At 37.1% G+C, this 62,289-nt stretch overlaps 1 protein-coding gene across 1 annotated transcript; it reads right to left on the bottom strand.

Annotated features, from left to right (window-relative positions):
• Positions 1-2,501: 2,501 nt before the first annotated feature.
• TMEM244 (transmembrane protein 244) lies at positions 2,502-28,161 on the bottom strand. Its single transcript, XM_012736583.2, has 5 exons — positions 28,001-28,161; positions 9,965-10,050; positions 8,357-8,430; positions 4,247-4,372; positions 2,502-2,823 (listed from the first exon to the last, which is right to left on the bottom strand). Exons 1-5 carry the CDS (start codon positions 28,031-28,033, stop codon positions 2,732-2,734), a joined length of 411 nt encoding a protein of 136 aa, XP_012592037.1. The 5' UTR covers positions 28,034-28,161; the 3' UTR covers positions 2,502-2,731.
• Between the last annotated feature and the right edge of the window lie 34,128 nt (positions 28,162-62,289).

Below are 62,289 nucleotides of genomic sequence, written 5' to 3'. Positions count from 1 at the left end.
AGTCTGTATTGACATAAATATATATGCATATTAATATATTTATAATATCTGTATAATATTTAATATATGTGTATTATTTACAAGTAATTATCTATATTCTTTTTTAACCTTCCCAGGGTGAAAATTAAACAGCCTCCCTTGGTAGTCCACTGGAGTGTGTTCTCTGTCAGGAGCCCAAATATACTCATTACCATGCCAGGAAAATCTCTGCTACTTAATTTCGTCTCATTTAATTCTCACACACAAAAATATTTATTGATGCTCTACTGTGTGACAGCCACTGTCCTGAGGACTGAATATTTTATTATGAACATTTTAGCTCTTAACATTTTTTTAAATACTTGAAAATGAAAATTAAGCAATTCTATAATGTTCTTTTCAAAAGGCTAAGTAACATTTTACTATTTTCCAATTGAGTGTAGAAGTCGATACTTTGACCATCTGAATCTTCTTTCCTAAATCATATCTTATGTTTGCATCTATTTGATTTGGAAGCAAAACTCACAGAAATAGAAAGTGACAGGGAAGTCCTATCAGAGCTTGTGATACCAATTGATCAGTCTGTCTTCTTTCCTCTTTTCTTTTACTCTTCCCTTTGCCTAAATGGTGTTTGTCTCTATAAATTTCTGTGAGCTCTGCTCTTAACCTCGTATATTCTCTGTCTTAGAGATGATACCCACTGCAGAGCCAGCATCTTTCCAGTAGTAGCTTCCAGATTTCTATGTAGGAGTCTCTGGGATGGCCATTTATGTCGCAAGAAAAGACTGGTTAGAAGATTCACCTTAGCGGCTGTGAGAATTCTACTAAATTATCCAGTTCTACAAGATGTAGTTTCTATATTTGCAAAATTGGAATAGAATAGGCATCTCACAAAATTGTAATAACGGTTAGTGAGATAAATGCAATATCCCTGCCTCATATAATGCAGATCAATAAGTGGTAAATAATATTAATATTGTGTAGGCCATTAAAATTGAGTGGCAATACCAGAACATATTTGGGTATGCTTGCTGTTGTCAGAACAGATTGAAGATATTAGACAAGATTACTGCCAAATCAATAAAAGCAATTTTTAAAAAATATTATATGATCTTTATATTTGAAAGCCAGATATAACAGATTTAGAAGTAAATAGTTTCCATACTTGACAAATGTTGAAATCTGTTTAAAAGCATCCAACTTTGCTTTATGTGACAGTTGATTAGCACAAGTGAATGTTAATATTGTGATGTTGTATTTCTTTCCTAAATTTCTAATTATTACATAATATAATATAATATTATTACATAATATGATATTATTACATAATATGATTAAGAATGGAAATAAATAAAAGTGATATTGCAACAATCTCATTTCCTACAGTTTGCTGTTTTATATCTTGATTTTCCTATCTCATAAAATAGAATTCTATGGAAAATATGTTATTTAAATGGGATCATTTAAAACTAAGAGCTAAATGTAGATGACTACTTCTAGGAAATGATGATATTAGAAAACAACAGGGGAGATTAAAGTTAGACACCTTGAAGAATTTCTCAATTGTAAGAACTTGAAAATACTGTAAAGGCATAGAATGTATTGACTTTGTCTCAAGTCAGGGGTTGCATAAGAGATTTAAAAAGGTTCAGAATGTCCTGTATGCCATTGGGGCTCAAAGTATGGGCCATGGGCCAGCAGTGCCGGTGTTACTTAGACCCTACCAGACTAACTTTTGCAAGATCCTCAGGTGATTAGCATGCATTAAGCACATTCCAGTTTGAGGAAATCTGCTGTAAACTACACTTTGAGGCCCTTTATACTAATTGGGGGAAAAGAACAGAGGCTAATTTAACTTAGTATAGTCATATGTTTTTTTGTTCAATACCCAGGAGCTCTTTTCATGCTTTACTAGTTTCCGTATACAATCATTTCTGTTGTCTTTTCCACTTCCTTCATCATACTCTTGTCTTTATAGAGACATATCTTACGTCTTGACTATTTCACTTGAATCCTTCTATGGAGGGCAGTTCCCTCCTGTGATCTATAAATCAGGTTTTAGGCTCTTAAAAATTCTCCTAAAAATTCAAACTTTTTGAGGATCGATGAATGCTAAAAGAGGATTTATTCAGATTAAGTTGTAGACAAAAAGAAATTAGAGGAAGCTGTGTCTTGGTACATAAGAATAAATGAAATGTAGTCCCATGAGCAGATGTGAGAACATGAAGCTCTGTGAATAGATGAGGAGATGTCAGAGAAGGTATTTTTCCCAGCCATGAGGGAAAAATGATGGGGAAAGAGAAAAACTATTGTAGATTAGACTTGGGGGCAAGATAAGGAAATTTAGGGCTTAATGAAAACTTTTCCAGGATGTAAAGACTTTGAAGGTGTTCACTCACGTTAGCACCCCCATTATTGCTCAACATATAAGTCAAGTCTATGTCATTTCTTTATAAATTCAAATTTTGTTAAAAGGAGAAGTAGAGTATGCTATATTTCTTACATGTCTATTCACTGACCTTTTTTTGCTTCCAAGTACATGTTAAGATGGCACCTTCTCTCACGTAGATTCTATCTGGGCTGTCGTAAGAGTATATTTGGGCCAAAAGAAACAACGAGTGGAGTCTATCTTCAGTGAAATGTGTGTCTTTTCATTATTTTAGACATCATCATTATTATTATCTTAGATAATATTATTATAAAATCTGTCTGAGATAATAAAATCTATTTCCAAAAGTTGTTCTATTTAACATTATTTTTGTTCATTAGAGAATTTAAACTGGAACAATTCCAATATACCTAAAGCAGCCCACCAATGTGATGTCAGGGGGAATTCCGACATAACTGCAATAAAAAAAAAAAAGGTGTTCATTTTTTTAAAACATACTTTTTTTTTTTTTTAACTCACGAAGAAATACTTGTTTGGTCAAATCACACCCACATAACAAAGAGAAAGTTTATCCACATTCATAAAATCAGGTAGCCCCAAAGTTATACTTCAGTCATGATCTAAAAGGTTATATTAGTAAATCAAATATTTGGAACTCGCTCCTGGAAATGATGGGAATTGTTGAGTTCTTATGTCAGGTCACAACATTGACTGGAAGTGACATGCAGCAATGACGGGCCTCAGAATGAATCCTCAATGCCCGAGTCCCCCTGCAATTCTAACCACTTCACTCTGAACTCAGTGCTATCCAACAATCATTTGTTAAGCATTTTTTATGTGGCATACGTTAGATAATTAACTCATAACTTTTCTGGGTCCACAACCTATAGCACATCTCAACCCCGGAGATAAAACCACCTTATGCCCCCCAACCCCTTTTACAAATATCCTGTGGCTGATTTGCAGAGAAACTTAAGCCCTAAAGTAAAATAGAAAATTTGAGATGGCGGCAGGGCGTGGGGGTGGGGGCCGGCTGCGGAGAAAGGGCACCATCCAGTGATTCTCTGAGTTACTGAGAGACAGTTTGTATCTGAGGAAACCAATGCTAGGGAGTTAACATACTGGTATTCTCAAATAGCACTGAAGCTGGAAAGCTGCAATTTATTTGGAAGTTATGTGTCCTTAAATTGGAGACAGATTTACTCCAGTGTAGGAGTAAATTCTGAAAGGAGGGATGAATGAATGGATGAAATGATCATTTACTGAGTAATTATTATATGCTAGGCACTGTCAGACAATTTCTCATTGACTCGCTGAAACTTCACCCATCTTCTCCACTTTATAAAGGAGGAAACAGAGGAGAGAGATGTGACTTGTACGAGACCTCGTCTAACACCTAGTAAAAGGTAGAACTGGAATTTGGATCCATTTTCTTTTGACTCCAAAGACCACAGGTAGAAATAAAAACCCTTTAGTCTAAAAACTGATATTCTTGTTAAAATAACTATTGTTGGACAGGTTTCCTTGGGTCCCATTTTCCCCAGTTTCTGTCTCATAGAAGCATTTGGGAGGAAAAATAAATCTTACAGAAGCAAACACTGTACAAGTTGCTGACAAGTTGAATGTGAAAGAATAGGAAACACCTATTCTTACATTAATTCTTACATTCTTACTAAAATCCTTACATTTTAGTACAGTTCTGAATTGGAAGATGGAGCTATAGAAGAACTTGACCAGGAGGGGAGGAGTGAAGAACTTTTATCATCACTTATTATTTAGCCATCATAGGAGAATATGCATACAACAGGTTCTACTCAGGAAGTGAGTTAGGTACATCAGATTTAATACACTTTCTTTCTGTTATTTTATTTTGCTTACCAGTTGAAGTGATGGCAACATGAAGAATAGTTACTAAAATAGCATAATCCCAAACCCATTCTTCCACAACCAGAACAAAAAGCAATCCACAAACAAAGTAGGTGACCTCTGTTGAGACTAATAGAACTGCAAATAAAAGAAAGAATATTATCGTTTAGGACTAGAGCAACCAACAATTCTGAAATACAGCTAGTAACAAGACCATGGAAACTTACCCTGGGAAGAAATTTAACTTATGTAAGAATTTTTTAAATGCTCCATCTCTTAACAATCCTCATATTTGGGTAAAAACTTTTAACATATTCCATTTTTAAATAATTCTTAGATTTATAGAAAAATAACAGTATATAATTTGTATTTCATGTTCTTTGTACTCAACACTTGAGAAGATGAAATACAATAAGGAAATGTTACAATATAACCAATGCATGCAAATCTGTAATTGGATTGCAAATCTCATTTTAAGATGAATTAAGATCTAATGAAAAAAATTCACTTTTAAGTTTTCAGAAATGGAAAAACTCAAATGTAAGAGTTTATTGAACTATAACATTTCTTTGGTACCAAGCACTGCCTAACTTGGAAATGAATTCCTTTGTGTCTTTGTAATAACACTTTATGTTCAGATAGTTATCTGGGAAACATAGCTGATAACCATGGATGAAATGGCCTCATAAATGACAGGTGTGGATGGAGATACTCTTCTAAATCCACTGAGTCACAGAGTAGTTTCCCTGAACATGTATAAAGAACTAGATATTTGTAAGTTAGGACCACAAATCTCTAAGAGCCCTGAACATGTGATAAGTGAACTATCTGCCCTGTCTTTGGTATGGATCTTAAGACTACAGTGGTATCAAAGGAGAGATTCATCAAACGTTAAAGTAGCCAATATATGTCACATTGTAGGGCAGAGGAAGGGCAGAGGAATTTTTCCAATTGTCAGGAATTTACTTGGGTGGGGCAGTGAGCTAACCGCAAACCTTTGCTTCTGGTCATTGCTTGCTTGCTACACCGCTGTAGAGGGAATTATGGGATGAGGTCATTGAAGCACGGGCGACTGGCCCATCAGGCAATAGAGGGCAACCAACCCGCCAATTATTTCAAAAGGCAATAATGGGCAACCAATCATTTAAAGGTCAACGCATTATCCACTCGTAGTCAGCTTGTGCGCAGCTTGTGCACCATGGGGATAAAAGGCATGCCGTTGTTCCGGTCGGGGTCCTTGCCTGCGAGAGTGGCCACTGCGTTGGTGCTCTGGGGCTTGGACCCTGGCTAGCCAGAAAATAAACCTCCTCTTGTGTGATTGCATCCTCGATGTCTCTGCTTTTCTGTCCGGTGGGGCTGTGGAAGGTCGGTCCCTAACAATATACCACCAAGTTCCCTTTGTAAATTATACTTTCCATACAAATTACCTTTCTTTCCTTTTAAAACACAGGAAATAATTGGTATATTCATACAATTCAGGAATCAATAAATCTATGCAGACAAACTATGTATTTTTCAAAGCAAAAATACAATAATCACCTTATGTCCTATTGTGTAGAAGTAATTTATTATCCAACAAACCACTGATTGTCTAGTGGGTAAGCAAGACACTCAAGTCGGCAAGTCCCAGGTGCAATCTTTTTAAAGGCCTCACACTTATTCCTCTTCAATTCTATTTGATTTAACTCAATTGGCTTCAAAAGTTGAGTGGAGGATTCGCACTAACTCTTTTTCCATTGCACAGGAATTCCTTTGTGCAATACAGATCAGCTCAGCATGTCCTGCCACCTAAAATCAAGGAAGGAGCTGTCCTGTTGTATCAAATTGATCATATTGACACCACCTCTTCCCATCACACTTCACTCCTTCCTCCACCACTGACTTACAGAACCTCCACATTACATAGGGAAATAGAACTGTCTCCTTTGTCAAAACTTAGAGATTTTATAGGTTAACTTGCAGTTGCTTAGAGAAAGTGGTTTTAATCATGCACAAGATGTATTGGCATATATTGACATAGAGTTATGCTTTGTTTATGTTATGAAAGAAAGCATGGATTTAAAGGAAGTAGTATAAAATTGGAAGTAGGGAAACCAGCATTCTAGCCTCACCTTTACAACTGAAGAGTTAATAAAAGCTTGCACAGGATTTTAACCTCTACATCAGTCTGTTTCCTTCTCCATAAATTGGGAAATGGAGTACTAGCTTATCTATCTCAAAAAATTACAGAGAGGATTTTAATTTAAAATGAAAGAAATATGCAAACTATTCTCTGTAACGGAAAGGAAAGATAGTAGGAATCAAAATGTTTTAACTGGACTCACACTCTCCAGTCTCCTGGCTAAAACTGATCTCCTGGGTGACAAAATTATTGAAACAGATAGGAAACCTGACCTGAAATACATGTCCAAGGCTCTGAGATTACTCTTACATTTTATCTCCAAGATTACACAGGTCTAGATTGAGATGACTCTTACATTTTATCTCCAAGATTAAACAAGTCTAGATTCTCAAAGCAACGACTTTCAAGAGTTATGGCACTTATCTCCCCAAGCCCCAAATTAAAGATCTAATAGGCTAAGGGTTTATTGATATCTTTGTACAAATGTTCATGTTTCGTGGGAAGAAAGAACAATATAAACTGTGCCAGACATCCTGGGGATCTTCACTAATCTTAGCTATGTTAAAACATGGCCTTTCTTGGCCAGCCTGTGACATTGTCCTATCTTTATTGACTAACACAAAGGCAAGCATTAAATAAGAACAGTTGAGTTTTCAATCTCTCTCCCTACCCAAAACATACCACCCCATACGTGACTCTTTACTGTGACTATCTTCTTATCATTTGTGAATTGTCCTGATAAAAACTAGGGAAGTACCCAAAGAGAAAGTTAAGATAAAATGTTAGACCTCTTTACCTCATTAGAATAAAAATCTCTTGTTCTCAAGTATTCTTTGTTATCCAAAACTGAATCCATAATGGCAAAACAAGGATACTCACTTGAGGAAGCTGTTCTAAAGCTTTTCATTTGAATTCAGTAATTTTAGCTGACCAAGTCTCCTATACAAATTATATTTAAAATCTGGTTTCTTTGGTCTCAGGCAATTTTTGTATATTTGCATATCTGTCTCTAAAAAGATGCCTGATGGTATTCTAAAGAATTGTAATGTTTAAAGAATTGATAGTACATTAAAAAAAAGAGTAGGGAGAAACTGAACAGAATGTTAAGAATAATTACTGTGTATAGAAAGTAAGTTCGTGATTTATTTTCTTCTCTTTTCTACTTGTACATATCTTCTAAGCTTTCAATAATTAATTTTCCTTATTTTATAATAGAAAATAACATTAAAATTTTACTTTTCTAAAGATGGGACAAACTCACCAAGAATACCCCCAAAATGAGTATATTTGACAAATATTAAATAAATATAGGTGTGATTATTGTGTACATACATAATAAGGTCTATGAACATACTAGGTATTAATAACTTCTTCAACAAAAATGCCAAATTTAAAAGACATAACTTTTGTCTTAGTATATTCTTTCTTATTGCTTTTCCTCTGCAACAAATTCTATACTATTTGGGAAGAAAAATAAAACAAAGGAGAAATGTGCAAAGTGGAAAATGAAAGTTCTCTGTCATCCCAGATGGGAGATAACAGTTTGTTGCATAATTCTCCAGACTTTTTACAACTGACATCATGTATTTTACTCTGTTCTACAAAAATGAAATTATACTACACAAACCCTTTTGTAGTTTTCATTTTCTAGTTCAAATCTCATGAACATTTTTCTACATCAGTACATTAAATTATTCTTCCTTTTCTTTAAAAAATATTTAGTGCACAAAAAATTCACCCATAATACCATGAAATAAAAATTCACATAAGAAGTCTTATTCCCTTTCTCTACCTATTCCATCCTATTCCACCTTCTGGGAATAGCTACTTTAAAATTTTTGATGGTACTTTTTCTAATTAATTTTATAGTCAGACATAATATGCAGAGATAACTCAGGGGCAGACCTGATATTTATAAAATTTTTCTTTTTAAAAACATTTTGATTTTTGGAGGCACTTAGTTTACTAGTTGGCAAGGATTAAAAATTAAAAACAATTACCTTTATAATTTGTGTTGAGCCATGAGGGATTTGTTTTGAAATCAAATGGAGCCAGGACATCCAACTCATATGCCCTGAAGATGTTAGAAATGAAAATAGTTCACTCTGTAGGAGATAATTCATAACTGTTTCATAACTGCACATAAAAGCTTTGCACATCACTGTTCACACGCAAAGATAAGTCATTAGATTTACGCACAATGTGGCATATTTTAAAACTGGCCTACTTGGATGGCAGCCAAATAACATCTTGTCCACATTGTCTTCTTTGTCCAATTAAGTTCCACTTTGTCCACAAGTGGGCTTAATTGTATTTGAGGTCTCAGCTGTAATCTTGGTACTTCCTGCCATCAAATGTGGGAGGAGAACTTCATACCCAGCAGTGAGCAGACAAAGGCTTGGAAGCAAAAAGACTCAGGTTCTAATCCTGGTGGGGTTGTAACTGTGAACTTGGGCAAGTCACTTAACCTCGCCAAGCTTCTATTTCTTATCTGTTAATTGAAGAGCTTAATTGCTGAGATCCCTTCCTGTTCTAAAATTTGAGTCTATAATTGTACGTTTGAACTTTCTACTGGGCCTGTATTTGCAATTATGTACATCTGGTCTATCAGTTAGCTGCCTCTTAGAGCTTCAAGGTCTTCAAATTCCTCACCTCCAACTCACATTAACTACAAGCCTTTGAAATCTTGTACTGGATAAGACTGTGTCCAGCACAGTCTTGCCTATTCCCTGCCCCAGGCATGACCTCACTGTCTTCCGTCCCAGGCAGAGGCTGAGACTGCATGTGAGCACCAGATGCTTACTCAGTTGGTTTGCCTGCAAGCATGCCAAATTACATTCTTTCCATTGCAAAAATTGGTATAATTATTTCTTGGTATTAATTTGCATATTAAAATAACATTTTTTGCTTGCACAATAAAATTAAATTGTATAAACACTTAACTTCTAGGAAATTATTTGTAAATATGTATGATATATTTTAAGGCAATCAAAATATGGGCAACCTAAATTGGTAGGGACAAAATTCTACCATTGCAAGACAAAAAATTACCAGAAAAATAATGCATCACATAGAAATGATACCATTAAAAATACATGTATTATCTCAGTTCGTCTTCGTGATAACTCTTTTTGGATTATTATTTCCATTTGACAAATGAAGACACTGAAATAAGAGACACTCTATGGTTTGGTCAAGATGACTCAGGAAGTTAGTAAAAACTCAGGGTAGAATGCAGATCTCCTGACTCTCAAAAGCTATTTCCAGGGTGTAACAGAAATTATTTAAATTGGATATAGATTATCTCCAAGCTCCCTCCTCTGATTCAATACCAGCCCACGGAGTAATATTTTCACTTCCTTTCCATGACCATCCTCCAAAGAGGTAAGAGAGACAGTCCTGCCTGGTGCTATCCAATTGATTTCATGATTGTTACTTTTATCATTTTCAAATATAGAAGATTTGTTTATTTTTACCTAAGAAAGTAAAAAGTCATTTAAAAAATCCACATCCTCTCATCCATACAGGCATGTCAAATATTAAATAGACACTCCTTTCATAGTCAATGTCAGCTTTTTAATTCTGTTTGAAGACAACGTGCTACTTACTTGAGCGTCAGGCAGCCCATGCTCAGAGACACGTAGTACACAGTGTAGAACAGGATGACACACATAACAAGGTTCTGCAAAACAACCTGTGGGGAAATCAGGCGTGAGGTCCAAGAGCCTGGGCTTTTTCACATGGTTGCTGGTTACTAGTTTGACAAACAAAAGATGATGAATGACCGCTAGTGTTGGCTAGCCGCGTATTGCTCTGAGACCCATGGGGTGGGAAGGACTTCAAAGTGTAGGTGCTGTTGACTAAAGAGCCTGGCATATTGCACATTTGCACCAAGCATTAATGCAGCATATAAATCCATATCACTATCCTCCATCCACTAGGAAGAACTTCCTAAATGCCAATATTTCTATTTTAACTTAATGGAATGATTCTAAATCTCAGCTGTGGTAATAATCAAAATATGAGAACAGTAAACTTCAAAAAACATGAACCAAAAATCCCACATCATAACAGAATATTAATAATTAAACTGTGTGCCAGAATTTATAGGGCAATTGGCCAAAGCACAATAGATGGTTCTGAGATGGACTCTTCCACATCTGAATCCTAAGAAGGAAGCATTACAGATAAATGGGATTTAGATGGATTATTCAACAAATGGTACTGTGAAAATTGTCTAACTTCTGAACAGAAAAATCCCATTAGATTCCAGTCTTGTATCAGACACCACAATAAGTTTCAAATGGATTAAAGGCTTAAATGCCAAAGAATAAGTTGGGAGAAAATATTTGCAGTATCTATCACAGGCAAAGCATTGATATCTATAATATATAAATTCACACAAATAAAAAGACAAATGAGAAATGGACAAAGTATATAATAAATATGCAATTCACATGAAGAAATACTTAAGCCAATAAACAACCAAAAACTTTTAAAATATATTCTTAAGAATATATAACAAAAATTTCAGCATTGCACATGGGAAATGCTCAGTTTATCCAGCTTATTCTTTTCACTTTTGAATCTTTTGGAAAGTCATTTTTGTTTAGCTGACACTCGGACACTTTAGGATTATTAATGTTCTCTAAGTGACTAATTCACCAAGTTTACCAAATCTGCTCATTGGCCTGGTTACAGAAGAAGCCGTGTGTTCCAGGCAAGAGGAGGAGGTGACCACCCAGTGGCTGAATGGACCAAATGTACAGGTTTACCATTAAAAAAATGGGTGGGCTGTCAGACCTAAGAGGACCCCGGAAACAAAGACTCCAGGGCTCTGGGACTTGCAGAATCTACCCCAATACCTGCCCCTATGCCATCCCCACCCCTCCACTCTTTTCCTTGCCCTCCCCCACCTGCGAAGTCTCTTCTCTTTCTGCTTCTCCTCCTCATCCCCCTTTCCCCTCAGTGTCTCACCATTCCTTGTCCCCTAATCTCCCCTCCCTCGTGGCCCTCAGTGTTCCTTTCCTCAACCCTTGGTCTCCTCCTATCCTCGGCCCTTGTTCTCTCCCTAAGACCTGCATAGGCTGTGGTTCCACGACGGCTGACACAACACTTTCTAAAAAAAAAAAAAGAAGTAAAAGGACGGGTGCAAAAGAGATCTTCTTCCCACAGCTGTTTTTCTTTTATTAGAGAATAAAATCTTTCCAAGAAGCCTCCAGCAGACTTCCCATTGTGTCTCACTGACCCCCACTGGGCCATGTGCCCACTTACTGCACAATCACAGGCAGAGAGGAAAAGGGTTTCCCAGGGCAGGTTTAGAACATCAGGACTGCTCCCAGGGATGGGAACCTACTGCCTCGATGAAGTATTAACATAGAAGTTAAAATTCTATTAGCAAGCAAGAAGGAATGACGGTGTGCAACAGTGTCTTCCAGATGGAGAAATCAAAATGGAATTGGCTAAAAGCCCTCATTTTGTAGAGAAGATTATGTAGACGTCAAGAGGAATCTTTACCTGAGTTGATGGTCCAAATACAGTGTCCACCCATAAACCGGCTCGATTCCTTCCCAACTATCAGGATGAGAATCTGCTGATGGGAGCTGAGTATAAGCTAGGGAACAACTTGGAGCTTCTTCAGCCCTCTAATTCTGTTAAGAGTGCTGTGTCTTTGCATTTATTTTACTCTTTATACTATGTATTAATATCAATTAGTTTTTCTTTTAATAGCCTCCCATTGAAATATTTCTAGTTGATTGCATTATTTCATTTCAATCCAAAATAAGATGAATAATATATAGTCTCTGTACTAATACATATTTTCAAACAACTATTCTTATTTCTGTTAATATCAAAATGTATCTATTATTTATTTATTTTTATTTCAGCATATTGTGTGGGTACAAATGTGTAGGTTACATATATTGCCTTTGCCCCACCCAAGTCAGAGCTTCAAGTGTGTCCATCCCCCAGACGGTGCACACCACACCCATTAGGTGTGAATATACCCATTCCCTCCTCCTGTCTCACCTGCCCGACACCCGGTGAATGTTACTACTATAAGTGCACTTAAGTGTTGATCAGTTAATACCAATTTGATTTTGAGTACATGTGGTGCTTGTTTTTCCATTCTTGTGATACTTCACTTAGTAGAATGGGCTCCAGCACTATCCAGGATAATACAAAAGGTGCTAGATCACCATTGTTTTCCATGGCATACATATACCACATTTTATTAGTCCACACATGTATTGATGGGCACTTGGGTTGTTTCCATATCTTTGCAATTGTAAATTGTGCTGCTATAAACATTCGAGTGCAGATGTCTTTTTTATAGAATGTCTTTTTTCCCTTTGGGTAGATGCCCAGTTTAAATAACGTTTTCATTTTTTCATACATTCTCTTGCTATAAATTTTTACTTTTATAATCCTAACAAGAGGATTGTGCTACATACTTAGAAAATCCACAAATACAAAATCTCTGTAAGACATTTAGAACTGTTTTTCTTTTTGAAGTTAAATCATAGTTTGTGGAAGAATATATTTGTTGACAAATTTTACATATAGATATACCTACTTTTCCTGACAAATTTACAAAACACTACGTGTAAATATCACAATAATACATGTTAAGAGGATTTTGTAAAAAATATTTTGAAAAGCAAGGCATAGTTTTTGTAAACACTTTTTTCCATCTGAATTGTAAATCTAGATTTTCAAATAATGATTTTCTTACAAGAAAATTCACTTGCCTCTAATACTTTACACTAACGGTCCCCAACCTTTTGGGCACCAGTTTCATGGAAGACAATTTTTCCACAGATTTGGGTGGCGGGAGGTCACGGATCTCTGTGCCCAGGTTCCTAACAGGCCAGAGACGGGTACCAGTTGGCGGGGGTTGGGGACCACAGCTTTACACAGCCTGTAGAACTTACAACTTTCCCAAACACAATCATATCCTGACATTCTTCTCTTGATATCCTTCTATGATCTCACACCATCATCAGGATTTATTCATACACATTTTCACTTGACAAATAGCTACTGAGCGGGCGGCAGAGCAAGGTGAATTGGATGTGATCTCAGCCGTAGAGACCCAGCCTAGCAGTTCTCAAAGGTACAAGTATCGGACAACCTGCGGGGCCTGTTAAAACACTGATTGCTGGGCCCAGCCTGAGTTTCTGATTTAGTAGGTCTGGGGTGGGCCCCAGGAATTTATGTTTCTAACAAGTTCCCAGGGGATACTGGGTCTGCTCTACCTATTACCACACTTTGAGAACCGCTGATCTAGAGGCAAGAATGAGTGAACAGGTGGCTACAATACAGAGAGAAGAGGTATGATTGAGGAGTGAGCAGAAAGAGTGCCATGGAAGCTCAGGGAGAAAAAGGGGAGGATAGGGAGAGAGAGAGAGAGAGAGAGAGAGAGAGGGAGAGGAAAGAGAGAGAGAGAATGTGTATGTGTGTGCGTGCGCGTGTGTGTGTGTAGGTGGAGTGGCAAGGAACATTTCTCTGGGCAGTGTTTGACAAAAACATTTATCGGAGATTTTACCGAGTCAGGTACCACATGGGCATTACCTTCCTTAATCATTATAAAAGTTCTGAAAGGTAGATTCCTTTTTTAGAGAGAAGAAAAATGAGGCTCGGAGAGATTTAGCAACTTCTTCAATGTTTGACAATAAATTGCAGAGCCAGAACTGGAGCCCTGGGCTGACACTTAACCCTGGTGCTATGTGCCAGGAGCTGGCTTGGGGGAGGGGCTGCTCTAGGCAGGGGGAGATGCACTTGCAAAGACGTGATTGGAGCTAAGCTTGTAGCGGGGTGGGGTAGGAGAGTGTTTATAGAGCTGAGGGCAGATCATTAAGGGAATTTTATGCCTTGATGAGGAATTTTGCATGTCTATGGAGGTTGTGGGGAGACTCAAAGATTTAAGGAGCAGTATAGTTTGGAGAAGAGCCATTGGGTAGAGAAAGCATTTAAATGGGTTTGCAATATCCTAGGCCAGCAGTGGAAATGGCGAAGAGGACAGACGTGCATGGTATTAAGGAAATATAATCAACAACTTGTGGGGGCCAAGCGAGAGGGGGCCATCGATTACATCTCCCAATTTTCCAACCTGGTTGACCAGATGGATCATAGGAGAAGGTGCAAGATCCGTTTGAAAAGGTTGGAATAGCAATTGATGATCTAGCCTGGTGCTGTCCAATAGAAATATAATTTCTATTCTATTTAAATTTAAATTTTTCTACTAGCCACATTTATAAAAATTTTAAAGGGTGAGATTAATTTTCATAATATTTATTTAATATATCCAACATGTTATAATTTTAACATAAATTAATCATTAAAAGTATTGAGATATTTTATATTGGTTGTTCACACTACATCTTAGAAATTTGTGACATATTTTATTTATAACACATCTCAGTTTGGACTAGCCACATTTCAAATGCTCATTAGCCATGTGTGGCTTGTGGCTACTGTACTAGACAACATAGTTCTAACCTCTGCCTATCCTTCCAGACCCATCTTCCAGCCCCATCCTTTCATCCCCTCATCCCCTGCTCCAAACAGTTGATACTCTAACTATATTGACTATTTATTGAGGGATTACTAAATGACAATCACTGTACCCGTATTTGCTCATTTTATCCACCCTTTCCTGTGCACCACCATTACGTGCATATATGAAAAGCTCTCTGGGTTTGGTTAACTATCATCAGCATTTCACAGATTTATAAACTGTGGCAAAAAGAGGTTAAGAAACCTATCCTCACTCATATGACCTGTATGTGGCCAGGCTTCAGTCCAGATCTGCTGATGTCAGTGCTCTTGCTTTTAACCCTGCCTCCCACCTGGTAGGGTCACAAAAGCATGGTTAGTGATCAACTCTAGTTCAACACTTTCTTTTTAAAAGTATGGAAACTGATACTTGGCCAGGTTAAGTAAACAGCCCTAGGACATTTACTCTATTTAGTAGCAGAGTTGAGGTTAGGGGAAAAAAAATTATATTGAATTACCCAATAAAGGCACTTAATAATGCTGTCCAAATGACTGAACACATAATTTCATTATAATATAAATGTTATTATTGCACTCTAGGAAAATCCAATATATGAGAATTTGTAGCAGTCTAGATATTTAGCTACTGTCAAAATTTTTATTATTCAAATATATTTGGATCCTGAATCAAACCATAAAAAAATTATGACATTTATGAGACATTTGGCTATTTAAACTTCACTGAATATTTAATAATGTTAAAGAATTATTGTTAATTTTTTAAGGTGTGATAATGGCATGGTTTTTTTAAAGTTCTTATCTTTAAAGCTACATTGGGACATATTTGTAGAAGAAATAATATGATATCTGGGTTAGCTTAAAAAATAGACAGGTGGGAGAATAGTGGAAATGTAGACAAAACAAGATTGAAGATGAGTTAGTTGATAATTGTGAAGTTGGGCAATGGAAAAATGAAATTCATTATACCATTTTATTTAAATTTGCAAATGTTTACTTTTTTCATGATAAATTTTTTTCATGATAAATTTTAAAATTTTCAATAAATGTATTCAATCAGTGAGCATCTTTACAAGTACACTTTTATTAATGAAATTTTGAGGAACATCCTCATATTTTAGGGATTGGGGTAAGGGTAAACTTTGTTTAACACCTGTAGGTGCAAGCGCCATGCTAACCACTTCGCAAACCTTGTCGCCTTTAATCCTCATAACAACACTGCCAGATAGGAAGCGGGGCCCATACTGATCATAAGAAAACACATGCTGGCGCTTTGCCCTCTGTGGTAAAGGACACACAGTTTTGGGGGGGTTACACGTACTCTGGGCCATTGAGATGGGTTGGGTTTGGGGGGAAGAGGGCCGCTGAGCAGTTCCATGCGCTCAGCAAAGTCCCGGGGACCAGAGGGCCTATGGTTGTTTTGCTGGACTATCCGAAGGTGACAAGGAGATAGCCAGCTATGCCCACCAGCAATGGGGAACACAGCTTCCACAGCTGCACAGTGCGCTGATGGGGATCTGGAAGCAGATGGGGATCTGTCCACAGCGAATGGTCCACCTTCCTTTTGGCCCCCTGGCTCCAGCCACAGAATGTTCTAGGCAGGGCATGTTCTTGCTCTACTGACTCCGCTCTTCTCTGTAGGCTCCAGCCCCTGCAATTCAGCCTCGGTCTCTCCCCCCACCATGACCACCCACCACCACTTCCTCACCGTCTGTGTCTTCTCTCCTTCCGGATCTGGTTCCTCAGCTATATCCCTGGGGAAGGTAGTCCAGCTACCCTCTCTGGGGTTTCCTTTTCAGTCTATTGTTGGACCTTATTATTTGGAAGTCAGGAGAACAAATAAACACCCTCAACACTGGATGTTCCTTTTCCTTGCATTTCTGCAACAGCAAATCTCATTCTCTTGGACAATGTCGCTTCCAATGGAGAAACTGGTAGACAAGAACAATGCAAAAACATGTCCCAATATTATCTTTTGTGTATAGGAATATCACCCTGGGTTCTACTATTTCCTTTGGGCTTGCCCTCCTCTTTGGCGCTCCAGCCCTACAGAAGTACTTCTATTCCTGGGAACGTTCAATGCTGCTTCCCCTGTCTAGAACTAGCTGCTCCTCTCTTTAGAAAGCTAACTCTCATTCATCTTTTCAGGTCTCAGCTGACCCCTCACCTCTTCCAAGAAGTTTCCATGACTTAGTATTCTCTACTCAGGCCTCTCTAGTCTTCTCTTCTCTCCCTAATATAGACCTTATTAGTCTTACTATGGGTAGTAATTGACTATAACTGAAGATTTATAATATTCTAATACAGATCATTATAAATATAATTTCTTTATTAAAAAGCTCCTATCCTTTTTTTTTGCAATACTATTCTGAAAGTGAATTAAGTCAGCAAATTGAAAAATTTAAGATATGATGAATGCCCTGCAATTTGTTTTCAAAAAACCATCTGGTACAACTGGTCTTTACGTTATCATCTTTTTGATCACAATATTTTGATGTCAACCTTCCTTCCACTGCCCCAAACAATAAAGCATTTTTTTATAAGATGAAATTGAGGAAGGACTACGCCTACACAAAAAAGAATGGAGGAAAGTTCCATGAGTTTGAGGTTTCAGAATCTCCCCAAATGGAGAGTGGTATCCTTGACAGGGCTAGGCTGGGTCCCAGACAGAGTATGGGTATGTGCAGGTTGCATCCCTGAGTATGGGCCCCTGAGTATGACAGCTGCATGACTCACTCAACTGTCTTCTCAGTTTCTACACTGGCTTAACTGGGCATAATTCAAAAGAGAAAAGCTCATATTTCATTCCTTTCTCCCTGAGTTGATAGCCACCTCTTTTCATTTATCTCTTGAATTTTTCTTGTTGTGTTTGATAACATCCCAATGGGATGTCTTCCACATACTCCTGTATGGTTCTTCAAGTAATTACTAAAAGACATAAGACTTAATTGTTCTTTAATATCCCATTTTATTTAAGAAGGGACTGGGAGGGAAGAAACGTGTCCACTTTGCTCACTAACATACATGTGGTGTCCGGTGTTGTTCCTGGCACATAGTAGGTACTCAAAGAATGTAAGGTGAATGACTCATTACAGTTTTAGGATTGCTAGAAGCACAACCCTGCAAGACATTCTCATTATTTAACAAGAATCCATTAAGATTGGTCAGAGTCCAGGCCAAACTAAACACCACCCAGATCAAAGCAATTTTTGCTGTAAAATGAGAGAGTAATCGATCCGCAGATAATTAACCAGTGTTGACATTCTGTTCAAAGCTGTTTCATGCTTCTTGGGGATAAAAAGGAAGAAGTAAGATGACACAAAATAATCATGCAGAAAACAATTAGAACAAGCAAGTACACCCACATTTATGTGACCCTTTAAAGTGGTCTGTGTAGGTTAGCTCACTCATCAGAATAAACAGGTGTGTTAGGATTACAGTCACCTCTGTGTAGATGAAGAAACAGAGACCCAGAGAAATCAAGTGATTTTTCACAAAGCTGTTCATTGGAAGAGTTTCAATGTTATATTACGTTTATTGACTCCCAGTCAGAAAGTAAACTTTGTGACTCTGATTACAGATGGTCTCTGGCTTACGATGGTTAAGGATTTCTCCACTTGTGTTTATTGGGATATAACCCCATCATAAGTTGAGGAGCATCTGTAAAGGGGCAAAACTACCTCACATTATTATATAGGTGCTAGGTACCTAGATAGCAATAACCTAGATTTCACAAAGGTATAGACTCTTTTTTTTTTTTTTTTTTTTTTTTGAGACAGAGTCTCGCTTTGTTGCCTAGGCTAGAGTGAGTGCCATGGCGTCAGCCTAGCTCACAGCAACCTCAATCTCCTGGCTCAAGCAATCCTTCTGCCTCAGCCTCCCGAGTAGCTGGGACTACAGGCATGCGCCACCATGCCCAGCTAATTTTTTATATATATATATTAGTTGGCCAATTAATTTCTTTCTATTTTTATAGTAGAGACGGGGTCTCGCTCTTGTTCAGGCTGGTTTCGAACTCCTGACCTCGAGCAATCCGCCCGCCTCGGCCTCCCAGAGAGCTAGGATTACAGGCGTGAGCCACCACGCCCGGCCTAGACTCTTAATAAGAATCATAATTGTCCATTCCCTTCATATTCAATATCAGCCTACATGTCCTTTAAGTGGTTCTCAAACTTCATTATTCTTAATCCTGGTAACTGCATTATGTTTTTGTTTTGTTTGTTTATTTCCTTTCACTTCTAGGCCTGTGAAATCCTGGTAACTGCATTTTAACAAACCTCTCAGGTGATTACATTGCAAAGATCTATTGAAGACAGACAGAGGAACTGGTCTAGGTGATAAACAAAAACATAGGCTTCTCCTAGAGTGTCCCTTCAGGTAGATTTCTAGATAGGAACTGGACGGACAGCTGGAAGATCTGGATTCCTGAGCTAAATGAGCAAGGGAAAAATTTCCAACTGAAATGAGCAAATTTAATCTTTTACTTCACTAACAATAAGGAAGTGCACACTAAAACAACAATGGGACACTATTTTTCTCCTACCAAGTTAGCTGGGGTATTTTTTTAAATGAATAACTTGTTCTGGTTCATGCAATAGACACTGTTCTAGACTGCTGGTATTCATAGAATTTAGTACAAAGCTATTAGAAAGAAATATATCAATCTGTATTTTTAAAAGTATACTTTTGAATCTAAAATACATATTTCTGGTAGGAAACAGAAAAGTTTTAATGGTGATTGTCTTTACATGGTGAAATCATGAATAATTTCTCCTCCTTTTTTGTATTTTATATTTTTAATGAAAAAAAAGGGACATCTAGTCTCTAGCAATTAAACATTGCATGACTTTGGGCAAGTTACTTTGTTTTATTTGTAAAATGTTTTTATTTGTAAAATAAGGCAGTGGTGTTTTTTTTTTTTTTTTTTTTTTTGAGACAGAGTCTCGCTTTGTTGTCCAGGCTAGAGTGAGTGCCGTGGCGTCAGCCTAGCTCACAGCAACCTCAAACTCCTGGGCTTGAGTGATCCTTCTGCCTCAGCCTCCCGAGTAGCTGGAACTACAGGCATGCGCCACCATGCCCGGCTAATTTTTTTTTTATATATATATCAGTTGGCCAATTAATTTCTTTCTATTTATAGTAGAGACGGGGTCTCGCTCTTGCTCAGGCTGGTTTTGAACTCCTGACCTTGAGCAATCCGCCCGCCTCGGCCTCCCAAGAGCTAGGATTACAGGCGTGAGCCACAGCGCCCGGCCAGGCAGTGGTGTTTTTAACTTTTTTGGCTCATTTTCTTTTTGAATATCTAATGTAAAACACGGACTGCACAGAAAAATGTATATACTCACAAAGACAAAAAAAATTTATGCAACTTTATTGTTTTCATAGAACTTCTGAAGTCTATTCCAAGGATCCCAGATTAAGAACTGATAATCTTAAAGGCTAATTCCAACTCTTAATATATAGGTACCAGGTAGAATGTACTTGAAGTTCTGTAGGCAAGAGATTATCCCCATCCTCATTAAGAATTAAGGAAAGCATCAACCTACTTATCACATCTACAACCATGGCAGATGCTACAAGCTATATCAATATCATTTGTAGGCTAGTATTTTAAATTATATTTGAAATTTCAATATATTCATTAGGCTCCTTCAAGTTGTAGGGAACAGAAAGTTCACCCTCTTAATGGGGATAATAGGAAAAAAATTCAAAATCGATTAAGTAAACTGTCTCAGCAGTTATTCAGCTCCGTTGGCTACCATTCAGGATCCAGAATAACTCAGTAGTTAAGAACACAGTGGCACTGGTGACCTAACAGTCACTGCAATAAATTTCTATGCTGGAACTGAACTTTTCTGATCTGTTTTTCTCTTCATTTCTTCTTCCAACTCTACTACTAACCAATTCCCTCTCTTACGCAAATATACCAGAAGAGAGAATCTGATTAGATAAACCAATCGCTATCTGGCATGTGGTACCATGTTGGATAGAGCTCTGTCAATGGTTGCTGATGGACAACTGACTAGACCATCAATGGCTGCCATTGAGTCAAATGAACTTCTCTAAAGCAAACAGGGATGTCCATATTATAGAGTTCACCTCATACAAAGCATGGTGACCTATGTAAAAGACATCCCACAAAAAGGGCTGAAGTAAGGAACAGTACCCAGGAAACTCAAAAACAGCCAGAGTAATCCGCAGGCCTCTGGCATATTTGCTGCTGGTAAACTCTTAATAAGACAAATGTTAGGAAAACAAGTTCAGATATAGGCGCCATTAAAATGAGTCTGATCACATTGGTTACTAGGATTGGAGTAGTTCTAGGAGGTGAGAGGAATTAAATAAATTTTTATTTTCAGCTGCTGGGTAGCAGTTTTCAGTCAATGAAGGACTTTGCAATTCCTTCTCCAACCTATAAAGTTCAGAAAGATCTATAATAAAATACTTTAGGGGTAATCTATCTCTTTGATTTTCTAAACTCTGGCTATTATTGAAATAAGATACATTCATTAATTCAGTCCCCAAAGTATTCAGTACAAAAGATAAAAATACAAACAAATCCTACTATTGAACTATTGGCTATTGTAGAAAATTTGGAAAACATAAAATAAATAACCAAAATCACCCATAAACTCACTAGTCAAAGAATAGTACTAGATCCATTATTCAACCAAACTTTAGTTAAATTGCTATTGAACAACCATTAGGTTCTTTTGGTCAACATATGTAGCTTTCAGAGATGAAAAGTAGTGAGGTTTTATGTCCCTCCCTAATTATCCTTGATTCAGTATTTAAGAAAGCATAAATCTGGTAGGGAATATAAATGTCTTAATGGTGTTTGTCTTTAGAGGAGGAAATTATAGACATTCCTTTTCCTTTTTTCTGTATCTTACAAATTTCTAACGAGAGAAAGAGAAAGACTAAGTTTTTTGTTGCATGTTACAATAATAAAAAATTGTACTTAAAATTGTACCAAATATACAAACATGTATTAGCAAACAAACACAAAGATATTCATACAACCTGTCCTTGAAAGCTTGGAGAAATCACCATCTCTTTCAGCACTTGAGTTTGTTAGATTTACTCTGAGGCAGTCACAATGACATCCTGAAGTCTGGATCAGCCATCCTGACCAGATGAGTTGACAGATTTCTCCATGAAGTGGGAGAACGACTCAAGAACATGTAGTGCTGTACTAAATCTTGGATTCTTCTCTGATGATATATAGGTGACTGGGCATTCCAGATTTTTATATTTTGTTCATGTAAAAGTAGTGAAGCCTGCTTAATTTTACATATTTTGAAGAAAACTCATTTCGCCAGTGAAAAAAGTAACTTGTTTCCGATGCTTGTTAACAAAGTTACTGGTATAATTTTCAATAATAATTTTTTCATTTCCTGAGAACCTCTTCAAGTGTGGATGCCTGATAAGAGTATTTCAGATGCTAACCAACAACCCTTGAGGTATATGCAGATTAACACTATTTTATGCACACACATCTCATACTATATTATACTAAAATATTTTGTGTACCACACAAAAATATATTTTAAAAATAGATCTGCTTTTTATATTTATATTCACTTTTTCCCCCTTTAAATATCTTAAAATGTAATTACAGCTTTTGCAAAGAGAGGACTAAGTCTAATGTGGAAGGCGGTTGTGAAATTGCAACTCGTTTACTTCTCAAAGGCAGAAAGCAAAGAGAAAATTTTCAAAGAACTTAAATATTTTTCACAAGTTCTCATAAGAGCAAGTACCTTCTCCTATATGCAACCACAAAACTATTATCACGCACAAGAAATTTTACATGGATATACAATATTATTTGTATAGAGTCCATATTCCAATTTCCCCAATTGTTCTCAAGATCAGAATCCTAGAATCAACCAAATTTTCGGACATTACATTTGGTTGTCATAGCTTTTTAGTGTCATACTCTAAATATGTCTGATGGTCTCCTGATGATTAGATTCGTCAGGGAGGAATTCCACATATTCTGTATTTCCCATTGTATCTCATGAGGAGACACATAATATGACTTTTTTTTTTTTTTTGAGACAGAGTCTCACTTTGTTGCCCAGGCTAGAGTGAGTGCCGTGGCGTCAGCCTGGCTCACAGCAACCTCAATCTCCGGGGCTCAGCGATCCTACTGCCTCAGCCTCCCGAGTAGCTGGAACTACAGGCATGCGCCACCATGCCCGGCTAATTTTTTTTGTATATATATTTTTAGTTGGTCAATTAATTTCTTTCTATTTTTGGTGGAGATGGGGTCTTGCTCAGGCTGGTTTCGAACTCCTGACCTTGAGCAATCCGCCCGCCTCGGCCTTCCAAAGTGCTAGGATAGCAGGCGTGAGCCACCACGCCCGGCCCATAATATGACTTTGTGTCATTATTTGTGATGGTCAGTTTGATCACTTGGTAAAAGTGATATTTGCCAGATCTCTCTATGTTAACTGTACTGTGTATCCTTTGTAATTAATTAGTAATCTGTGACGTCGTACTTGAAACTATGTAAATAATCTGTTCCCTCACAATTTTTCCCTAATTTTTTTAGCATCCATTGACATATATAGTCTGAATCAATTATTTACATTGCTTTTGTAGACCAATGATTTTATCATTTTGTTTTTTCTTCTACATTTTAGTAGGCATTCTTCCATAAAGAGATTTCCTTTATTACCCTTGAACTAATGTATAAATTTAGGTATTTATATTTATTATTTATTCATGATAACTGATAGTCTTTTTTTATTTTTTACATGTCATAATTCATTAATAGGATTCCTGTTGAGGCTAAAATTATCCCAAATTTGACCAGTTTTAGCACCTACAAGACACTGCCTGTGTTCTTTCTACATGTTCCCATCTTTTTTTTGTACTTCCTTGATTTCTAACATTCCATTGAGATATTACCTTTTTCCTTGCTGTATTTTCACATACACTTTTGTCTATTTTTAAGCATTTTATTCTCTTCCATTGATCCTTCTATCTATTCATGAATCAATAATTCTATACTGTTTTAATTACAGAAACTTTGTAGCATGTTTTAATATCTGAGAAGGCATTTTTAAAGAGGTTAGTGCTCATGTTAAGTGTTCTTACCACATGCACTCATACAAAACCATCAAAGAGGCACAGAAAACTTTGGAGGTGATGAATATGTCTGTTACCTTGACTATGGCAATGGTGTCACAGGTGTTTGCATATGTCTAAACTTATGAACTTGTATACAATAAATATGTGTAATTTTTGTATATCAATTTACTCCTCAATAAAACTGATTTAAAAACACATTAGAAGGCTACTTACCTCTCATTTTTCTTTCTTTCTTTTTTGTTTGTAAAATTCTCATGGCTATTTTATGTTTATTTTTTCCCTACAAACTTCAAAATCTAATTGACTAGCTCCATAAATCAACTTTGCTATTTTTATTGTGATTATGCTAAATTTATTGTTAAAATGGAAATAATTGATAGCTTTATAACATTTATTCATGCTATGCAAAACCAAAAGTCTCCAAACTTATTCAAGTATACTTTTGTTTCTTTCTATATGTTAATTTTTCCTCATATAGATTTTACACACGGTTACATTATTAAATAAATTCTCCTTTTGCTACTAATGTAACTGTAGTTTTATCTTCCATGACACCATCTAACTAGCTATTGTTTGTGTATAGAAAGGCTTCTGATTTTTGTATTTTAATTTAGTAGTCTATTATCTTACTTTTTTATTATTTATTAGTGTTTTCATCGAGTCTCTTGAATTTTCCAGGTATACTACAATATCACCTGTAAATAGATATAGTTTAACTTCTTCTATTTCAATTCTTTTGTTTATTCTGGTCTGAATGAACTGACTAGTACCTGTAATATATTCTTAAACAGTAGTGAAGTTAGTGGATATCTTTGCCTTGTTCTTGGCCTTTCTGTGAACACCTCTAGTATTCCCCAGTAAGTAATAAACCAGCTTTAAGACTGTAATGTGGTGCATGTTGTAGATGTATATTAACACTAAAGAAGAAATCATCAGTTTCTTATTTTATTTAGTGTTTTAATCAGGAATAGTTGTCAATTTTTATCAAAGGTAGTTTTAGCATCTATGAAGATGATCGTATGATTTTTCTACTTAGATTTACAAACACGGTAATTTATGTTAGTAAATAACCTATTTTTGAATCATGCTTACATTTTTTAAATAAATGTCACTTGGTCATGATGTTTTATTTTTATGACAAGCTCTGGGTTCTGTTTGCTAATATGTTATTTCAATGTTTACCTCCATATTCCATAAGTGAAGTTGATCTGTAGTTTATGTTTGCACTATCTTTATATGGTTTAGGTGACAACGTAATTCTCGTTTCATAAAAATATCTTCTGGCTTTTCTTCTTTTTCTATACTCAGAAATGATTTAAGTAGCATTGAGAGTATATGATCTTTGAAGACTTAAGAGAATTCCCCTATGAAATGTGGGCCTAGTCCTTTTATAATAACTTTCTCTGCTTATTCTGTGAAAATTGGAAGCTTATGTGGTTTTGCAAAGCAGAATGTTCCCATTGCCTACAATATTTTTACTCTTCTTTGCAGGGCAAATAGTTGTATATTCTCAAGGTCTAGCTCATATGTCATCTTCCTATCCCACCCCTACTATGATAGCACCCCCACTCTCCTAATCCCTCCTCCCTTTTGTTCTAAGATACAGGTTTCTCTCTGTCGCCCAGGCTGGACTGCAGTGGTGATTCCCAAATCTCTGGGACTACAGGCATAAACCACCATGCCTAGCTCCTCTACTCCTCATTTTTTTTCTTCTATAGCATTATATATATATATGTCTTACAGATCTGACCACATTGGTGTTGAAGCATATTTATTTATGGAAGATGCTCATTTCTCCAGCCTCTCAAAGACAAAGACGCTGATTTAATCATGTTTAATTCTTCAGACCCCAAAATACTGATTAGCCCTTCGTAGGTATTTATTTATTTATTATTTTTTTCTTTTTTACCTAAAGCAAAGCAGCAAGTATCTTCGTAGGTATTTAATTAATACATTTTGAATAATAATGATGGAAGGAAGGAAAAATATAATCAAAGACCTCTCCAGTGGGAACCCCTATTAATAAGGAATGTGGACTCTGCATCAGGTACACTGGGGTTTCTCTCCCAGTTCCTCACTGACAGGTGTGTGACACTGGCTCATTACTTTCTGAGTTTTGTTCTATAGGTAAAAATTTCACAGGGGTTTTGTGTTCAGAACACGTTGGGAAATTTCTAGCCTTAAGTACCACATGTGCTCAACAGATAACACTTTCCCTTCCATTTCCCCCCGTGGGAAAGCCTGCTTTTTAGATCTTTGGACAAGTCCTACAGAAATCATGAGATAATGGCTCTCTCAGCTGTAGGATCACAGCACAGGGGCTAGCCTACCGATAGTCGTTCCCTTTGAAATTGCCTGTGTGGATGAAATTCTCTAGTTCAGGTGAACGACTCCAAGAAAATGCAGGAATGTGTTGTACATCTGAGATTTTTACACATAGAGGGAAGTTTATATTAGTTTACTATAGTTAGGAAACATGTATTCTACTGGAGTAGACTATATTGTATTCTGAACAATAATTTAGCAGTCCTCATACCTGGGCTTTCTTCCCAGTTCTTGTGCTATTTCCCCAGACAGAAAATTAATTAAATGGCCTTTGGTCATAACTCTTTCCCTTGAGTCAGCTTTTTTCTCATTTAAAGTGTAGAGATAAGGGGGATTTAATTAGCCCACTGCCTGGCACATTGCATGCACTCAATAAATGTTTGTTGAGTCTTAGACTTATCTTTAGACGAAGGTCACTTTTGCTATTACTATTAATTTATGAGCATATCAGTAATTCTTGTGCTGATAATACTGACAATGAACAAGGACTTAAGAGAAGTGTAAATGAATAACCCACAGGGATGTATCATGAAAATTCAGATTCTCAACAACTCACCTATTTGGAACATACTCACTATTGGTCTAATGTTCTAAGGTTGTGATTCTATGTATAAAGCTCTGGGATTCCAAAATAGTGAAGAACTGCAGCAACTATCCAGATATTTCTGCTGCAATGAGTGTGTGTGTGTTTGTGTGTGTGTGTGTGTAAGCCCAGACTAAATATAGAGTCCCCATTCTTTGTGTAAGCTACTTAAGAGAAAGGATGTTATCTTTTAATTTTTATCTCTCCAGCAGGAGTTATTATTGCTAGTTCAATCCTAAAACTATATATAAATTATGAACAGTTTAAAATCCTCTTAAAAATAAAGTTTTTTAAAAAATATCTTCCCTGAAATAATGTTTTTACTGATTCTTCCTTGACAATTTTACTTAGCTATTGCCATGCTCAACATTTTTTACTGATGACATCTGTGGTGATGATGGCAATGCACAGAAAAGCTTCAGGAAATACATATAGTGCCGATATTTTACTAAAATGATGGTAGCACTAATTCATAATCGTAATTTAATTTTTAAGCAAAAATCTGAGTTTCCAGTGTCATTCCCTTAAGTCTGGCTCGTTGCAGGCCCAAAGCCTGTGTGAATTTACACAGCTGCTTTGAGGCTTTGCATATTTCCTTGTTTCACGTCCTTTGATTTTTTTTTTTTTTAAAGGGGTATTTTTACACTGAAATAAAACACAACTATTAACACTAGCCTCAGGGGGGAAAGAAACTAACAAACCTACAGCTTAAAATGTTTCACTACTCTGCCCTTAAAATCGTGCACACTCTTTAGAAGTTACAAAAATAAAAGCCACTCCCTGCAAAAAAAAAAAAAAAGATTGAGAACAAATTGTCGTGATTTCAGAGAAACCACAGGAGAAGCGCAGGTGTTAATACTAGAGAGCTTACTTCTCTAGTGAAATGGTACCTCGGAAACAGCCACTATTTAAACGTTTTAGAATCCTTTCTTGGGCATGGGCGCCTCTATATTGCCACATTACCGCAAGATGCAAGCAGTGCGGCAGAATGTTTTCTGTAGGGTATCCAGCCAAAAGTGAAACAAGTTGCCCACTGACAAAGAGGCCATTTATAGAACATATTCATTTACGCTGGTGCTAGGCAGCAACTGAAAAGCAATGCAAAGAAGAAATTTCTTTTTACCTTGCTTGGAGCAACTCTGACCTGGAGAGCCATGTCCACATCCTGCGTCAAGGAGGCGATGAAAGCCCCACTCCTTTATATCGAGGACATCTGGAAGAAGAGACAATTGTCACTGTGAGCTTTTCAATTACTCCTGGAGACTAAGTGTGAGACGCGGTAGTGCAGGATAATTGGATTACACAAAACGAGACAGAAGCCATCTGTGAGCCATGCGTAAGCTGCTGAGTGCCAAAATGAACATCCTTATTAGACGACAGTTCTCATACCATTTGTAGTTTGGTCAGATTTGAAAGATGAATTGATTGTTTTAAGACAGTGCTGCAAGTAGGCAGGGTCTTGGAACTCTCCCTGGCTGTATGAGTAATTACTGTCTCACACTTAAATTAGAAGCATGGGTTTTCCGTTAGGAGGTCTTGAGATTGTTTCCAAACGGTGCTTCTGCATTCATGGGGAAGCAAGACCTGGCCTCTCTGTGCCATTTGCAAGGGCCACAGACTTCTGGAGAAAGAAATCATTAACCCCTTTCACGTCATGGCAAAGAAATATAAAAATTCTGGCTTTTTCGCTTAGAAAGCCAAAGGGTTCCCATGCTCCAAAATAATGGCCACGATACAGTCAGTGAAGTGTTTTCAAGAACTGCCAGGATGTGGTATTGGAACTCCATGTCTCTCTGTGTCCCACAAGGCTCCAGAACCAGTCCTTCATTTACCACAAGTCATCACCTCATCTTTTGATTGGCACCAATTTTCGATGGGAATGTAGCTATGTTCTGTAGTCCTTTTCCCATCGCAGCATCTTAACCTTCATAAAGAACACATTCTGCAGTACATGCCCCCATACGTAAAAGCCTGGGTCTGATAAAGGTGCAGAGTGTCTTCAGCAAGTTCAGGGTTTGATAGTTTTCATTTGGATATGTTATTATATTTGGAATTCATAATGCATATTAATAATGTTATCAAAACTGCGAGGGGGTTTCAGCCTAGGTCAGTGTACTTGCTACACAGATAGCTAATTATTGAGACAACAAGGATTGCCAAGGAAGAAAGGAATTTTTGATATGAAAGATATCTTGTTGGGAGAATGGGAGAAGCAGCCTCAAATCCATCTCCCGGACTATTGGAGCATATGGGGCCTTTTAAGGAGGGGCTTTTAAGGTGGGGCTACATGCACTGGGGCAGATTGTGGGGGTGACCAGTCTTGGTGTCAGGAAGGCTGCCCAGGGGCCTTCAAAATCCCAGCTCCTTGTCTTGCAGAAATTTTGTCTTTCCTGGGAAACAACTCAGAAGGGTTAAGTAGTTAAGGGTTCCGGTCACCATGCCTTACTGGCGTAAGAAGGTAAAATGTGAGGCAGAGAGAATTATATAATAACAAACATATAGAGGGTCATTCAAATTTGTTCATAGAGCTGGGTTACAATAACACTATCAATGGTCTTTTATTAATATACCTTAGATGACTCCTTGAATATGTGGTTGCCCTGTTCTCTGCTTAGAAGTTCTTGCAGAGAAGGGCTCTTCTGCCTACCAACAACTTTGTAGCAGCTCCTAGTTTCTGCTTCAGATTTTGGTACCTGGTGGACCCTCAGTAAATGTTGACTGTCCAAATTTCATGCATTGCCCTCTTCATATCGGCAATGGGTCAGCCTTTCTCCCTGACGAGGGCAGGTAGAGCTCCCTGGGCATCACAGCCCAGTGTAGAGCAAAGGACTTGTGCCTTATTTGCTCTACTCCCAACACACAGAGAGGGCTTTGTGTATAACTCAGATTCCTTCTGAATTATTCAGTTAAATAGTAACTATCCAAAACCCATCCTCTCAGGAAGTTGGCACTATACATTGAGAGCCAATACAAATTTTATTCCAACAACTCTACTGGATAAAATATTGAAAAGTCCTAGTTTTCCATAATTACACTGGAAAAATTAGGTGGCCAACAGAATCTATTAGGTGGAGATTGTGTGTGTGTGTGTGTGTGTGTGTGTTTACATCTATAACAACCATCTTTTTTTGCTACTACTATGATCTAATCTGAGAGTAGGGCATGATACACACACATACATATATGCATTTTATATGTATATGTGTGTATATATATTTCTTATATATATATTTCTTATATACATATATATTTGTACAGCAAACCAATATATTAGTTAAGGAATAAAATACACAAAAATCTTCACATTATTTTGTTTTGTTTTTATAGAGACAGGGTCTTGCCATTTTGCCCAGGCTGGTCTCGAACTTCTGGCCACAAGCGATCCTCCCCACCTAGGCCTCCCAAAGTGCTGAGATTACAGACATGAGTCACCACACCTGGCCAAAATCTTCACATTCCCGACTTCTGAACTGTGCTCCTTGACTTTCATCATGTTTTAAAGTATTTTCAGTCCCTTTGTATAATTTATACCCAGAGTTGTTCTTTTTTAAAACCTAACCTTAGCTACTTCCTTCATGGTGGAGACATTCAGAAACTGCAAGGTATTAAAGAAATATTTTCAACATAATAGTACATAATTTAGAATGTCTTCCTGATAAAATCAAAGGAGTAAGTGAGTTCAGATCCACAATTACTAATTCTAAATCTTTGAGTCCAGATATATTTCCAATTTCAGAAAATTTTGAATTTTAGTCAGATAATAGGTCCATATAATATATAACATGCCCAAAGGGTCTAAACTTTAGTCCTGTACACAACATTATTTCAGCAGCCAAATGTATGAATATTTACTACAAGTGGGATAAATAAAAATTAAAAATTTTGTCAATTTGGTTTTGCAAGCAAATTCATTCAGGTTAAGTTAGGTGATATTCTGCCACCAAGGGTTATAAAAATAGTTTTCGCAGCTCTTTAGATTTTTGGGTTCCACAGATAAGGAACTGTGGACAAGCACAGATTTAATTGTAAGAATCTACAGATTGGTGTTGATGACAGAACTCCCGTTAAATTGAATTAAATTTAGCCTAAAGCTGCTTCTGGACGGAGCAAACTGCAACCTAACTTAGTGTGTAAACAAAGTGCAAACTAACTTAAGAGTATATTTTAGGTCTTACGGACTCACTCTGTTGCCCAGGCTGGAGTGCAATGGCACAATCATAGCTTACTGTAACGTCAAACACCTGGGCTCAAGTGATCCTCCCAACTCAGCCTCCTGAGTAGCTGGGACTACAGGCCCGTGCCATTGTGCCAGGCCAAGAGTATATTCTTGTAACAAGTAGTTGAGCCTCAGCCAATCACAGCAGCCAAGCTGCAGCCAATCACCAGCTGCCAACTGATCAGAGCATGTCCATATTAAGCAAATGCTGAGCTGTAACCAATTAAGCTGTTTTTAGGCTGGGCACAGTGATTCACACCTGCAATCCCAGCACTTTGGTGGCGTTGAGGTGGGAGGATCACTTGAGGTCAGGAGTTCAAGACAAGCCTGGGCAACATAGTAAGACCCCATTTCTAAAAAAAAAAAAAAACTTAGCCAGAGGTAGTGGTACATGCCTGTAGACTTAGCTACTTGGAAGGCTGAGGTGGTATGTATGATCACTTGAGTCTAGGAGTTCAAGGATACAGTGAGGTATGATCTACCACTGAACTCCAGTCTGGGAAATAGAGCAAGACCCCATTTCTTAAAAAAGAGAAAAAAAAAAAACTGGTTTTGTATGTCATTTCTTTTTTCTGTCTATAAATACTGCCTGCCCACGTTGTTGGGTGGAGCTCTCTGAACCTCTCCCAGTTCTGAGGAATGCCCAATTCGTGAATTGGTTTTTGCTCAAATAAACTCTGCTAAATTTAATTTGTCTTAAATATTTAACACTTGAAATACAATTTTTAATAGTATGGGAAAGATAAAGATACTGCTTTAACAAAGTCAAATTCCTCACAAGAAATAAAGAAGTAAAATTTCTTTGCCCCAGTGCCAGGATGAAATGAAACAGATTTCCCCTAATGCTTTTTGCTCCTTCTATTATAGCTGGCTTTGCTTTGGAAGCCTGGTGGTGTATATTTTTAGTTTTACTGATTCTCTCTAACCCATTTCTCCCTTTCAGGGCCTTGTACCACATCTGTTATTCACTGCTTTTTTGAAATTAAAATATTCTATAGGACATCACTAAATCATAAACAAAAATTAAGAACAAACAGACTCTATTTTATTTCGGGGAGCCTTGGAAATAATGATCAAAGTTGGGGTAATTTTTTTTTTTTCTGTTTACAACCTGAGTGGAATTTTCTTTAGCTTTAGGCCCACGTTAAAAAGAAGATACATGTATATACACAGGAGTAGATATTATTCCACTGTCTCAGTTTTGTCGAGTAATACATTTTGTTGTGAAAGATAAAGGCACAATAAGGGCAGTGCCCTAACTGTTAGTGGGACAGTATCACAAAACAGTTGGCACAGATGACTAGTTATGAATATCCAAACCCTTATTAGGTGGGAGTTTTCACACTCCCTCCCATAAACCTAAACCAGGGCTACTAGTAACTGCAAATGCGGACACTTGAGTTTCAGCATCTCGTCTTACCCACTTTAAGTTAGTTGACCACGTGCCATGTCTTATCCTAGGCATTATAGAGTGAAGGAGCATTAAGAAGATATAGAAAAGAGCTGGTGAGTGTCTACATTGCACCAGCTTGAAATGAAGTTGGGAAAGAAACATGCAAGTTAGAGCAAATTCAATACAGGGATGACAGAGTAAAAATAAATATTGAACCATAAAGTGAGAGTATTAATTCAAAGAATGTGAATTGGATTTCAATAGGAAGGGAATATAGAGTGGTGGGGAGGAGAGAGAGGGCATTCAGATAAGAGAAGCACAGAGTACAAAGGAAGTGAGAACAAGCCAATGAGATCTGCTTGGCCAGACAATGAGGAATAAGGCTGGCACAGGGGGGATGTTGATTGGTGGAGACCTGAAAGGACAAAAGGAGCATTGTGTTTTGATTCAAAATAAAATAGCGCTGTTCTTAAGCAGCAACATCAAAGACAAAATCAGCATATAAAAGTTATTTGAACAGCAATATAGGGTTAAAGACTACAAAGAGGATATAGGTTGGTTTATTGGAGAAGGCTTGGATTTGGTTTTGTGGCTTAGAATAAGTGAGAAGGATGAGATTTTTAAGAACAGCTTGGTTACAAAATAGGCAGCCTTCTTGCTGAGGGACTGAAAAAGAAGGCAAAATAAAAAACAAAAATGACTTCGAGATTGTTTTAAAATTTTTAATTTCATTTGTTTTTCCTCTGAGCCAATTATCTTGGGAGTGCAGTGGCATCGTCATAGCTTGCTACAACCTCAAACTCCTGGGCTCAAGTGATCCTCCTGCCTCAGCCTCCTGAGTAGCTAGGACTATAGGCATGCACCACCATGCCCAGCTTAAAAATATATATATATATATATATACATATATATATATATATATATATTTTTTTTTTAGAGATGGGAGCCTTGCTCTTGCTCAGGCTGATCTCCAACTCCTGAGTTCAAGCAACCCTCCCGCCTTGGCCTCCCAAAGTGGTAGGATCAGAGGCGTGAGCCACAGCACCCGGCTGACTTCGAGATTTTGATGCCAACAGATTAAGGTGATTGTAGCGCTACTGATAAGAATAAGTTATGAAAATAGGAAACAAGAAGCAAACTGTTCGGTTAAACACATCAAGTTTCAGAGCCAGTTCATTCTTCAGCAGGTGTCAGAGTCACCTGGAGAGTCACCTCAAGAGTTTCTGACTCAATAGGTCTGGAGTGGACTTAGTGTTCGCATTTCCGAGTACCACGTTTTGAGAGCCATTTATTTAAATTACGTCCTCCAAGAGAGTTAATGATAGTAGAAGTGGGAATGGGGGTATGAGCCAACAAGATAAGTGTGGGAATTATCCATAGCCAGGTCACTGCTGAAAACTATGTGGTGGAAATTTCTGATTTCCAGCACTTTTCATCAGTTTGGTACCTTCTATCATCCGTTTCCTTAATTATATGCTGGCATTAAAGTGAAATAAACGTTCAGTCTCTGACAGTTGGGAATAAAAGGGACTGAAAGTTGAAGAAATGAAAACATTCTGAAAATAGACAATGAGTGTATAAGGGAAGATCAGAGCATAGCTTTTGAAGGGTGCAACAGAAAGAGATTCAGGAGGGAATTGCAATCAGGCATTATGTGGCAGGGGGAAAAAGGACCTCTAGGTACTTGACAATTTACTCTAGAAATTTTCTTCTCACTCTCTGTGAAGATGCAAAAAGGTGGAAATTTAAAAGGAAAAGTTAATAAGTCTACTTTGTATTTTAATTATTGTCAAGTACCCAGGTGCTTAAGTGAAGAGTTTCATGTGCATATAAATTACTTCTGTGCCCTAGCATATTTGTAGAAATCTAAATGAGATGTTGTTCCATTTAAAATTTAAATAACTCCCTTGAGTAAGTGCCAACCAGACTGCTTCAACTAGAAGCCAATGCATAAACATGTATTTGCTATTTACTTGTTAATGTGTTCAGTATCTTGACGCATTTGGGTTTTTTTTTTTCATGAAACCTAAAGTCCTCTGTAATGTGATTTGATGACCCTAAAATGATGTTTAAAAAAGTAAACAAACAATATTGTGGTAGATGCAGAAGAGAACACAGTTTATAGAAAGGCTTTTGTTCTCCTGTTGGAAACAATGGTTACAAAAGGGTTCAGACGTGCCTCGGCTCGCACTTTTGACAAAATGGCAGGCCGAGATCCACGAAGGCAACTTTTTGTCAGTGGTGACTCAGTGGAGGGAAGTTCGCCTGAGACTCCAGAGCGCTGAGGGCGATTAAGGGGTGAACTTGGCTCTGCTCGGCAGGCTCCAGCTGACTGAGTCAGCCTTGGTTCTGGCTCCCAGAAACGTGTGGCCACTTCACATGCTCTCTGTCCTGACGGGAACTTACCTCTTACAAGAATGGTTTGAAGTTAAAGTGAGGGTGGGAAGAAAGAAGTTTTCAAGTCATCTTTAATACTTGAAAAGCACACAGCCTCCACGCTCCAATTGGAGAAAAATTCGACTAAAAACAGATTGTATATTTACATGTATATGTAAAATGCCCATAGGGTTTCTTGGACGTAAACTTGTTTTTTGAAAACAACAATATGATGAGTTAATAGTGAATGAATCAGAAACATACGGATTAAGTTTTCCCTGAAATGTGTGTGGATTTGGAAGCCATAGACGAACAGGGCACTTGGCAAGATGCATTTGGGATTTTACTGAACCAGAAACATTCGAGAAATCGTCTGAGGTACTTTGGTGGACACAAAACTGTGCCAAATTGTTTCATTTCATAAATTGCACTACAATTAAAAAAAAAAGGAATAAAAATCACCTCCTTGTAATTTAATGTAGACATGGAATACTGCTTGTACGGCAACTCGCAAACTTCATAGATAAACACCAGTTTTCTAAGGGCTGGGGCTAAGGGTGTTAAAAGCCCAAATCTGTTATAAATCAAACAGGGACTGTAGTTCTATAGACTACAAATGCTCAGTACCCACTGATGCGGCAGGAGTACAACCTGATGCTGTCAAGAGAACGTTTTATTTGCTGGACATTTTTCTCCCTCCACCTAAATGAAATTAATGCATTAACTGCCATGTGAGTTGTATTTAACTCATGCTAGTTTTGATCCCTGGGGCCGTGTGAAGCAAAATCTGGGCAAAACCCTGCAATTGGTTTGTGAAAATCTTACCTGTTGATGTTCTTATTGTTACAATTAATATTGACAATTTAATTGTATATAACTCACAAAAAACAATAAAAATTTTTTTTCATTAAATTAGAATCATTTTGTTTTCAAAGTTTTTATTCTATTTTTGTAATACAATACCATGGCCCCAAAGAAAAAGTTTTTTTTTTTCTACTGTGGCAATGTGTTAAACAAGAACAATAACTAAAACATTACTTTAAGAAAAACACATAGTGAAGCTTACCGTATGCATTATTAGGTTGGTTTGTTTATTGTAGTAAACAGCAAGTCAATAAGATGATACCCTCGGGGGGGGGGGGTGAGATTTGCTCTAGCAAGAACCTTCTGGTACTACCTATCACGTAAGCCAGAGCCAGGTTTATAGTAACTTTGGTGCTTTACCAAGTAAAAACAAGCTTTAAGTTGCTTTATAAGCATTTACGAGGTCATTAACAAAATGATATATGAAGAAAATATATAATTTTTCAAAACCTCAGTTCTATTATTTTCATTGTACTAAATATTTTTAGCCCTAGCAAAGATCTTAGTGTCACCTTTTTTTTGTATGCTTTTTTTCTGATAGATCAAAAACTAGCATCCTATTCATAGAGGATTCATATAGGATACTATTCAATAATATATCCCTATAATGGCTTAGAAAATAGCTATAAAGACAGACATTTTCTAAATTGTCACTTTTTAGTGTTTAGTTGAAAAGAGGTAGAGAAGAGGAATGGAATGCACGGTGAGGGCCTTGATAGGGATGGAGACCAGAAAGTATGATAATCTTTGTAGTAGTTAATCCACAGACCTAAAATTGAAACTTATACCACGGACACAAGCAAGAATATCAGAAACTTCAACTTACCTCAGATTTTCTCTTGACCCTGCGTCAAGGAAATTCTCTCTTTTTAACTTTGCAGGTGGGTTCTAGCTCCTCGAAAGGAAGGTTCATGTGAGCATAAGATCTATCATAAGCGCTTTACTTTCTGGCTAATGAGCTAGTGATAAACGAAGGTTTTAAGTGGAATCCAAGAGGAACTGGAAAGTCATTTATAAAGCAGATCCTGCTAGATGTGCACATTATTACTTGGGCAAACTAAATTAGCTGTATAAATACCATTTGAAATATCTGAAAGTCAGTCCCTCTGACTTCCTACCTCTGGCAATATCATGTCACATGCAGGGGAGGGGACCTTGGAGAGGACAAACAGCAATGTGAAAGTGGATGGATTTATTCAGAAGCTGGTAAGAGAGACCCAAGATACTAATGCTGAATTTCTGCAAGTCTTTAGAGAAAATATCATATCCATCTGAAGGGATAGGCCTACGTGTTTGCAGGGAGGAGGTCCTGAGACTTCTGTGAATGCCCAAATTTGTGAATTCCACTATAATATACTATTTTCCTACAAAAGCAAAAGCAAAAACACAAGTGAACATCTATGCCCCTCTTCAGACTCACAATGATTTATCTTGCTCACTTATAAGTACATTTTTTGCTGGCTCTGGTACTTGCTGTAGCAGTTTTACAATCTGCTTTTACTTACACAGGAGAGCTCAGTTGACTCATAGAGCAGAGCAAAGGAAAACTTTTCAATAAATCAAAGATTTCTATTTTTCTGGCTAAAAGCCATTAATTTCTTATACCAGTTACTTCATCTTCACGTCCATCTTTGGCCTTAAAAAATGTCTTGCAGCAGGGCATGGTGGCTCACACCTGTAATCCCAGCACTTTGGGAGATTGAGGCAGGAGGATCACTTGAGGCCAGGAGTTCAAGACCAGTCTAGACAACATAGTGAGACCTCATCTTTACAAAAAATTAAAAAAATAAAAATCGGCCAGGTATGGTGGCATGTGCTCTAGTCCTAGCTACTCAGGAGACTGAGCCAGGAAGATCGCTGGAGCCCAGGAGTTGGAGGTTGTAGTCAACTGTGATTATGCTGCTGCACTCCAGCCCAGACAACAGAGCAGAGTGAGATGCTATCCCCTCCCTACCCTCCCCCCCAAAAGAAAGAAAGAATTGTCTTTCTTTCCAGGGCCTGTTTTTTAAAATAAGCACAATTTTGTCCCTTTACCAGATTTCCTACATGCTTCACGTTGGATAGAGAAAATATACTGCACTGGGGTGTGGCTACTGAATGAATGAATGAATGAATGGCTGCATTCATACCTTAGTGAGGTGGCTGGTTCTTAAGGATGAGCTTCACAGCATATGCAGCTTAAACTTGGGCCTCAGTTTGGATGTTACCTCCTTTGTAGGTATCTTCCAATACTCGTTCCCACCCCAACTCATTTGCCTTCTTAGTTATTACTTCTACCTGAGTGTCCCTATGGCATCTTGTACTTTGCCCATCATAGCTCTTGACTTTCTATTTTGACTGCCTGTTTGCTTATTTTTATATTCACTAGATTGTAAGCCCTTTGAAGACAAGTATTATGTCTGATCTGGTTTGTTCATTTGTATAACTGAAGCACTTAGAAAAGTGCCCAGGACACACACAAACACACACACACACACACACACACACACACTCGAATACATGTATTATGGGTTACATTCAGATATATACAGTCCTTTACTTTAGTAGAATGCATATCTACTAAAGGATCACATACATTTGAAAGCATGAAAACATGAATAGTATCAAGAATGTGCAAAAGTAGAACAATAGACTTAAACGTGGTAGATTTCCAGATCAGGGAAATTAAAAAACATTTTTTTTTAAATTTAAAAGTACCTTTTCCTTTGGAAACAATACATTCACACATTTTACACGATCTTTAATTTTCTTATATTCCTCAACATTGAATGTACTGTTGACTGCTTTAGATTTAATTGAGAAACAAACTGAAGCTAAAACTTGTTGCCTTCAGCATGCCAGATGATATCCATCTTTGTCTCGAGATATCACATTTGTGAACCATGCATTTTATCATTAATACAGTTTTCATTTTTCAAATTTTCATTGTTTTATAAAATAAAAAGGGAAAGGGCAGTAAAGACTAAAACGAGTGCGTAAACAATGCTGTGCAGGCCAGAAGGGGGACGGTGCCAAAAGAGCTGAGGTTTGGCAGGCAGCTCGCCACATGCAATCCATCAAGTTCCTCTGGATCTTCCTCCAAAGCATACCTCGCATGTATCAGCTGCTCTCATTCTCTCTTGCTGCCTCCATAATCAAGCTACCACCATCCCTCCCTATACTGCCATCTAGTCTCCTAACAACTCCCTGTTTTTATTTTTGCCTCCATGTAATACTCCATTTGCCACAGAAGGATCATTTAAACTCTAAGTCAAATAAATCACTGGTTTAAAATCCTCATTTGGGCTGGGCGTGGTGGCTCACATCTGTAATCTTAGCACTCTGGGAGGCCAAGGCGGGCGGATGGCTCGAGGTCAGGAGTTCGAAACCAGCCTGAACAAGGGCGAGACCCCCGTCTCTACTAAAAATAGAAAGAAATTAATTGACCAACTGAAAATATATATACAAAAAAATTAGCCGGGCATGGTGGCACATGCCTGTAGTCCCAGCTACTCGGGAGGCTGAGGAAGGAGGATCGCCTGAGCCCAGGAGATTGAGGTTGCTATGAGCTAGGCTGACGCCACAGCGCTCTAGCCTGGGCAACACAGTGAGACTCTGTCTCAAAAATAAATAAATAAATAAATAAAATCCTTATTTGCTCCTCATTGCTTTTAGAAAAGAGATTCTGGTTTCTTATTCTATTGCACAAAGCCCTTCCTGACTGGTCTGGTCTACCGTCTGACCTCATCTCGCACACGTTTGTGCATTCTTCTCCCACCCATCAGCCCATCGGCCTTTGTGTCATTCCAAGTGTGCCATGCTCTCTCCCTTCTCATGGCCTGGACTCTCTGCTCCTTCTGCCTGTGACACTCTTCCTTTCATCTTCATCCCTTCTTTCAGATTTCAGGCTATCTGTCCTCTGAAACAGCCATTCACTGACTCTAGCATATCATCCTATTTTACATCTATGCATAGAGTTTACTGCTCTTTAGTATTTTTTCTTTTTTTTGTTTATCATCATTTTCCTCACAAGAATGAAGCTCTTTGAGAACAGGGGCCTTATGTTTCCTGTGGGGAGTTGAAACTCTCAGTCAATGGATAGTCCTTGGATTGTTTTTTGTACAAACCAGAAGTTGATTATATCCTCAACAAGAAAATCATGTCAGGAAGATGCTAAATGCTAACAAACTCCCCTTGTCCGTGCGATTCTTTTTTCTCTGAATACACAGGCTAATTGGGAAGATCAAATGCATGTGAAGTGTCGCTGAAAGCACAGCTCACATACAAAGTAACGGGAACGGGAACCCAGAGCATGCCATGCAAAAACATTGAACACAGGACCTGACACATATTAGGGACCAAAATTTGTTCATTGGTTCATATATTTATCACCCATTATTCATTCATCCCTTTATTTATTCATTCACTAGATCTAGTTCAATAAACCCAAGGGGAAGTGGTGGATATTGATTATAAAAAGGGCATGTCTTCAGAGAGAGGTAAGAGGTAATCCACCAAAGTCTAGAAAAGCCGGACCTGGAACTTACTACTATTTTGCAGCCTTCTGATGTCAAATAGTAACGAAGCCAACAAGGAACTTAAATAGCCCAGAATTGAAAACACTCAACATAGAAACCTTCCTAACAAGAGAACTTAGATAGAAGACTGTTGGATGATTAAGCATGTGCTTGATCTTGGAATCACTATTGATTTTTAATACTCTTAAAAGTGAGAATCAATCTATACATTTGCTAAATAAGTATTCATATAAATAGTATCCTAGTTACTATGGCTATGTAACAAATGACCCCCAAACTTGATGGCATAAAATAATGACTAATTATGCTCACAAATTCTAGGACAGCAATTCAAGAAGGGCACTGTTGGTTAGTTCTCACTTAGGGCTCTCTTGTAATTGCAGACAGATTTTGATTAGAGTGACAGTCATCTGAAGGCTTTGACTGGGGTTCAAGGATCACTTCCAAAGTGGCTCCTTCACAGGAGTGGGAGGTTGATCAGGTGCTTTAATTTCCCTCTCCAAGGGGCTGCCTCAGTGCCATCATACTATGATGGCTGGCTCCCCCCAGAATGAGCAGTCCACGGGATCAGGGTGGTAGATGCAATGCCTTTTACAACCTTGAGGACATACACAGTCTCTTCTGTATTGTCTTGGACGCTTAGTGCCAATCCTGACACACTGACTACAATTAAAAGGGGACTATGTAGGAGTGTTAATACCAAGGGGTGTGGGTCACTGGGCACCATTTTGGAAGCTAGCTAACACAAATTTCATCAAGTATTAACATTTTGGGTAGATAATACAATTAGAGGATGCCCAAGGACCAAAAAAGGATTTTTCCATGACAAAAATTAAGAAAAATAAATTGATTATAGCAATCAGTAATATAGCAGTATGTTTTTAAATAAAAATACATAACTATAGAATATTCATAAGAGAATATAAAATTGTTTTAATCACAATAAATTCCAATTATCTTTATAGACAGGATCATTCACTCATTCACTCATCCAAACATTCATTTCACTAACATTTATCAAATGAGTGCTTTACACATAGTCCTGTGAAAGCACCTGTGGGAAAAATATAAATTTGCGATCCTCTTTTCAAATGTAACTTAGGCCAATAAAGGTGTTGGCTCTTTGACCAAGAAATTACAGAAAGGAACAACTCTCTGCATAGATCGCTGCCTTACAAAAATAATTCCAAAAAACATTTTGGAACATTTAGACCCATTTCCTCGTAGTTTTCCACAGCTCCTTCCAGTGCAAACCCACAGTCAGCACCAGGAAGGGGGGATAGGAGCCTTAAAACTTGATTTAAATAATCACTAGTTTTAATGTATCCCTTGTTTTTTTTATTTAAAGACACATATGCGAGCACATACGCATGTGCACGCACACACACAGACATCCCACACACATATGCACGCTCCTGTAAAGTATTGGTTTGGCAATAAGTTGCACAGCTGATTTTTTATTTTCAGGTTCTTCTCTCTGAAAATCAAGTCCAGATGATCTAAAACAAGCTGACAGTAAGAATGAGAGAACAGGTTTTACCAAATTTAGACTCAGTCAAAGCCTCATGAAATCTAAGTTTAGAATAAACAAAATTTTCCAGATCATTCCAGGTTTTGCTTTGCCTAGCACTAGGGACTGCATCTTTCCAGCAATTTAAAAGAAGGAAGAGAAGGAGAAAGAGCAATAGAAATTCATGAAATAACTTCTACAACTTTTAGAAAATAAACAGTGTAGGTAAAGCAACACTATGATGACTTAATTGATAACTTTGCACATATCTGTAGAAGAATTCAGTTACCATTTAGGACATGAACAGTTTCAAATGGGTAAGAGTAGGAATATGTTTGGCGAAGTTCTTTTGAGTTTGACTAAGCCTGAAGTATTTGAAAACTATCTGGAAATAAATGAACCTAAACTGCCACTGGACTTATAATACATACTGTGTTATAGAATTGAGCATTTTCAAAATTTATGAAAAGAACCATTCAATAATACCATTTCAGAGTGCCATGATGCAGACAGGTGTTCCATAAATAAGTCCATAAGATCCGTATTTACATTTCCAGCCTGGTGTTCTTGTGAAATTCAGTCATAATGTCTTTCGAGTCTAGCGATTCAACTGAGCACAGTTGAATATAGACAAATTTACATAGACAATTTTGTGCCAATTTTGCACATAGCAATGGCATTCTTAGAAAATTTGAAGTTTTGCATAAAAAACCCCATGCGAGATAAGGCCTGATATATTAATTACACTAGCTCGAAATAATTGCTATGATACAAACTGATATAGTTACTTAGGGGTTAAAAAAATAATGACCTATTGCAGGAAGTGAAACCTAATTACATGAAACCAAACCCACGCAAAACTGAAGCTACTCAGATAAACAAAGTTTCCTCCAAGAAAGCTCTAACATGCCCTTCTCTAAGACATTAAATGTTTAGTACTACATGTGAGATTTAAACTTACCAATAAGATAGTTAAAGAAGGAGTGTCTTGTAAGAAGATTTTCATCCCTTCTCTCTTCAATTGCAAGGCCACACAATTTTTTCTTTATGTTCCCTTACTTTTGGGAGCACATTTATTATGTAAGAAAGAAACTTAGGAGAAAGTCTTGTGATTATACACACCACTCCCTTTGTCAGTGTTCATGTAAATGTCCATTCACAAGGCTGCTCACCCCAGGGCATTATTTACCCTAACATAAATAGCATTAGTACAATTAATTGGAGAAAGATTCCTACTATTGTTAGTTACTCCAAAGTTTTGCTTTGAATAAATTAGCCACTTATCTCATAGTGATGAGTAAGACGCTCAAGGATTACTAAAAGGAAAAAAGGGTTTCTATCAGGCCTTCCCCTTGACCTTATCAATATAACATTGACGAAACAAAGGCAAACAAAATCAGAACAAAAGAGGCCAAACTGATAACAGGGAAGAGACAGATGGATGGGTCACCATTATCTAGGACAGATGCAATGGGAGCAGCACCTGGCCAAGGTGAGCACCCAGACAAGAAATAAACTAAACTTAGTGGTAACCCAAAGTCAGTACTTAGAAAGACATGAAACCAGGAAATGTGTTAAATTCACTTAGGAAAATTAGGGGAATATGGAAACTTACAAAAAAGAAGATAGAGTCTATACATAATTTCACTTATCAGATATTATCCTTGTTAAATTTTAGGCTATTAATATAACGTTTTTAGTTATTTTTTTAAAATAGAGATTATATTTTATAAATTTTTTATTGATACTTTTGTGTGCTAATAACTATTCTATATTTAGAATGGCTGTAGAATACTGAACAGTATGGAAATATCATTTTATTTAACAAATGCCTTATTGCTGGACTTTTATCATTTAGAAGTTTGATCGTAATTGTTGCTATTGCTTTAATAATTTAAATGATGCTATGGTTTAAATTTTTAATAGGCTCACACCTATAATCCTAGCACTTTGGGAGGTTGAGGTGGGGGGATCGCTTGAAGCTGGGAGTTCGAGACCAGCCTGTGCAACATAGTAAGACCCTTTCTCTACAAAAAATAAAAAATAAATTCACCAGTCATGGTGGCAAGCACCTATAGTCCCAGCTACTTGGGAGGCTGAGGTGGGAGGATCACCTGAGCTTAGGAGTTTGAGGTTACAGTGAATTATGACTGAGCCACTGCACTCCATCCTGAGCAACAGAGAAAGACATTGTCTCTAATTATAAAGAAAAAAAAAAAAGAAGAAGAGGAAGAAAAATGTTCCTCTAGAAAGGTTATCCAGATTGATAACCAGCAATGTAGATAAGGCGAGACTCTTTTCAAAGCTTCAGTCCCAGCCCTTGCAATCATGCCTTAGTAAGTCTTAAAGCGTGGTGTCCGAGGCCTGGGGTTTGGGAAGCAGAGGGGAAGCCTTGCACGTGCAATTGTGTTTCTTCAGCTTTATCTGCTTATTCCGTATAATCTCCTAAGTGGAATACATTACACATAGGAGAATTGTTGGGCAGTGCTAAGTGGCAGAAAGCAGTATGAAATTAAGCTTCATAACTTTTATCTTAAGACTGGGAGAGATTTATTGACTTTCTGAAGGTTATATAAGCAACTCAAGACATGACCTAAGATTAAACTGCAGGCTAGTGACTATTGAGATAATTACTAAACCAATTTTTCTTCCTAATAAAAGTAACTCAGTTTAATTTCTAGGTTAATTTAAAATTAATAAAAGATGTCAGCTGAATAGCTCAGAAGGCTCCTACCTTCTTAATCTATGATCCAAACAATAGCACGCTTACTAATAACATCATTTACAAATGAGCTAAAACTGTGTAGTCTCCATGGCCATAACTCAGGACAATGGTAGAATTATATGTGTCTAAGAAATTCACTCAGATCAATTTCCTGAGGCTTCTTAAAACGCCCTGATGAATGGAAAACCTCAGCAGGGGTCAGGGGGTACCTAGACAGGCCACGTAAATTGAAATGATTAAATCACTTTGGTCATGTTTAATTATTTTGTGGTCATTTTGCCCCAGATTCTCTTTCTAAATTTACTTTCCGGCTTTCTTAACATATTATATAATTAGGAGGCAGCATAGTTTGGAGGAACACTTTGGACAGGGAAACCAGGATTCTTGGCTTTCCTACTAACTGAATGACTTGGGATAATTTCCTTAACCTTTCTGGTCTGCAGTTACTTAATTTGTCTTGTAATGACTTATGCTTATAACAAGCGAATACCACTAATAAAATATAGCTAGGAGCCAGCTGAGCCTGTACGGTAGTTAAGATATTTGGCTATGGGGTCTGATTACAGGTTCTAACTCCAGCTGCATATCACTTAATTATCACATAACTTTGGGAGATTCCTTTTAACCTCTTTATATATCAGTCTCCTCATCTGTAAAACATGAATAATAATAACAGCACCTACCTCTGAGAGTTCACGTGGGGCTAAATGATATAGTTTTTGCCCTACATGTGGGAAGTGCCCACCAAATGTTAGCTGTCAAAAGTAAATGCTCATCACAGTGCAGTAGCAATTTATTATATGAGACCCTTCAATTAATCTAGAATAGGAATCCTTTGGATTATTTATTGTTTTTATTGCATCTATTTGAGTACTACTTAGTGTAACTAGTATCTTCACAAGCAGTAATGATTTGTTTTTATGTGTTATGGTTAAATTTGCTTCATTTTCTAAATAACTTTTTTCTACTTAAGCCTTCATTTCATCTTTATCTTCTTGTTTCAGACTTGCTTTCAGAAAAACACTGAGTTGCTTGTATTAATGTTATGATTATATTCAATTAACTTTGAAACTATGCTTCCAGTTTCATGATAGCCTAAAATTTATACCTTGGTTTTCAAAAATTATTTTGAATCACACCAGTCATTCTATTAAATAAAAATTTAGACTACACAATCAACTATAACGTTGAAATTTGGCATCGTGTGGATCTGTCTTGGTCTGCCTCCAAGAGAGGTTAGTTATCAGAGAGGCAGAAAATCCTTGTGCAATGTGACTCACCCTAAGGAGGTCCTTCAGTTGTTTCCAGAGGGCAATTGAACTAACAAGCAATGCTTTAGTATAAAAAGATTTTTTATTAGTGCAAAAAAGAATTTTTATTAGTATCCAAAATTTAATATCCCATCTTAAATTACTTCATTTCCCATGTAATAAAAGTAAAATTAAATAAGCAATCAATGTAAATGTAGATATGGTCCCACACAGATTATAATCATTTGATAGTGGAATAATTTTTCATGTCACGAAATATGTTAAAACAATACAAGGCCTAAAAAGACTTCATTATTTGAGCTGATGAAAGAGTGGCAAAGTAATAAACTGGATGCAAAAGGAAATTTATGTAATTATACCAGAGATAAAAAGATAAATCTGTCAAGATCCCAAATTTGTGATATTTTAGGAAGGTGTAGTTTTTCCTGGATTTTATCAACAAAATAAACAAAACTGCTCTTGAAAAAAATCAATCCTTCCAGCCCCCACTTTGTTAAGAAAGAATAGATTTTTCTTCAAGATATTATATGCTCATTTTTGAGAGAGGTTACTGAAGTAGTTGAAATTTATGATTATTACATCATCCAATCCTAATGTAAAAAGGAGGTGATTTTATATATCTTTAAATCTCTTTTTGTCATACTTGAGATTTATTTTAAATTTCAGATTTAAAACACACAATGTAGGGAAATCAGAGCAATGACTAAATTTTAGCATCAAACATTCTGATGAAGATAGCACCTCATCAATTTGAAGTGTTTTCTAAATATGCAAAGTGATTGGAAGACATAAGTTAAAGGAACATTTCAACCCCAATTTTTGACAGTAAAGCGTTTCTGAATATCATGCAATAAAAAGGATCTTAACTTTAATGTTTTCTCATAAAGCCTTATATAATTTAAATTATCAAACTAATTTTGTCCACAATAAATTTTAAAATAAATTGCATTTGAAATTCATATATTGACAGCTAAAGATGAAAAAGAAAGAATATGTATGTGACATATAAATTGCCAAATGCATTACGTGTGGGTATAGAAAAGAAAAATAGAAAATATGATCTTTGTTCTCAAGATAATCTATATACACATGAAATTTATGGTTTAAACCAATTCTCAATAAGAGTGGAAGATGCATTACCATGAAGAAGTTGCAAAATGTTAATTAAGTGGTTTCTTTGAAGGAAAAGCAATGTCTCCATTTCACTATATAATTCTAATCATGTCTGATCATCCAAAAGCCATGTATTTGGGCCATGTTGTTTTATTGGCCCACGAAATTGTGTTAACTGGGTTTCATTACTTTGCTTTTCACTGAGAGGCATTTCAAGAAATGCCCACATGAATTGCCATTTCTGAAAATACCGCCTCTCAGTGCTCACTTGGCTAACACAGACTTCCTTCAACCTGAGAAAATATATATACACTACATATGACAGACAACAGCTAATATCCTTAACAAACAAAAAGCATTTGATAATCAATTTTTAAAGCTTACTAGAAAAATTGGCAAAAGAGAAAAGGCATAAAAGTCAGCTCTTACCAGAAAACACATTGGAAAAAAAACATATAAAAGTATGCTCAATCTCACACTTAATTTTAAAAATGCAAATAGAAATAGTGATAAAAACAGTCTTAGCTTCCTCCCTCCCCTGTTAATAAATTGGCAAACAAAAAGCATTTGGGTATGAGGGAAATAAGCACTCATCCAGACTGCTAATAAGAGAAAAATCACTACAAACTTTTATGAAATAATTTGACATTATTTATCCAATGTTTAAATAATTTTTCCTGTTTATTTTGCAACTTCACTGCTAAGCATTTTTCCTGAGATTATATTTCACATTTACACAGAGATAGATGATAAATGCAGTGATGTTTTTAGTAATAACTTTTATAATAATAAAAAATTGAAAATAACCTAAGTACTTATAAGTACATTGTATTAATAGATTGTGATCATTCATACAAGGGAATATTACTCGGCTGTTAAGAAGGATGACATCTATGCATCTATCAAGATTTATGTACACTATGCACGTCAACCAGCAGCCCAGCTTAGTGAGTACATTGTGGAGGCTCAGTGCAGACTCTGGAACCATATCTGAGTTTGAAACCTGGCCCCACCACTTAAAACTGGGGTTATCCATAGCAAGTATCGTAATCTCTTTATGCCTCACTTTGCTTGTCTATAAAATGGACACAAAAACAGTATGCACTCAAAATCATTATGAAGATTAAAGGATACAATATTGCAAGAGGCTTAGATGAGGGCCTGGCTCATAGAAACTACTCCAAAAGTTTTTGTGAAATATAATAAGTATTAACATGAAAAGTTGTTTAAAGAACATGAAGTAGAAAGTAAACTGACACAGAACAGTGTAATTCTATATATGTAAAAAAATTATGGAAGTGAGATACATATTTACCTAAGTATAAATCATTTCTGGAAACCACAAGAAGAAATATTGGGTTTATCTCTAGGATACGGCAAGAAGGTAGATAATCTCAGAGCTCTTTCATTTTCACCCTTCTGTACAGTTGGAAGTTCTTTTATTTTTATTTCATGGGGAAATAGGAAATACAGTAGCAGTAGCAACAGCTCCTGGAAGATTTTATGGGAGGGGAGAAGCTATTTTTCCCTGAGCTCACTAGTGACCTCTGCAGGATTATAGGTTTAATGCCACAAGCAGGGCTCACAGCATCTTGTGATTCAGCCAAAATTCTCTCTCTCTCTCTCTCTCTCTCTCTCTCTCTCTCTCTCTCTCTCTCTCACACACACACACACACACACACACACACACACACTCAGGCACACATACACATTACAAAATTAGGATCATGTGCTAAGTACAATTTTTGTTCCTATTCTTTTTGTTTAATGATAAATTAGGAGTATTTTCTCATTTTATTAACTTTTCTTTGAAAATATGATTTTAATAACTCCGTAATGCTCTACCATGTACATGTACCACATGCTTTCCTGAAGAGAACCAAATGGGCCAGGTGGAGCAGAGAACGAAGCTAGAGTGCCCTATGAGGTTGACCTAGGTAATGTATCCACAACCTTCCTTTTCAGTTTTTACTGCTCTGTGACACCTCTCCTCATCATTATAAAAGCACAGGAGACAAGGACCTGGCAAGCTAATTCACTTTAAGTCACTAATTATTGATATAAGGAAAAATTTTCATATTGATACTGATATGGAAAAACACTCTGCCTTTTAACAAGGAACAAACCATTAATCCAAAGATTTAATTTTTGAGGGTAGATTTTCACTAATGGGCAAGAAGAGTGAGTAGGATGGAAGAGACATTTAGATGTAGTATTTGCAGTTTGGACTCAGTAAATGTTGGCTGAATTGAAATATTTGGAAGCTGGCACAAATAAGCTCCAATATATCGGTCCTTTATTGTTGCAAATTGCTACAGCATACAAACCATAGGAAGTCGCCCAAGTCACAATAATAACAGGAAACCACAGAGACTTCTGGAATATAAAATACTAGTTTTCCAATTTTGCCCACTCATGGTTTTCGGCTTTGCTCTAACCTTGGGCTTGCTGTTATCATCTACACAATATGAGCTACCCTAGAAAGATATTGTGAGAAGTCTGCTCAAAATATGCAATTCCATGCTTTCATCCTTCCCTTGCTACCCCTCACAGGGAAGGATGCATGTCAGAGTAGATAGAACACAATACCCTTGACAGGTCAGGTGTGGTGACTCACCCCTGTAATCCTAGTACTCGAGACCAGCCTGAGCAAGAGCGAGGCCCTGTCTCTACTAAAAATACAAAAATTAGCCGGGCATGGTGGCACACACATGTAATCCCAGGTATTTGGGAGGCTAAGGGAGGAGGATCACTTGAGACCAGGACTTTAAGGTTGCTGTGAGCTAGGCTGACGCCATGGCACTGTAGCTAGCCCAGGTGACAGAGCGAGACTTCGTCTCAAAAAAACAAAACAAAACAAACAAATAAACAAAAAAAAACACCCTTGACAAAAAACATGCATTCAAGTCTTGCCTTTAACACATACCATCTAAGCGGGCAACTAATCTTAGCTCACTTTGCCAATCAATAAAAATAGGCAAAAATATATAAATTCATGTTTTAACTTAATTGAATGTTAATGTCTATTTTGCCTATTCCCTGACACTTTCATTGTTACCAGGAAGAGGAGCAGCAAGAGAAAAACACATCTAATATTTTTGAGAACATGAGTTAGCTTCTTTGGTTGCTTTCCACCTTTAATCCTCAAAATAGCTGTCTAAGGTAGATACTTCATACACAGAGAGATTAAAGCTTAGAGGTTGCCTAAATGCACAAGCTTCAGAAGTCGTATAGCTGGAATTAACATTGTAAGTCCTATATTGGGTGCTGCACACTGCCAGTATGATCTTTAGACGTCTGCAGAGGCACATACAAATGAAGCAATGCTATTATCATATTACTAAAAGGTTATAAAACCAAAGTGGCATGAGTCACCAAAATGGGGGTGACTCACCAACATCTCTATTGTGAGAACTTTTTGTTCTGCAAATCTTCCCTCAGTATGGAAGGAACTAATTTATGATGAAGTGTTTCATAAAATAAAACCATGATATGTCAATGCCTATATCATAAATACAATGATAGCTGGATTTTCAGGCATAGATGATTAAGCTCTTAGAGGTATATAAAAAGCATATAATATATATTTATATAGATATTACATATATAAAATATATATGTGATAGAATATGTGATGGAGATATGTATATGTATGTGTATATAAAGGTTATATAGTTGGACTCTAACTTTCTACCTGATCTATTGATAGCAAAGATTGAGTGAAACATTTGAAAAATGGGAACATTCAATTCCTCTTCTTTCACGTCGTAAAGTGAGCTGCACACCTTCCAGCTACTCCCCTGGTGAATCATCTTAGAATTATGTCCACTCAACATTATTTTGTCTTTCTCAGTCATGTCATTCTCACAAAAACCAAGCAAGTGAATCTTACACAACTGACTTCTCTTCTCCCTTGAATATAGCCAAATATCTTACCATCCATCCAACACACATTTCTGAGCCCCTGGTCTCATGCCAGTTGCTGTGCCAGGGAGAGCAACTGAGGCCATGTGTGTCCAAAGGCAGCAAGTCACTACCGTGTTTCCCCGAAAATAAGACCTACCCATAAAATAAGCCCTAGCAGGATTTCTAAGCATTTGCACAATATAAACCCTACCCCGAAAATAAGACCTAGTGATGGGTGTGGCTACACAGCCCATCTGCACAACCCATGCATTTCATCGTGGAGCGGTAAAGAAGTCAAGCAGCCCTTCTCATCTGCCCCATGAGAGCTCTAGCGCTCTACATGAGAGACTGGGGCCAATGGTTCTAAAGGAAATAGAGCCGCAAGAAATTCAGGATGGAATTCAGGGTTTGGAGAGTTATGATGATGTTCTAGAAGAAGACAAATTAACTATATTTGAATAAATGAAGATTGTTGTACCGTACTTAAAAAAAAATAACACATCCCCTGAAAATAAGCCCCAGGGTGTCTTGTTGAGGAAAACTAAATATAAGACCCTGTCTTGTTTTGGGGGAAACACGATATTTCTGCTCTCCAGCAACTCATGTTGAATGAGAAGCAGCTGGGCGTGGCTGGTGGCGCAGGTGAGGCTGAGAGGATGGGCAGGCGGGAGGCTGAAGAAGGGCAAGCCCCCTTCTCTGAAGGTGGAGTGGGGGGAGCACCAGTAATGCTTCTTTGAGAACGTGCGAGAAAGCTGATCAGGAAGTGTAGAGGAGACACAAGGAAAATGGGAGTTTAAAGGAAAGATGTCAAGCCACGTGATTTTGTGACCTTCTTCAGCTGGCTTTAGAAGGAAAAAGATTAAAAACTAACCTCTAAGTTCAGGAAACGAACATGGCATCAAGGCATTTTTCCCACCTTGTCAATGACATCTCCCCGACCTCCTACGCTGCTGAAAGTTTCAGTCGTCTCCCACGAATGGCTTGTCCTGAGTCGTGTGGTCATGCCACGCCCAGAGGGAAGAGTCACCCCAGCCTCTCACCTGCCTGTGCACCGGCCCTGAGCTGTGCAGTGACAGTGAGGCCCGCCTGTTCCAGGCAGGCAGATCGCCTGCCATTTGCTGACCTTGTCACCACTGCTAGTTTGCTGGAATTTCCTAATCACAGGTATAATAAAGATAATAATACCTACCTCACAAGATTTGTGGGGTTTTTTGTTTGTTTGTTTGTTTGGTGATGATTTTAAAAAGTACTTAGTAAAATAGTTAACCTAGTGCCTGGCATATGGTAAATATTTAAAATCAGGCCAGGCGTGGTGGCTCACGCCTATAATCCTAGCGCTCTGGGAGGCTGGGCAGATAGCTCAAGGTCAGGAGTTCGAAACCAGCCTGAGCAAGAGTGAGACCCCATCTCTACTAAAAATAGAAAGAAATTAATTGGCCAACTAATATATATAGAAAAAATTAGCCGCGCATGGTGGCACGTGCCTGTAGTCCCTGCTACTTGGGAGGCTGAGGCAGAGAATTGCTTGAGCCCAGGAGTTTGAGGTTGCTGTGAGCTAGGCTGATGCCACAGCACTCTAGCCCAGGCAACAGAGTGAGAGTCTGTCTCAAAAAAATATATAAAATAAAATCAAAATCATATTTTATGTTGTTTTGCTTCTATACACACGTCATTTTTCTCCCTGGTCTATTCCTAATCTCCATGGCTTCTCTTTTTATCTCCTACCTTACCTTCAATTTCTCTCACATTTAAACTGATTCTCGACTCCCTCATACATGCCCCTAAGCCTGACACCACCTTTTCCTGGAAACATAACCTAAAGGGTGTCAGCGTGGGCTGGGTGTGCCCATTCCCCCATCCTGCTTCTGAACCTGCCCCCAGGCCTGTGAACACCCCTACCCTGGAGTACTCTATGGCTGATTAAAAAAAAATGCACAAGTTACATGATGTGAATAATCTGAGCAGAAGGGATGTCTGTGGTGTATTGCTGAATGAAGGAGAAATATAGCTCAGGATGTATGGTACGATATCACTTCTGAAACAAAATTTGTTGTTTAAAAATCTCCATGGTCTAAAATTTTTCAATAAGCATATACTACTTGTGATGGTTAATTTTATGTGTCAACTTGATGGGGCTAATGGATACCCAGGTAGCTGGCAAAGCCTTACTTCTGGGTGTGTCTGGAAGAGCTTGGCATTCAGAGATGGGCTGGGTAAAGATCTGCCTTCACCAGGGTAGGCAGGCAGCATCCAATTCATGGAGGGCTCAGATCAATACAGTGGCAGAGGAAGGGTCGATTTACTCTCTGCTGGAGCTGGGACATCTATCTCCTGCCCCTGGACACCTACACCCTGGTTCCTCAACTCGGGCCAGGACTTACACCAGCCTTCCCAGCTTCCCAACTCCTGTTTTAGACTCAGACTGGGACTTACAACATTGGCTCCCCTCCTTTGGTTCGCAGGCTTTTGGGTCTGGACTTGAACTACACCACCGGCTTTCCTGGGCCTGCAGCTTGCAGAAGGCAGATCCTGTGATTTCTCAGTCTCCATAATTGCATGAGTCAGTCTCTTATGATAAATCTTTTTCTATACGTCTCTTTATATATGTATATCCTATTGGTCCTGTTTCTCAGGAATACACTATTTTTAGCATGTGTGCGTGTATTTTTAAGGAAATTGGTATAAGTTATAGGCATCTCAGAGACTCTGGGGAAAAGAAAAATGTAGTATAAAACAGAAGGATGGCAGTGGGGAATCTGCCAAACCGAGTGCTTTCCAAAGTGACATGGAAGGCTAATACTGCAGGGTGTTAATGACCTTCTTTTATGGGAACACAGATCACTTGGTCAAATAAGTCTGAGAAGCACTAAGTTAGGTGTAGTTAAACAGATTTCTTTCTTCTTTCTTTTTCTTTCTTTCTTTCTTTCTTTCTTTCTTTCTTTCTTTCTTTCTTTCTTTCTTTCTTTCTTTCTTTCTTTCTTTCTTTCTGAGGCAGAGACTCGCTCTGTCACCTGGGCTAGAGTGCCGTGGTGTCAACCTAGCTCACAGCAACCTCAAACTCCTGGACTCCAGTGATCCTCCTGCCTCAGCCTCCCGAGTAGCTGGTACTACAGGAATCCACCACCACACCCAGCTAATTTTTTCTATTTTTAATAGAGATGAGGTGTTGCTCTTGTTCAGGCTGTCCTCAAACTCCTGACCTCAAGTGATCCCCGCCTTGGCCTCCCAGAGTGCTAGGACAATAGACGTGAGCCACTTCACCCACACGGGTTTATTTCTTGAATGCTAGTTATCTCTGAGGCTTTAACATGTTCATACTCTCTGTGAGTCTGCAATGTAGACAGTAAACATGTCCTCATGATACCATCTTTTTCTAAGGAGTAATGTCCAGCATCGGTTTTTCGTGAGAGAGAGAACACCCCAAATTTGAGAATTGTTAACCCAAACCAAGTGGGCCAGTTATTTCCATTATTTTTCTACTTAAAATCTCTGTTATATTTTATTCTCTCCCTACCAACTATTTGTATCAAGCTCAAAATGTTGTCCATTTAATAACTGTGTATTCAAAATCTCAATGCTTGGTGAACTTGAAATATAAATAACTTCAGGTCATTTACAATTAGCCTAAACCAAAAATTATCCAGCTGAAATAATTATCTCTTGTACTTGGAAGAAACATTTCCTTTGCGTAGGAGAAAAAAATTTGTTTCTTTAAAAAAACTTTCAAATTTGATTCTTAAATTTAAACAGTGATCATTATTAGCATTTGAACTTCACACTCAGAGATTGAGTTGATCATCATCACTGAGTTCTCAGTTCAAAGCACATTATCATCACGATCTCAGTTTAAGGCACACTATTGGCTAAGCCCCTTCCTGTTCACTTAGTCATCAATTCATTCCTTCACGTGTTCCCTTTTAATGTTCATTGCCTAATTCCACATCTCCCTCCTCCAATTATTCTAATGCACTTAAATACATCAAATACAGAATTTGGGGACTTTATGTTTTTGTAAAATGTGGAACGTTGTTTTATGTTATATTTGTGAGACTTACTTCAACTCTGCTGCCCACGATCCAATAAGGTCTTGACTGTATAATAATTTTTAATAAAATATTAAAAATTAAAATTTGACTACTAGGAATAATTGATTAACTTTTTTAAGTCACACAGGCCAAATATGTGCATATTATAAAGCAATGAATTTAGCAACTGTGTGTGTATATTTTGCCAAGCAATATTGAATGCAAAACAGAAAACCACCACATCCAAAGAACATCCTAGTATTATTTTCTAAAAATTGAAATGTTCATTTTATCATTCTGTACATTCTTCTTTCAACAGGAAATGACTTCTGAATACACTGCCTCATTTGTCATTGTCAAGGATTAAATATGAACCAAATTTGCAAGGTATTTTTTTCCAAGTTTGCTAGAGCAGAATAATGTCATTGTCAACACTTTTAAACATTTTATGACTTTGGAATCTTTCCTGTAAAAAAAAAAGCACATTGCCAAACTAATTAGAATTGGTCATGAATATTAATGTTTGAGTTGAAAACAACTGCCACTAGGTGGCAAACAATCTACACATAGACTTATACAAAAGAGAAAATTATAAATACATTATATCATATATGCATATTAAACTAGACAATGCAAAATAACTGGTTAATACAGTATCTTCTCATATTGTTAACAACATTACCACTTGGATACATAAGCCTAACGGTACAAACAGTAACAAATGCACTTTTTGAGAAGTTGACCTTTCTTTGTTTTTGTTTTTTTTTCTTTTTCTAAAGAGAATGAAGATAGCAGATATGTGGCCTTCAATTCTAACATTTGTCATGATGTGGAACTGGGGTATGGACATATATTAATTATCTTATCTGTGCTCTCCAAGTCAGGAATGTCTCTGCGACTGAAGGGGCATTGATAATGGAACACCATAGCCCCGTGGGACCTTGAACTTCTTGTTCTAAGGCTTCTTGCCTGGCTTCGTAGATTCTATATGATCATCAATTTTTATACCATGTTGGATGTAGAAGGAGAGAAAAAGCACTACTGAAACTTTTCTTTCTCCATTTGATTTAACCTTCTTGGCAATAGGATATAATGTGAACATGGCAGACCCTGGTGCTAGACTGACAGGTGTGGATGGTAGCACGATTACCTGCGAGTTATGTGCTGTGGTTTGAATGTTTCCTCAGGGTACATGTGTTGGAAACATAATCCCCAAAAGAGTGTTAAGAGGTGAGACTTTTAAGAGATGATTAGGTCGTAAGGACTATGCCCTCATGAATGGATTAACACCCTTATTGTAGGAGTGGGTTAGTTACTACTGGAGTGGGTTCCTGATAAAAGGGTGAGTTCATTTCATCTCCCTCTTTCTCTGCCATGGGATGACACAGCAAGATTCTCATCAGATGTGGCCCCTCTACCTCAGACTTCCTAGTTTCAGAACTGTAAGAAATAAATCTCTGTTCTTTGTAAATTACCCAGAATCAGATATTCCAGTAATAGCCACACAAAAGGGACTAAGATGTGCAACTGTGGCAGATTGTATTATTGTCCCCAAATAATTGTTTCTTCTTCTTCTTATAAGAGGATGATAGATCCTCACCCTATTGACCTTGGGCTTGGCTCTGTGTGTGCTCTGGCCAGTGGCTTGTAAGTAAACATGATGCATACTATATCTTGCAAGCAGCTTCAAGAGCTGCTGTGGGTTTCCACCGCTCTCTTGTTCTTGCCCTCTACCAAGAAAATGATGAGTCTGTAATAAGAGCTGGCTACTCCTTCAGCTGGGGGCCTGGAATGGGAAGATCCATAGAGAAGAGCAAAGGAAAGGGATATGCAGCCACCAAAATATAACATGAGTGAGAAATAAGCATTTGTTCTTATAAGCTACTGGAATTTTGAAGTTGTTTGTTATCACAGCATATTGAACTATTACACTGACTTTGGGCCTCAGTTTCTTCACTTATCAAATGGAGCTAATGATATTATTCATCTCATAAAACTTGGGGAATTGAATGAGTTAACAGACATAAAGAATGTAGAACAATACATAGCATCATAGAGGTTAGGTATTATTACTAAAACAGTCTAAATGCATATGCAATAAGGGATTACATATATTTATTTTTTTTGAGACAGAGTTTCACTCTGTTGCCCTGGCTGGAGTGCATAGTATCAGCCTAGCTCACAGCAACCTCAAACTCCTGGGCTCAAGCAATCCTTCTGTCTCAGCCTCCCAAGTAGCTGGGACTACAGGCACGTGCCACCATGCCCAGCTAATTTTTTCTATATATTTTTAGTTGGCCAATGAATTTCTTTCTATTTTTAGTAGAGACGGGGTCTTTCTTGCTCAGGCTGGTTTCGAACTTCTTACCTTGAGTGATCCTCCCACCTCGGCCTCCCAGAGTGCTAGGATTACAGACGTGAGCCACCGCGCCTGCCAGGATTACATATATTGAATGACTTCTAGAGTCTAGGAATGTTTTACTCATTGTTTTAATTAATTATACAATATCTTCCTTAAAGTATTGACATTCTTGTTTTATGGAACAAACAACTGAGACTCAGAAAGTCCCCAGTTCAATGATTTTCAAATCATCTGTGGCTAAGGACTGGTTTTTTTGTGTGTGCTTTTGCCCTGAATCATTCATGAACTAGTACTTTTGGAAAATACAAATAAAAGTGTTTATTAGAAAAATAAATAAAAGGAACAAATTTTAAAAGACATACAAGATACAATTTCAATTTTTATTATTAGATGTGATAGACATAAAATTATATTTTAATACCATTGGAACAAACATAACATTAAAAAAATAAAAGAATTATAAAAACTATCTACATTATTCAGTTAAAATATGCATATTGGCAACTAATATAGAAATCCCTGTTTTACCTATAACTTTTTGCCATTTAATAATTTAACTAAACAAAAGAATATGAATGAAAAGCAATTTCCCAACTTAAACACTGTATATATACTTTAAGCTACATATAGTTTGTAATGTAATGAATAAGCTTGCTTCTTACTTGTTAACTTATCGGCTTTTATTTTAATAAAAATAAGTAGAGAAACAAGTCTCACAGAGCTTTGTTGATGGAAATGGAAGAAAAGATTTGAAAGCAATTTTAGCAACCACAGGATGTTCATTTTTAACTTTTATCAAAAATGAAGCAAATGATGCTATGTATTTGGAATTTATATTTTATCAGAATCCAAACCCAATAATTTACTCTGTAAAGTTATAATTAAATTTAAATTATTTTTGATGAAGAAGATAAATTCTAAATTTAGCACTTTTGGATTACAGTTGACAAACTAACCTTAAAATATTATGTTGTAACAAGGCCTTGCTGTGCACAATTAGTAAGCATCTTTGAGTCCAAGTAATGTGAGTCCTTGTAAAACTCATCATGTGATTTCAGGAACTCATAAATTGTTCTATTCCCTTTTAACTGAGATGAGTCAACCAATCCCGCTTGGATGTTTCAGCAACTTTCTAAACATTGAGCTCAATTTCTGAATTTCTCTTTGCAGACCAACAACAAGCAATGTGCTGACAACATCATTCTGTGAAACACACCTTGAAAGTCATTGCAAAAAAAAAAAAAGCTAGTAAGTGGCAGAAACAGATTTCAATGCCAAGTCTGACTGATTGTTCTCCTTCAGTATGTAAGGTCCTTTCTCTATTCGGGTTGCTACACTGTAAGCAGATCATCTGAGATATGAATTATATTTGTTCTACCTATACTGCCTAGCAGGACTGGCTAACAATAGCCTGGAGCCAGGTATAGAGAGGATAGTTGGTTTAATAGATAGCAACATGGAGGTTAGAGGCACTGACCATCCTACCTTCATCCCCACCTGCTCAGTAAAAAATCCACATGTAACTATTGATTCCCCCAAAACTTAACTACTAATAGCCTACTATTGACCAGAAGCCTTACTGATGACATAAACAATGGATTAACACATATTTACATGTTATATGTATTACATACTGTGTTCTTATAATAATGTAAGCTAGAGAAAAGAAAATGTATTAAGAAAATCATGAGGAAGAAAAAATGTATTTACTATTCATTAAGTGGAAGTGGATCGTCATAAAAGTCTTCATCCTCTAGTCTTCATATTAAGTAGGCTGAGAAGAAGAAGGAAGAGGAGGGGCTGGTCTTGATGTCTTAGAGACGGCAGAGGCAGAAGAGGTGGAGGAGGGGAAAGGGAGACGAGAGAGGCAGGTGCACTTGGTGTAACTTCTATTCAAAAAAATCCACATACAAGTGCATGCCTACTGTTCAAACCCATGTTGGACAAGGGTCAACTCTGTGTGTGTGTGTGTGTGTGTGTGTGTGTGTGTGTATGTTGTGTATACCTACAGATTAAAATGTGTATTGTACTACATAAATATTGCTGTCTGCATTTCAAACCCCAGTAGTGGCTGTCAGACCCTGCTTCTTTGAGTTGTAAGCACTGTAATGTGTGCTTTTTGATGACAGAAATAAAATTTTAAGTGGTTCTGGAAATCAGTATACAAGTATAATCCATTGACTGGTGAGTTCGCTGGCTTGTTGGTTGCCGTGGTTGGTTATGGCATTCGAATATTTATTGGCTACCTGGCCTAAATAAGCTCAAATTGTGACTTAATTTCCAGCACGGGAAAAGAAAAGATGAAGTTTTTTAATAAAAAATTTGACACCTATGAGATTCTAGGGATTAACCTGCACGCACAGGCAGAGGAACTTGGGTAGAACCAAAAGATTGAAAACTTAGTTTCTTATCCACAGTTAGGATTAAGACATTGTTTTAAAAGCCTCAGTTCTATTGACTCTGAATCCTATTTGAAAATTCAAGAATTTTTATTGCAAACAAAAAGTCATTAAGTTGAAATAAAATTTTTATTCCTCATTCAACATGTACTTATTTAAGTCAAGGGAGTTTGCTTGTTTGTTTGTTTTGATCTTATATTCTTTTTACTTCCCAGCTAATATAATTATTACAAAGCTATATATATATATGTAAATATTTTTATTTCTCAACTGAAATTGCCTAATAATACTCTATTTAATTTTAGAGTATTTTTGGTTTTCTTTAAACACCAAGTTATGTGGCGTTGTACCTACCTTACCCAACCATTTGTAGTATTAAATATTTAAAGTGCTAAAATATTTGTAGTATTAAATATTAACAGACTGTAATAATAGAATATATTTAAAGAACATATTGATTATCTTTTCCTTTTTTCTTAGTCACAGAAATAAACAGGTGCTACAAGCTGGATTTGAGTCCGCTGTCTTGGAAAGATGGTACCCTTCATCCCCGTGATGATTTTTCCTGGGAGCTGGGAGCCTACTGAAGAAGAAGAGGCATAAACACTTTATTTTTGTCCTTAAAAGAAGGGAAAGTTTTTGTCTGTTAAGAATATGAGGCCTAGGATGATAACCTGTAAACAGCATCTAGTTTGAGTGTCCAGAAAGCTGGGCTTTCTCAAGGTGAGGTAGGCAGCATGCCAGGAGGCAGCCTTCGCTCCAGGGTCCTAGGAGTTTTTCCTCATGCCCGTCCTCAACCAATTTGGAAAATTTTGTATCCTTTCAAATATTTTTAATTTGTTTTCTTATATTGGCCATCATAAGTTTTAACAAATGGAGACTATGTAATATCCATATATTAAGAACACTGGCATTTTAAAATGAAGCAGTTGCTTCACTTTTTAAATTATATCAAATTGTTTTGCCATAGCAATTTTATCTATCATAGAAATGTAAATCTATATACACACATATATTAATATATTAAAAAACCTTTTTTTTTAACTGTAGGAGATCTAAAATCTTTCCTTTTTCTCTTCCTATGCATATTTCCAATCCATTCCTTCATGAGAATTTTAACATATAAATTTATGATACATTTTTGTGCTTGAAAGTCTTATATTAGCCTATACTACTTTCTGTATATAATTTGAAATTATAACATTTTGTAAACATATTTTTTGGCTCTAAGTGCTAAAAGAAATTCCATCTGGATTGAGTTATCATCATTATTACTAGGGTACAATTGATCAAAACATTTATTAAAACTTTGATAAATATGCATTAAGTAAAATTTCTTAGAAATGTATCTTTTAATGAGACAAATGGGGTTGTATCTATGTATGAATATTACTTAGTTCTAAAATTAAAATTGACATTTCCATTTCTCAGTTTTATAGATGTATGCACTGCGAAACACAGTTCACCTAAATAAGTAGATGGAACAGGAAGGAATTTCTTGTGTCTCTGTTATTCAATTCTATGAACTCCTGAGTTATATAACAAAGATTCCATAGTTATCTATCATCAAAAATTAGTTTTTAATAATCTATTCTTTAAGAACTCTATTAGATCCTCATTGGATTTTGATGAAAATAATTAAAAAGGGAAACTATCAGCTAAGAAGGATTTGAGTGACTCATTTTCTCAATACTTTCAGCAATAATTAGAATCTTCCCCCTTTTTCCTGGTGCCTGACAAGTTTTTGCAAACAGGGAGAATATGATACAGTAAAATTCAACTCTGGAAAGGTGAGTTGTTTGCTTTTCTTTCAGATAGATAGATAGATAGATAGATAGATAGATAGATAGATAGATAGATATAGCTATAGATATATATTTTTGCTTTTTGTTTTTGAGATAGGGTCTCACTCTGTTGCCAGGGCTAGAGTGCAGTGGCATCATCATAGCTCATTGTAACCTCAGAATCCCGAGGTCAAGCGATCCTCCTGCCTCAACCTCCTGAGTACCTAGGGCTACAGGCGTGCGCCATCACACCTGGCTATTTTTTCTATTTTTTTGTGCAGACAGAATCTCTTGCTCAGGCTGGTCCTGATCTCCTGGCCTTGAACAATCCTCCTGTCTTGGCCTCCCAAAGTGCCAGGATTACAGGTATGGGCCACTGCAACTGGCCTGCTTCTCTTTTATAAAGTGTGAGAAGAGAAATTATAAATGGAGTTATGGAAAACAGGAAAGCACAGAAGACAATTTTGGTAGCTTCTGAGGGTGCACATGTGAAAGTTGAAGATCTGGAAGCTGATTTCCTTAAAATCATGGTTCTGTGAGGCCTTGGAAAGGTTCCAGGTACTCCATAAACCCCAATTTGAAGATACTGCTCTATTTAAGGAGAGTCATTCTTTTCTAGAACAGGTAGAGGGGCTTTTGCTTTACAAGTTTATCATAGTACACTTCCCAGTCAATAGACCTGATAATACCATTATTTTATAAGTTGCTTTTAAGACAGTGTGGACAACTCTTCACTAGTTATTGTGTGTGAAAAGAAAGCTCTTGGCTAAATTAAGTAATATAAATGATTATGTTCTTGCCAAAGAACAAAACCATTTTTAGTTCTAAAATTACCTTTCCTGCTACCTTGTTTAATCAGAGCAAACTCTTCTCTAGACTCTAGGGATATTGAATTCTGTACAGGACCTGGTGGAAAGATACTGAGAAAGCCTTCCACAACATCCCAGGCTT

This window comes from Microcebus murinus, chromosome 5 (assembly GCF_040939455.1).
Source record: "Microcebus murinus isolate Inina chromosome 5, M.murinus_Inina_mat1.0, whole genome shotgun sequence".
Taxonomy (NCBI): domain Eukaryota; kingdom Metazoa; phylum Chordata; class Mammalia; order Primates; family Cheirogaleidae; genus Microcebus; species Microcebus murinus.
This window is presented reverse-complemented; position numbering and strand designations above follow the sequence as displayed.

Bases quoted from the DNA above. Each gene is read 5' to 3' on its own strand.
- TMEM244 (XM_012736583.2), bottom strand. From the start codon at position 28,033: ATGGCTCTCCAGGTCAGAGTTGCTCCAAGCAAG. The intron at 8,431-9,964 runs GTAAGTAGCACG...TAACATCTTCAG, and splicing joins ATGGGCTGCCTGACGCTCAA to GGCATATGAGTTGGATGTCC. The intron at 4,373-8,356 runs GTAATTGTTTTT...TTTTATTTGCAG, and splicing joins GCTCAACACAAATTATAAAG to TTCTATTAGTCTCAACAGAG.